This window comes from Vombatus ursinus, unplaced genomic scaffold (assembly GCF_900497805.2).
Source record: "Vombatus ursinus unplaced genomic scaffold, bare-nosed wombat genome assembly UNPS02000580.1, whole genome shotgun sequence".
Taxonomy (NCBI): Eukaryota; Metazoa; Chordata; class Mammalia; order Diprotodontia; family Vombatidae; genus Vombatus; species Vombatus ursinus.
The window spans coordinates 4,005,473-4,077,561 of NW_020940358.1; the positions used below are offsets into that span (position 1 = coordinate 4,005,473).

Below are 72,089 nucleotides of genomic sequence, written 5' to 3' on the forward strand. Positions count from 1 at the left end.
CAGACAACATAATTGCTTTAAAAAGAAAGGTCTCTAAAAAGAAAGCTATGAGTAGGAGATAGATAGATTCTTAACCAAAGGATAGAGGCAATTACAAAAAATAAAATAAATGGCTTTGATTATTTGAAACTGAAAAACTTCTGCACAGACAAAATTAAACGCACATGAGATAAGAAGGGAAGTAGTCTAAGGGGGGAAATCTTTATATCAAATTTCTCTGATAAGGGTTTGGTATCTAAGATATACAAACAATGAATAAATATATATATAAAGAAGGCAAATAACTATTCTTCAAGAGTGGTCAGAGGGTATGAACAAACAGTTCTCAAAAGAAGAACTATGGGGCAGCTAGGTGGCGCAGTGGATAGAGCAACGGCCTTGAATTCAGGAGGACCTGAGTTCAAATCCGGCGTCAGACACATAACACTTACTAGCTGTGTGACCCTGGGCAAGTCACTTAACCCCACTGCCTAGCCAAAAAAAAAAAAAAAAAAAGAAGAAGAAGAAGAAGAAGAAGAACTACAAACTATGACATGAAAGAATACTCCAAATCACTAATAAGAGAAATGCAAACCAAAACAACCCTGAGGTTTCACCTGATACTCTGTAAATTGACAAAAAAGGAGGGAAAAAAGAAGGCAAGTCAGTGTTGGAAGGGCTGTTGCAAGGTAGGAACACTAATACATTGCTGGTGGAGCTGTGAAACAGTACAACCATTTTGGAAAGCAATTTGAAATTATAAAAACAAAAATAAAGTGACCAAAATATCCATACCCTTTGAATCAGAGACTCCATTATTAGGCTTATGCCTCAAGGAAACCACCAAAACCATCAAAAACTTTATCAATAATAAAGTCTCCATATTCACCAAGATAGTTATAGCAGCACTTTTATGATAGCTAAGAATTGGAAACAAAGTAGATGCACCTTAAGTGGGGAATGGCTAAACAAACTGTGGTACATGAATATAATGGAATATTATTATGCTTTAAGAAATGACAAATGTGATGACTACAAAGAAGTACGGGAAAATCTACATGAACTGATGCAGAGTGAAGTAAGCAGAGTTAAGAAAACAACATACACAATGATTTCAACAATATAAATGGAAAGAACCACTTCCCCACATACACACTCAAAAGTGAATGCTGCAAAATTATAAAGAATAAAAATGGCTTGAAAGAAAAGGTATGAGAGGATGCTCCCACACCACTCCTCTGTAGAGTTGGGAGGTACACAGGTGTTGCACATTTTCAGACTTTTTCAATGTACTGATCAATTGTACTGATTTTTCTTCCTCTTTCACCTTCAAAAAAAAGTTATTTTTATATGGGATGGTTCTCTGGGTTGGGGAGGGAAGAGGAATGGATATTGGGAAAAACTATGATGATGTAAAAAACAAAAACTTAGTACCTGGGAAATGATTCACACATCATACTCTTTTCTGAGGTGAAGGACTTAATCATAAGAATAGCGACCCTAATAATAAAAGGGACCCAGTGATATAGAGACTGGAGTATGTTCTTAAGTCAAACAGAGATAATTCACCTATTAGAGGGACCAAAGCTGGATCTTCCACAGAAAAAAGATAGCTTAACACTGAATGAGGCAAGGGCTAGACCCTCCAAGTTGAAAGGAGATCAAAAACCTAGGGGTCAAAGCTGAAATTAAATATATCATTAGACAGGGACATACACATTAAGCTGAATTTGGAAAGCTTTCCTGGCAAAGTACCATGTCCTTCCAGGGAACACACACAGGAAGTTTGGGTCAACACCGAAGTCATCTGGGTAAGAAAGATGAGTAGTTTACTGGAATGCCTCAGATAATTAGCTTTTGGATTTGCACAGAGTTTGAATGTTACCCAGCCTGCAATGACACGGCAAGCCTTTTTTCATAAACCAGAGATGACTTGGTATTAGTGGGATGCCATGGCAGGCATATCATTCCTGTGTCAAGACTAACAGAAGAGCCTACTGACTTTGTAGTTTATGTGAACAGTGGACTAAAAATTACTGTGGATGGAAGCAGTAAAGTCTGAAGAAATGGCTGGAGCTAGGTTGGAATAAGAGGGCCACCTTGATAGCCCGGAGAAAAAAATGGCATCTAGTTGTTAAGGAACTGTACTGACCTCCATCAAATTTTAAAAAGTTGATGGAGCTGGTACACAGGTTGGAATCAATGGACAGAGTGGCCCAGGCATACCTGCCTAGGAAGACTGAACCACATTTAGGTCAAGAGCAGCCATAATATTATATATTGGCTAAAGAAGCACAAAAGAATCACACTGGTAACAGGTTTGAAGATGCAGTTTACAGATAATCTGTTGCAAGATGGAAACATAGACAAAATCATCCTATTTCTGAAGACAAAAAAGAACAGAGGTTACAACAGTACGAAAATGAAGTTACAGTAAACTCAATACAAAAAAGCAGAATTATCTTCTTAATTACCTGCTACAACCAAAGCCTAAATGGACACATGAATGATAAATATCAGAACATTCCCACTGGCTACCTCACAACACAAAATGAAAATGACTAAGGAAAATGAGCAAGATATGACCTGAAGCATAGGGATCTAAGTGTGAACACACATCTGGTTTATTTATAAGCCAGGAAAGAATGACTTCAAATTACGAAAGGCAGGAATACTAAGAGTTTGTTACCACAAGTTCTGCCACATTCATATGTTTTAGTCAGCTGCCCATAGCAGGAAAAACAAGAGTCTAGAAAATATATTCATCTTTCTGGAGCCAAAGAGTTCAGTGGATAGAGTGCTGGGCCTGGAGTTAGGAAAACCTGAGTTCAAATCTGACACTTATTAGCTGTGTGACCCTGTAAGTCACTTAACCTCTGTTTGCCTTAATCCACTGGTGGAAGAAATGGCAAACCACTCCAGTATCTTTGTCAAGAAAACCCCATGGACAGTATGGTCCATGGGATCATGAAGAGTCAGACATGACTGAATGACTAAACAACAATAACAGCAAATTAATCTTTCTACAGCAATACCGTACATATCTGAGAAATATGAATATTGGTTTCTCTATTACACGTGTAAATAATACCACAGAGCAATATGGAAATAGAACCTTCATTAATTACAACCATGCAGAAATCTCAATTAATTATTGCACTTTTATGAGAGAGGCAAAGAACAAGAAAACATACTAATGAAGGATTTTTTCTTTAAAAGTAACTTCCAGGGCATGTCAAAGAATCTGAATAGATTCAGTCCAACATCTTGAAAAGCAGAATAGTATAGTTAAAAGCACATCACGCTAAATTAGCAGAGACCTGGATATTTATACATACATACACACACACACACACACACACACACACACACACACAATTTGGAGAGAATATAAAGTGCCATAATATATTTATCTCCCCCTCACGTAACTCGAAGTCAGAAAAATCCAGTTAGCTAGAACATTATGATAAAAAAGAAATACAACTCATCAAGGCTTTTACTCTAGTTTTGTACAAATGAGAAGGAAATGTCAGAGAATATGCCTCTTAATATGAAAGCTCAGATAAAATGGAAATTTTTCATAAAAGCTCTTTTTCTGAAGACTTGTTTTGGTTAAAAGATCCTCCCTCTACTTCCTCCCTAACCCTGCTTTCACATTTGAAAATATATTTTTATGTTAATACTTTAAAATATTAAGGACAGATGAAGTTTAGGCTATATGATCATAGATTGAGAACTGGTAGATACTTAGGGATTAGTCTAACCCACTCATGTTACAAAAATGAGTGCCTCAAGGCAATCATTGACCAGGGATTCAAACTCCTTATCCTCTGACTCCAAATCTCAAACTCTTTCTCCTATAACATAATATCAAACAGGACAATTTTATGAGGAAACTGAAGATATATGTGTATGTATAAACAATGTTACTTTTCTAAGATTAAAAATAAATTTAAAATAGTAAAATATCTTCTATATAACAACAAAACACAAGAAGCAATGACAGAAAGGAAAATTCCATTCCAAATAACTACAAAATGAATAAAATATCTAGGGATCAATATCCCAAAGAACACAATAGACTTGTATAGCTTCAATTATAAAGTAGTTAAAGAAATAAAAGAACAACTTTCAGTGCTCATGGCTAGGCTATGCTAATATAATAAAAATTACAATACTATAAAATTAATTTATACTTTTAATGCTATAATAATCAAATTACCAAGAAGATACTTTACACAGCTTGATAAAATAATAACAAAATTTTTAAAAACAAAAGAACCAGAATATTAAGGGAAATGATGAAAAGAAGTAAAGATGAGGAGGGAATAAAACTTCCAGACCTCAAACTAAATTATAAAACAGCAATCATCAAAATCATCTGGTGTTGGTTAAAAAAATAGATATAGGTAAATAAAAGAGACTAGATAAGGGAGATTCAGAAACAGCAGAACTCAATAAAGAGGAAAACATAAGTTAGCTAAGGAAAAATTCCCTATTTGATTAAAAACTGTTGAGAAAACTGGAAACCAAGTTGGTAGAAATTAGGCTTAGACCAACACCTATCCACAATATATTCTAAATGGAAACTTAACCTTAATATTTACAATCATACTATAAAATAATTAGAAGAGCGATCGTCAGTTATGAGTAAGAGATCTTAACTAAACAAGAGATAGACGTTAACGACAAAATATTTACCTTTACTTGAAACTGAAAAGCTTCTGCACAGACAACATTAATAATGCATCTAAGACTGGAAGGGAAATTGCAAAATGGGGAGAAAATATTTTTATCATGTTTCTCTCATAAGGGCTTAGTATCCAAGAAATATAAACAATAAACATACATGAATGTAAGTATGTATGTGTGTGTATAAAACTAATAGCCATTCCCCAATAGATAAACGGTCAAAGGATATGAATAATTCTCAAAAGAACTGAAAAGGATTCACAATCACATGGAAAAAAATGTTCCCAATCACTAGAAGAAATGTAAGTTAAAACAACTGAGGTTTCAACCACATAACCTGCAAATTGGCAAAAATGGGGAAAAAAAAAAAGAACTGCAAATAAAAGTTGGAGGGGGTTATTGCAAGATAGGGACATTAATATATTGTTGATGGAGCTGTGCAACAGTATAACCATTTTGGAAAGCAATTTGGAATTATGCAAATAATGTGACTAAAATGTCCATACCCTTTGAACCAGAGGTTTTATTACAGGTCTTATACCCCAAGGAAGCCACTGATGAGAAAAAGTCTCGATGTACTCCAAAATATTTATAGCAGCACTTCTTGTGATAGCTAAGAATAGGAAACAAAGCAGATGCCCATCAACTGGGGAATGGCTAAACAAATTACAGTACAGAAATGTAATGGAATACTACTGAGCTGTATGGAATGATGTGTGTGATGAATACAGAGAAACACGGAAATATGTATGCAAGTGAAGTAAGCAGAACCAAGAAAACAATATACCACACACAGTAAATACAACAATGTAAATGGCAAGAATAACAACATCAAAAAATTGAAAGTAAATTTTATCAAAATTATGAAGATCAAGTGGGACTCAAATGTAGAGAAATGAGAATAACTCCCAAATCACCCCTCGGTGAAGGAGAGAGCTCCATAGGTATTACACATTGCAATTGTTTTCCAACTTTCTCAATGTATTGATCAATTATGCTGGTTTATTTTTCCTTTCTCAAAAAAAATCCCCACTATTTTTCATATGGGATGGCTCTCAGGGAGGGGAAGGGGAGGTATTCTATGGCGATGCAAGAGAAAATATCAATAAAAATTATTTAGAAAAAAGGAAACGGGAGTTAAGAGAAGAAGAAAATGGGAAACAGTGATCAAGCACTAAACAAGAAGATGATACATGTATCCCTTTTGAACTCTATGATCATTAGGAGTCACAGAGGGTGTCTAATTAGATAAGTCCTAGGAGTGGGTCTATTATGTCTTTGCTTTTTTCATGATAAATCTTTTTTATTTTTGAATAACATTTTATTTTTCCCAATTACATGCAGAAACAATTTTCAACATTCTTTAAAAAAAAAAAGAAACCAACCAGTTTTCTCCCTCCCTCTCCGCCCTCCCAATAACCACGGTAAGCAATTTGATAAATGTATATGCTATCATTTAAAACATTTCCATTTTAGTCATGCTGTGAAAGAAAACCTATATTAAAAAAAAAAACAAACAATAAAAAAAGTGAAAAGCAGTATGCTTCCATCTGCTTTCAGACTCTACCAATTCTTTTTCTGGAGGTAGACAGCATTTTTCATCATGAGTCCTTTGGAATTGTCTTGGATCACTGCGCTGCTGAGACTAGCTAAGTCATTCATAGTTGATCAAATTGTTGCTACTGTGTATAATGTTTTCCTAGTTCTGTTCACTTCATTCTGTACCAGTTCAAGTAAGTCTTTTCAAGTTTTTCTGAAATCACCCTGTTTGTCATTTCTTACAATAGTATTCCATCACAATCATATACCACAACTTGTTCTGCCATTCCCCAACTGATGGACGCCCTCTCAATTTCCAATTCTTTGCCACCACAAAAAGTTGCTACAAATATTTTTGTACAAATACTCGCCCCCCCCCCCCCATCTCCTTGGGATACATACCTAGTTACCTAGTAGTGATATTGCTTAATCAGAAGGTATATATATAGTTTTATAGTCCTTTGGCAGAGTTCCAAATTGCTCTCCAGAAAGGATGGATCAGTAAGTCCACCCACAATGCATTAGTGTCCCAATTTTCCCACATCCCTGCCAACATTGATCATTTTCCTTTTCTGTAATATTAGCTAATCTGATAGGTGTGAGGTGGTGCCTCAGTTGTTTTAATTTGCATTTCTCTAATTAATAGTGATTTAGAGCATTTTTTTCATATGACCATATATAGTTTTGACTTCTTTGTCTAAAAATTGCCTGTTTGTATCCTTTGACCATTTGTCAATTGGGAATGATTTGTATTCTTATAAATTTTACTCAGTTCTCTATATTTTAAGAAATGAGGCCTTTATCAAAGATATTTGCTTTACCAGCTTTTTGCTTCCCTTCTAATCTTAGTTGCATTTGTGCAAAACCTTTTTCATTTAATATAATCAAAATTATCCATTTTACATCTTGTAATGCTCTCTATATCCTGTTTGGCCATAAATTCTTCCCTTCTCCATAGATGTGACAGGTAAACTATTCCTTGCTTTCCTAATTGGTCTATGGTATCACCTTTTATGTCTAAATCATGTATCCATTTCCACCTTATCTTGGTATATGGTATAAGTTCCTGGTCTATACCTCATTTCTGCCATATAGCAGTTTTTGTCAAATTATAAGTTCTTGTCCCAAAAGCTTGGGTCTTTGGGTTTATCAAACAGTAGATTATTATGGTCATTTACTACTGTGTATTGTGTACCTAATCTACTCTACTGATCCATCACTCTATTTCGTAGCCAGTATCAGATTATTTTGATGATTACCATTTTATAATATAGTTTGAGATGTGGTATAACTAGGCCACCTTTCTTTACATTTTTTCCCTATTAATTCCCTCGATATTCTTGAACTTTTGTTATTCCAGATGAATGTTGCTACAATTTTTTCTAGCTCTATAAAATAATCTTTTGTTAGACTGCTATGGCACTGAATAAGTAAATTAATTTAGGTAGGATTGTTATTTTTATTATACTGACTCAGCCTATGCACAGGCAATTAATATTTTTCCAACTGCTTAGATCTGACTTTATTTGTGTGAAGTGTTTGCAACTGTATTAATAAAGTTCCTGGGTCTGTCTCAGCAGATAGATTCAAGTCTATTACGTCTTAATGATCTTAAAAGAAGAATGGAAAGAGAAGGGAAGAAAAATATTGGGGGGGGGGTGGAGAAAGGAAAGTTATGGAAAAGTATCTCACATAGTTAATGTGCAAGTAGACATCTATAGAAACAAAACAGGTGGAGAATGGCTGACAAGTGAATCTCATTCTTATCTGAACTGGTGCTGACAAGTGAATCTCACTCTCATTTGAATAGGTCAAAGGACAGAAGAATATGCACACAAACAACTTTGACTTAACAAAGAAACAGGAGGGAAAGGGGCAAAGGGGATAAAGGGAGGGAGCAGCTCGGTGGCACAGTGGATAGAATGCTGGGCCTGAAGTCAGGAAAACTCATCTTTTAGAGTTCAAATCTGGGCTCAGACACTTGTATCAGTTGTGTGACTCTGGGCAAGTCACTTACTCCTGTTTGCCATCTGTAAAATGACCGGGAGAAGGAAATGGCAAACCACTCCAGTATCTTTCTCAAGAAAATCCCAAATGGGATCAGGTAGAGTTGGACAGGACTAAGCTGACTAAACAACAAAAGGTCAAGGGAGGGATTAGTTCTAAGCAAAACAAACTCTAGGGATATGCAAAAATACGCAAACTTAAAAACAATGTATACAATGACAATATAATTAAGACAACTTTGAAAGAATTAGGAACTTTGTTCATTGCAATGATCAATCACAATTCCAAAGGGATGACTAATAATGACACATACTATGTTCTTGCAGATAGGTGAAAGACTCAGTGTGAAGAATGAGACATTTAATTTTTTTGGACATGGCCAAATGTAGACATTTCTTTAGCTTTGTTATACATGTTTGTAATAGGAATTTTGGTTTTTTTTCATTCTCAATTAGAAGAGGGAAGGTCTAGGTGGGAGATCAGGCAGATTTTTAACGATTTCAAAAACATAATTTTAAAAAGAAAAAAAATCAAATGAGATAACATTTGTAAAGCACTTGGCACAGTGCCTGGCACATTGCAGGTACTTAGTAAATGTCCCCCCTTCTCTATAACTCAGAATGGATAATTTGGATTTCATTAATTCAACTTTCATAGCTGGGTTTATGTTTACATTAGTTTAACAACTTTTCTTTTTTTATATTAATTTATTTTATTTATCAACAATCACTTCCATAAACTTTTGAGTTTTAAATTTTTCTCCCCTTTCCCCCCCACCTCCCTCTCCAAGACAGCACTCAAGCTGATATAAGCTATACATATACATTTCTATTAAACATATTTTCACATTAAGGATGTTGTAAGGAGGAATTAGGACCAACAGAAGCAACCACAAGAAAGAGAAAACAAAACAAACCAGAAGTAAAAAAAAAAAAAAGGCAAATAGTATGTATGCTTCAATCTGTATTCAAACTCCATAGTTCTTTCTTTGGATGGGGATAGCATTTTCCATCATGAGACCTGGCAATGTCTTAGGTTCTTGCATTGCTGAGAAGGGCTAAGTCTATCAAAGTTAGTCACCGTACAACATGTCTGTTACTATGTACAACATTCTCCTGGTTGTGCTCACTTCACTCAGCATCAGTCCATACAAGTCTTTCCAGGTTTTTCTGAAGTCTGCCTGCTCTTCATTTCTTATAGCACAATAGTATTCCATTACATTCATGCACCAAAACTTGTTCAGTCATTTCCCAATTGATGGGCATCCCCTCAATTTCCAGTTCTCTACCACCATAAAAAGAGCTGCTATAAATATTTTTGTACATGTAGGTCCTTTTCCCATTTGTATGATCTCTTTGGGATACAGCCCTAGAAGTTAACAACTCTTTTCTCAGACATAGCACAAAATTAGAGTTAAACAAGATTATGAAGGAGTTTACTAAGACACTTGAAGTCTTTTCAAACATTTTACAAACACTATTTCCATCCTACTATCTAAAAAGATATTAATAAATTTTCTAGACGTAATAATTGACTTGACATTTTATTCAAAAATCCTTTTGTGGAGTCACTATATTATTGCCAATTTCATTCCATTAACAAGCCTACAACTTCCTAGCCATGGTAAGTCACTTAAACTCTTTGGATCGCAGAAGATTGAACCAGAAGTTCTCTAAGGTCCCTTCCAGCCATGACATTCTGTGATTCTATGTCTGTGAAAACCCTATAGTGAAAACTGAAACTTTAAAACAGATAAATTATTAAGGTGTTCTTTGTTTTATAGATTCACCACAAGTTTCCTTTACAATGCAGCCCCCAGAGTCCGTTAAAATATAATTCAATTTATAAAAATTTAATTTTTACAAAAGTTTTCCAGGAACATGGGTATTACACTGCTACCACACTGGTACAAGCTCACATTTGGACTACTGCAATAGCTCACTAGCTGGTCTCCCAGCCTCAAGTTTCTCTCTACTCCAGTCTATCCTCCAATGAACTGTCAAACTGATTTTTCTAAAGTACTGGTCTGAGCATGTCACCCCCTATTCAATCAACTCTAGTTATTCCTTATTACCTCGAAGACTAAATAAAATCTTCTGCATGGCTTTTAAAGTGCTTTATAACCTGGCCCCTTCTTAGCCCTACTCCCCTCCACATGCATGGTGATCCAGTGACACTGGCATCCTTGATGTTCCTCACACAAGACACTCCATCTCCAGACCTGTCACATTTTCACTGACTTTTCCCCATGCCTGCTATTCTCTTTTCTTCATCTCTGCTTCCTGGCCTCCTTCAAATCTTAGCTAAAGTCCCATCATCTACAAGAAGCCTTTCCTGGCCTCTCTAATGTTACTGCTTTGAGATTATCTCTAGTTGATCCTGTCTATATATCTTGTTTATATGTAGTTGTTTGCATGCTGTCTCCCCCATTTAAGAGGAGAGTTACTCCTTTTGTGGAGCACATTGGCTACTAATAGTATCTCCATTTTACACTTGAGGGAAACTGAGGCTCAGAGGGTAACTTGAGAAGCTAATAAAAGCCTCAGGTGGATTTCAACCAGTCCTCTGTCTCCCGAGCCCATTACTCTTTCTCTTTTACTGAATTGCTTGTGAAGAAAACAAGTTTAGTACACATGATGTCTATTTTCCTTGTGCTAAGTAGCCAATTCTGTCAAGTGAAATTCAGTGGGAATGCCTAGTCAAGATCAGATAATATTAACACTTGCTACTGATTTCAAACCACAATCTTTCACTGAAACTTACTTCTGCAATTTATGGAAATTCACAAAGTTTGAAGTATTATAAAAATGTAATTCACAACACATAAATGTTGAGCTCCCAATAACAAAAACAAAACAAAACAAAAAAACCACTCCTCTCAATTAAATTAAAATAGTAAGACACACAGAAGACCAATATAAGGATGAAATGTTATTATTTCATGCTGGACAGCTCCCAGAAGAAAAAATCATAACCAATCAAACCTATTTCTACATTCTAATCTCACGAATGAAGCTGAGCTATGATATGTCTTATAAAAGCAAATTAATGTAATCATATCAGAGTTCTCTTGCAAATAATACTGATAAAGACACTAATAGATGGTGATAATTGTAATTTAACATCTACAGAGCACTTTGGAATTATAAAGAACTTTACACATAGCATTTGATTCTCACAACTCTGTAAGGTGGACTGTGTAAGTAAAATATTTTTATTTTAAAGATGAGGAAACAAAGGCTCAGAAAGGTTCAATGTCACACAGTTAACAAATAGCACCAATGAAATGTCATACAAGTGGCACAACTCTCCTGATTCAAGACCTCTTTCCAATACATCTATCATTAATACCCTTTAAAATAGAGATCATGAGACTAATCTGTGAAAATGAAATAAATGGTAAAGCCTTTTATTATAAATAACAGGTTTTAGGTATTATATGCACATATATTACATACAGAAATTAAATTTTTTAATGTTTCTACACTCAAGGAAAAATTAAGTTTTATCTACCTGGGATTACTATAAAAACAGCTCTCCAAAGTCAACATCTAAGTATGTAATTTACAATTCCATACCCCCATCTTAGATATTATGTATTTTCCAAAAGAATAAGCATTTCTATTTATTTTTGGCAATGTAAATGTCAAGCACTGAAACGTTTGTATAGTTCACAATACTGAGCCAAAGATTTTTCTTTGCTTATTAAAAGACTTGAGAAGAAGACAGCTTTGTGAGAGAGAAACAATATTTTATTGGCTCTGGGGTACTTTCTTGTTTTTAAATTCAGGCTATCATAACTGTTTTTGTATACACCCTTTCACAGAAATATAACTTTTTAGTGAAGGATTCTTTTAATGAGTAATACAGGGCTTTTATTGTTTATAATAAAAGCTTACATTTACATAGCACTTCAAGGTTAACAAAAGTGCTTTATTTACATTATCTCATTTGATCCTCATAATAACCATGTGAAGGAGGTGCTATTACTCTACAAATGAGGAAACTGAGGTTCAAAGAAGTAAATTGCCCAGAGGGTCACATAAGGTAAGAAATTTCTGAAGCAGGATTTGAATCCAGCTCTTCTTGGCTTCAAGGTCATTGCTATTCCTGTTTGGGAGAGGAAAATTTTCCTTCTTTATCTTCAACATTTAAAAAGCTGCTTCCTCAGAAAGTAGTTTAACTAAGTTTCACTATATTAATTAGAACACTTTCCTTGCCAAATTTAAATATTTCCATTATATAGGGTTAATGTCAATTATTTTGACCAGCAAGAGTACAGAATATTGAGGGAATAGCAGTTACATTAGTCTGAAAGATTTGGTTTTTCCTTAAATATTCAAATTTAAGTGTCATTTCACGTTCCTTGAAATATTTTTAATCAAAGACTCAAATCCCATTATTCCCAATATGATTTGCCTCTGCAGCCAGGATTCCCTTTTGATGGTGATATGACTATTTTTAAGCTGTGTTGATTAGATTTTATTTACAAAAGTTATAATTTGAGAAGTGCTGAAAGCACTAGATTTGGAGTTAGACTGCCTGGGCTCTAATGCTAGTTTCAACCTGTGTGATCTTGGGTTAAGTTACTCAACCTCTCAAGGTCTCAGTTTTCTTATTTGTAAAATGAGTCAGTAGGATTAATTACAGTAAGGCCTCTAATGTTCTTTCTTACTCTAAAAATCTTATGAGTTTATGAATCGACATTTTACATTAACTAAATACTGTGCCAAAAAAGAAAAAAAAACACAGAAAAAACTGAAATAGAGGAAATCACTTAGGTTTCAAAGACTTGTGCCATAATCTAACAACCTAGGCAGTTATGTGATACAAAGGATAGAATACTGAGCTTGGAGTCAGAAAGACCTCAGGTCAAGTCACCTGAACTTCAACTCAAAGGCCTACAATCCTCAAAGTCCAATACATATACAACCAACAAATAGGATTTTAAGAGAGCCAGAAGACCCTAATCATGGAGGCAGTGTGTGATATAATAGGAGAACTGTTTCTGAAGTCAGAGGCTCTGGGTTGAAATCACTGATTTTGACTGAATCACATAACCATTCTGGGTTTTGTGTTTCTTATCTTTAAAATGAGAATAACCTCTAGTGTCCTTTCTACTTCTAAACACTTCTAAACCTTGGTCACAACCAAGTACAGAATACCTAGCCTCCCAAGCCTGCCTAAGGCTTGATATTTTTGAAGGAGAGATTTTTTCCTGCCATTTGTTCTACCAGCCGATTCCTCAACACAAACTTTTCAGGAATTGCCTACATATATATAAAATCTAACACAGGTACATTAAATTAACAAAATCCTTCAAACTTCTTAAAAATTAAGCCATCTGAACAGCACTATGTAAAGGAATCATTAACAAAAGGACCTTATAGTTACACAATGAAGTGAATACATTAATAATACCCTTAACTGGTATTAGGTGCAGCGGATAGAATGCCAGGCCTGAAGGCAGGAAGACTTATCTTTCTGAATTCAAATCTGGCCTCAGATACTTACTAGATGTATGATCCTGGGCAAGTCACTTCACCCTGTTTGCCTCAGTTTCCTCATCTGTAAAATGAGTTGGAGAAGAAAATGGCAAACCACTTTGGTATCTTTGCCAAGAAAATCCCCAAAGAGGTCATGAATAGTCTGACACGGCAAACAACTCAACAACTAACTAGTATTGTCATAGGAGCAAATGTCAAATTAATCTAGTGCTATTTTTAACTTACAGATTACTTTCAAGACCACAGGATTAAGTGCTAAAAGATCCCTTAGAGATCACTCAGTCCAATTGCTGCTCCTTCATTTTGCAGACAGGAAACAGCTGCCCAAAGAAGTTAAGTGATTTATTTGCCCAAGGGCATGAAGTTACTAAGCAGCAAAGCAGGTATCAGAAAGGTTCTCAGACACTAAATCCAATATTCTTTCCATTATACTACTGCTACCTCTAATTTTCTTTCAAGTATTAAATACTTCAGAGGATAAGTGATTTCATTATTGTGAGGATCATGTTTTTGTTAAATATGCAGAGAAAGTGTCAAGTCACAATATGAAGTTCTATGAAGCAATTGCAGTTACCGAAATGTGATCATAATTGCCACCAGAAATATTACTATAATTAAAATGGAAGGAAAATAGACATCATGTGTACTAAACTTGTTTTCTTCACAAGCAGTTCAGTAGAATAGAAAGAGTATGAACTCGGGAGACAGGGGACTGGTTGAAATCCAACTGAGGCATTTATTAGCTGGTCAAGTTACTGAGCCTCAGTTTCCCTCAAATGTAAAATGGAGATACTATTTACTGCATTATCCATTTCAAAAGGTTGTTGTGGGTACTAGAAATATCAGTTTAGTCTATTCTCATCTCTTATGCCTAACTTGATGACATTTCAGTGCTTACTATCAAATATTATAAGTAAATATGCCCCTAATGAGGATAAAGCCAATAAGTGCGAAAGGAAAAAAGTATAGCTATGTCTGAACAAAATTTAATTATACACTGCTTCCTCAGAAGAAACATGGATAGTAGAGCACAAGGTTCTACAATAAAACTCAAGGGTATCAACTGCTTCAGAGAAAAATAAAGTTTAAAAACAAAAATGACTAAGAATCCCCTAGAGCAGAGGTTTCCAAACTTATTTGGCCTACTGCCTCCTTTAAAAAAAAAAAAAATTACTCAGCGCCCCCCTGGAAATCTACTTTTTTTAAATGGTTTTTTTGAAAGTTGCATCATTTCAAAAAATACCTAACATATAGTTTTAAATTGACATATCTTAAATTTAATAATTTATTATAAATTTGTGGTTTTTTCCTGCACTGAAATTTTGATGATGCAATATTGTGTCATGTAACCATGTAGTATTGTATTGTAAAACAAGTCATTACATGCACATATTCCTACATGTAATGCAGGACTTCCTCACAATAAGAGACATACTTGCCTGCCAACACTTGCTTGTTAAGACCCATTAGTGGACTTGACCACTGATTGGTTATAACTTGTTATAATTTATTAGAAGACATTTTGAACCCTGGAATACTACAAAGCCATTTCATTATAATTCACAGTAACGCAAACAGCTTGGACTAACCATCCATACTGAAAAGAATAAAGTGGATGAAAAATGCACATTGCCCAAACTGTAACATGCAGCAGTCCATTCAGTTAGTCCCAGTGTTCAAAGTAAAGTATTTGTCTCTTATAACTTAAGTTATAACTTGTGTGTTTATTTGGAAAATAATATAATCAGTATGACTTTAAATCTGTTACACAACAGATGAATCATACAATGGTTTTCGAAATTTTCTTACCTTCTCTTCTTTCCTCATGCTTCCACTGCCCCCTTATTTTTATTCAATGCCCCCCATTTGCACCCAAGGCTATTGCTTGCCCCCCCACCATTCCAGCGCCCCCAGGGGGCGGTATAGCTCACTTTGGGAACGTCTGACTAGAGTGACAGTTTGCAAACTTTTTGGTGTCAGGATCCCTTTATATTCTATAAGAATTACTGAAGACCCCCCCTTCCAGCTTTTGTTTATGTGGGTTACATCTATCAATATTTACCATATTGGAAAGTAAAATATCTTAGTTATTATTATGAAAATAGTTTTGACCTCGCAAACTCCCGAATGGGTTTCAAGGACCCCTGCTGACATCCCTGGACTACATTTTAAGATATACAGAATACACTGTAATGTAATGTTTTAAGATATATAGACTACGCTTCCTAGAGTAACCTGTTGGTAACAACTTTTTAGGTTGATATATAAAGAAATTACTCATTTTCTCCAAGAAAAACCATTACATAATTATGTCCTGATCAGAATTGCTGCTAACCAGGAAGTCCAAATTTCTGCATCACTTTCTCAAAATGAATTTCATCAGGAACGAACGACTGTGGAGTTCAGACTCATTTAGAAGATGGTTATAATACAGGTTTAAGGCCTATACACTTTCCACTCATTTTATTTTGAAAAAGCAATAATTTTATTGGTGTGATACTCAGTCTAGCTATCCTAACATGTCTAAATGTTCTTGAACTCTGTGCTTTTTTGTTAGTGTTTTGCCATAAATACTTCATAGAGGAAGTACTCAACAGCAGGTTTCTCCTTGTGTTAATATATCAAGAGTATCAATGTATCATTCAGACTGTTTAACCACTGTTTCATTCTCAAAATATGGCACACCTCTTTTCCCAGGCATACAAACCCTCAAAATCTTTTACACAATACACAATTACTCAATATCTTCAGTTCAAGCCATCACTGGTAATGGTCTACAACCTGCTTAAGCTTATAATGCTTTTTTCCCATTAATTTTTATTCTTCTGAGATCACTATTCCCCATTGTTTATAACTATATATCACCATTTGAAGACTGTTAAACAGATGGGTCAGGAGGAAGCAGTCAGATTACTGAAAGCACTACACATTTCCCAAACCCGACCTAGTTTCCTCCTCCTCCTGCTCAATTCTAAGCCCAGTTCATAATCCAGCTGCCACATTCCTCTGAGACAAATATTTTACTTTAAACACTGGGACTAACTGAATGGACTGCTGCATGTTACAATATGGGCAATATGCATTTTTCATCCACTGTGTTCTTTTCAGTGTGGATGGTTGGTCCAAGCTCTTTTCATTATTGTGAATTGTACTTAAATGGCTTTGTAGTATTCCAGGGTTCAAAATGTCATCTAATAAGGATTTTGAGAAACTAGCAATAGAATATCCCCCCATGGCCCTGGGTTTATAAAGGAATGGTGATTCCTTAAACTCTAACAAATTAACAAATGTTAATGTGCTCCAAACCTATCCTGAAGAGAACCATGCTAAAGAAGTCTTCTTTATAATGATCTAGAATGTTTAGGAATCCTTTCCAGAACATTTTTTAAAACAGGGACTAATAGGGAACCAGATAGATTTCCAAAATACTCCACTGAAACACCAAGATGTCACTACATAGTTGTTTATGATTCTATGTTCTTTGTATTAAAAAGTAAGAATTCTACAGTGTTTTGACCTTTTCTTATAAGTATGATAACAAAAATGTGATTCTTGACCCAGTATCCCTTTCAATACTGGGTATATCCGAAAAATCTATTGCTGTTTGTGGGTGGCTCTCTTCTTATCACATAGGTTGTATATGGCTTTTGAAAGCAAGAAAAGGACTGGCTCATTCTGACAGTATCTAGCACGTAACTGTGTACAAATAAGAGATTAGCAAATATTTTTGGTTGATTTTCTGAATAACAGGCTATCTCACCTGTTATTTAAGTTGATTTTTTTTGGTAGTTTTTGCTTCCCACAGGCCAATACCTACAGTGTATGGCTTCAAGTTTTTCTTCATCAAGTCTTAATAGTGTTCTTCCACAAACTCTACCTGCTATTGCCCTATTTAAAACTTACCATAAAGGAGCTGTCTGGAAGCTCTTCTGTCACCAAGTCCAACAGTACTGTACTGCAGCTGGCAATTAGGCCTTATAAGGCTGGTGGACTGGCTGTGCTTTAGAGCTCTTGTTGATGGTCCTGTCTCATCATTCATTGTTGGTTATGGCAGTGATGACAATGATGAGACTTCACCTAAATAGATATGTCCTTTCTGTCAGGTGAAGACTCATACCCACACAGAAGGTCAAACATAATCGGCTCTCCTATAGACTTTCAGCTTAGTTTGGAACTTAATCCCACATTGCTACACCATTCTTCCCCATCTCCCAGAGTACTGACAGAGATGAAAGACGATAGTGAATCCATTAATGAGAGATCCAGTAATCTATGTACACTAATTTAAATAGTTCCACAAATTGTGAAGTTAAGGTTTCTTCTTATTTTTATCTTCCAGGTGAAAGATGATATATGACTAATATTTAACTATATATGTGTGTATGTGTACGTACACACACACAGACACACACACACACGAAGCAGCAAAGTAATTAACACAAACTAACCTAATTTCAATTAGCTTTCTATATGGGGTAAAATGTTTCCACCTTCATGAGAAATAGAAATAGAACATGATAATGGATAGAAACAGTCAAGGTTTTGCTCTTAAATTAGTTTTTAATGGACAAATTCTGTGACTACTGAGATAGCTAAGAAATCTAACAGAACACCTACAACACTATGCTCCACTAGTCAAAATATCTAATCAGCAGCTCAAACTTAAGTGTGGACAAAACCACTTAACATGAAAATAAAAACAAAAATGAAACATTTACTTCTAATTTCCTTTTTAGGTCTGATATTTCTTGCCCTTCCTTAAGTAGCTAAAGAGAATTGTCCCTGGGCATCTCTTGACAAGGTTTGTCTCCCTCCATTTATTTAATCAAATTTTGGCTCCAATGAACACCTAAAAGTCCTCAAAATAACGAATAAGCTTGCTGAAAATAATGTGGTTCTAATACAGACCCTGCCACAGTTATATGATGTCTTGAAGATACTTTTAGACATAGTATGTCACAGAAGGGTTGGTGGAGGGAGCTCCCTACACAGTCAAAACTGCAGATTCTTCACAAGTTTGGATATAATATTTTGAATCACTTAAAACCCTTACATTTTAAAATTTACTTAGAAAGTTAATACATGTTCAATTGAAAGAATGAATTTCCAACACTAAAGACTGTAATTTTTTTTTTTAAAAAGACACTAAATAATGCTACAACATATGGACAGGGATAGGGAGAGAATAGAACTGTGATTTCACTGGCATAGTCAATTACAGTCTTTGAGAGTTGCCTAGGGCATTGAGAAGTGACTTCACACATCTAGAAGACTCAGAAGCCTTCATCCTAAGTCTCACAGTCTCTGAGGTCTGCTATATTCACAAAGCCATGTTGCCTACCACAAGGCTCCCTTAAATCAAAATCTACATAATATGCGTAAGCTGGTGTTTTATCAAACCCCAAACTGCTAAAACAGGAAGTCTAATTCTTTTTCTATTTGAGAATCTGGTTAGAGCATTCATTACTATCACTTTTTCTGGGATAACAACATGCTCAAATACTTCTTCCAACATATCTGACAACAAATTATAGACAAAATAGAAAAGGTACAAGATTTTTCAGTTCCACTTCACCAATTCTTTCAGTTGCTATTTTGAGGCATACTGTTGGAATGAAAACAAACCCCTCCATCTGAAAACTGGAAAAGATACTTCTTAATATATTACAGGTATTCTCCCTCCTGTCTAATTCCAGCCACCCAAACTCTTAAGAAAAAAACAAAACAAGAAAACATTAGAATTAGACAAGAAAAAGCAATCTAGAACCCCTGCAGCTTATCATTTTCCATCAAGAAATGCATTTTACCGACTAAACTAAAATAACCTTGGGGTTTTACCCCAATTTGAAAAAAAAAAGGTATACAATTAACATTATAGGGACCTAGTACTAAAAGGAAATAGTATAATGACATATTCCTTCTGGTTAAAAAAATCTTAGCATCCAAATTCCCTAGGGAAAATACCTCCCCATTCTCTATGCCCAAAATCATTTGTCAAGATACTTACCTCACTAAGGCAACATCAACACAGGACCAACGAGTGACCAAATCCAAGACATCACCTCCCTGTATCCTTAATCAAGTCTTCCCAAGGCCTATCTACAACTCTCAATCTTCTATTGCCCAGGCCTGTCACTATTTCACAGCAGATACGGCCCCAGAAGGTTTACACTTTTCCCCATAAGGTTCCACAGGTTCCCTTCATGCCCCCATTTCCATACCCCTCTTTCATTACTTCTTTTAACCCCTTTTCCCCAAGGGTGCCCACCACCCAGTCTCCCCTTGCGGACCCTCCCAGCTTAAGGTCCCTGCACCCCGTTTCTCCCACTCACCCAACAAATCCCCTCTCCATCGCTTACTCGTCTTGCTCCAGTATTGCATCCCGTCCCAGCTTCCCCTCCGGTTTCTCCGCTCCGTCCCCTCCCCCTACTCCTCGGCGCGATGTCCCCTCCCCCGTTTCTCCTGGCTCAGGTTCCTCATTTCTACGTCCCCCCAAGTGGGTGTCCCCGTACCCTAGACCGGGAGCTCTGCCCAGTGCCTGTGCCCGTGTCCTCCCCTCCCGGCCGGGGTTCCCAAGCCCGTCCGTGTCTCCGCCGGAATCCTCCCCCCACCACCGCCGCGGGGGTCTCCACGCCCCAGGCTCCCCCGGCCTCGGCTTCCCCGGCTCCCCGCCCTTCCCCCTCTCCCGTGGCGGCGGTGGCGGCGACGCTGCGGCACCATCTCCTCTCCCCACCCCCGACGCCCGTGGCTCCATCTTGGCCTGAGGGCTACGTGTGAAGGAGGAGAGGGAGAAGCCGGGCCTGGGCGCCGGCGCCAAGAACAGGAGGCCCAGCCCGGCCTCTCTCCTCAGACGCTTACCTGCCCCGGCTAAATCTGGCCGGCCGGCTCGGCTCGGCTAGTCGGTGTGTGCCTCCGGCTCCGCGCCCGGTGCTGGGCCTGGGCCGCACGGTCTCCACAGCCGGTGACCGCTCCTTCGTGAGATCCTGGGCGGCGGCGGCAGCGACGGCGGCAGAGAGCCCGGGAGCGGCGGCGACTGTAGAGGTAGGGGTGAAGGGGGCGGGGTGACGGGCCGGAGGAAGAGGAGTCGCGCGCGCTCACGCAACACACCGCCCTACGTGCGCATCCCCAAAGACACCCCCCTCACCCCCCCCGCTCGAGAGCGCGCGGGAGGAGGCTGGGAGGAGGGGGAAGAGGAGAAACGCAGCTGGGGGTGGGCGCGCGCACGTCGTGAGGAGTTTGACTGGGCGTGGGAAAGGGGGCGGGGTTCGCGTCTGAGCATCCCTAGGGAAAGCCGGCAGCAGCCGGACTCTTTTTCCTCAACCTCTCGGTTTCTCGGAGGAATAAAAGAGTCTTTACAGAGCCGCGGCCGTGAACCGGTTGCCACCAGCCTGCACCAGTGGCGGGTCTGCGGGGCCACCTCCGTCCTTCTAGCCAGGGCGGCAGCTTGTGGTCCCCGGCAGAAGCGGGGTGGAGGCGGTCGCTTGTGGGCGGGATCGCGGCAGCTTCTTCCACGTGGACGTGGGGCTCGCGCCTCTCGCCTTGGGCTTCCCCCTCGGGCTCGCGGGGGGGCGCTGACCTGCCCTGCTCCCTCCTGCTCCCCGGAGCCGCTGACGGGAAGTGGCCGGAGGTGCGTTTCCCCCGGCGCCCGACAGAGGTCCCGACTGGGTGTCCGGTGGACGCTCCAAGCTGGAGAAACCAGTTCAATAGATCTGGATAGTAATGATAACTTTCTAAGGTTTCCTAGGCTCTTTCCTCCCGACCGCCCGGGGCAGGAATGAGGGGGTGGGGCGTAGGGAGGGGAGTGTAGTCTCGTTTTACGAGTGAGGGAACTGAGGCCCAGAGTGGCGACTTGGCGAAGATAACAGCTACTAAATGTCAGAGCTGGGAGGGAGCTAGTAACCTACCTGCCCCGCTCCCCCAAACTATAGGACAGGTTTTTTGTTTTTCCCTCATTACACCATGTAGCCTCTGGAAATAAAGCTTATGAAGTGACCAAATGGCAACTCTTATGATTTTGAATGTTTACAGATGGCTTTTACTTTCTCTGTGTACTTGAGCCATTTAATTTAATAGACACTTATTAAGCACCTTTCAGGGTCTGTCTGTGGAAGGAAAAGATAAAAAACAATCCCTTCCCACGAGAATAAGTATAATACAAAGTAAACTATATAAGGAAAGAGCCAAATGTGCTCCAAGAAAATTTGGAGAGAATACTTTAACATCAGGGCTTTGTGGAGATGTGAGCTGGACCTTGAAGGTTATTTCATCAGGTGGAAATAAGGGAAGTGCATGCCAAAGAGAAGTGGAAAGTCGTTTAGCCTTTCCGTCTCAGTCTCCTCAGTCTGTAGAATGGATGGGTTAGCCTGGATAAACTAAATTCTAATAATAGATACGGTTAATCATACTCTTCTTCTGATCCCACCCTAGTTGAAGCTGTAGTATGGTGTTTAGGGGTTGGAAGGACAGACCTCGGAATTTGTAATTAAAGAGATAATTATTTGGTACCCTCAGCAAGAAGTCAGAAGCTGACCAGTCAACCTTCAACTATGAATTACTGTAATTTTTTAAAAAGTTAAATGTAAATACCTCAGCGAATTGCCCTGTAACTTACTCACTTTGGGACTACTTTTCTCCCTTTGCTTGTACAAGAACATTCTTATGATGTGTTTATATATCCTAATAAGGAATAAGCTCCATACATTATTTGACATCTACTTATGACTTCTGGATCTGGTTCACCCCAGCAGGCTCAATTTCACCATCAGAGCCACTACATTTAAATTTATTATTATTACTCAAGTCAGAAAAAGCAGCAGTCTGCAAATTACTTGGGACAAATAAAGGTCATGCCTTTGCTTCCACTAACACTAAGCTGACTCAGGCCTGACCTTGACCGAATGAAACCAGATTGAACTGGATTCTCTACTTTTAGTCTTCTGGTCACTGGCCAAAGATGCCAAATATGTTTCATTGCCCTCTTTTGTTGTGTTATTTCTGTGATTTTTAAGAATGGATATTATGCTGAGGACATGTGCAAAAATTGTAACTTAAAGAGCACTTCAGTGACTGTAAAAATATTGGTGACTGTTGGTGTAGGGAAATCAAGTCTTTCAAGGATCATTAAAGCCCACAATTAAACAGGGTCTGTTGCACTAAAGCACAAAGGAAAGTTTGGTTGAAAACAAGAAATGCCAATAAACTGACAAACTTGGTGCAAAACAGCCTAATTAATCCTCTAAAGAAGGACCTGGCAGCTGGAGGGGTTGTTACTGATTCCTCTATGGTGTAACATCAGCTTCTTGAAGTTGGAAGAACATCAAGACCAGTTTAAAAAAGAAAAAAGCTAACCATTGATATGAAGGTAAAAGAAAAAATGCTTGTCATAGGAACGGCAGTATAAAGACTGGAGTTCTAAAGATTAGAAAATAGGTAATTTTTACTGATGAGACTCAACTTTTTTCATTCAAAGTTATTCCAAAACAGCTTTCAGAAATCCAGGTGAGCCTATAAAATCTGGGCATCTTCATCAGACTATAAAACATTCATCAAAAAAAAATTTGGAATTTTTTATTTACTGTGGACCTGGAAGTCTTTTCCCCAATGAGAGATTGATGAACTCTTGTAAATATATTGGTATGTTGAAAAGCAGAATTATCCTGGAATTACAGAAATTCCTAAATGGACATAAATACTGCAAATATTTACAAATACTGCAAAAAGACCATGCATCATGCCACACTTCATGAAAGACTAAGAATTTTATCCAAGAGATAGAATTAACATGCATTAGTAGTGTGAGAACTCCATTGATTTAAACCCCACAGAAAACCTATGGGCTATAATCAAGGCTAGACTTGGAAAAAAGTAATGTTTGTCAAAGGTAAGCTTAATATCCAATATGATAAAAGTATGGTTTGATAATGAATTAGAATGTCAGTCTTGTTAACTCAATGCTCATTTGCACAAAACAAGTGATTTCAGTAAAAGGACATATTGCATATTAAAAAAGTAAAGATGTTAAATTTATTTTTTTCTCAATAAATTTAATTGTTTTGTTTTGTCTCCAGTAATTTGAACATTACTGGAACCTTATGGAAAGGCTCTAAGTATTAGACAGCCAGAGAAGTGATTCTAAGAAGTTAAGAGTTTTCACTCATACTACCTCATTTGTAAACTCCATTAACCAGGCTGTTTGGAAATACACCTTCCAGCAAATGTAGGCAACAATCTTACACAACTGAGCCAGCTGGTGTTTACATCATTTCACTCAGGCAGTTGGTGTAGCTTTAAGATAACATTCACAGATAGATACAGATCCTAATGTTCCCTTTTGAAGACTTTTACTGCAATTATCTTTTATGCAAAGAAATGATCCTCTAAAGACTTACATTAACTGATGCTGAGTGAAGTGAGCAGAACCAGGAAAACATGGCACATAGTAACAGCAATATTGTTTGATAATCAACTATGATAGACAGCTCTTATCAGCAATATGATGATCCAAGACAATTCCAAAAGTCTCATGATGTCAGATGTCATCCATATCCAGAGAAATAACTATTAAGTCTGAATGTAGATCGAACCATGTTATTTTCACTTTTTTTGTGTTTTTTTCCCTTCTGTTTCTTTTACATCACTAATGTAGAAATATGTTTTTAACATGATTGCACATGTATAACCTATATCAGATTGCTTGCTGTCTTGGGGAGGGGAGGAGAAAAGTTTGGAACTCAAAATCTTATAAAAAATTAATATTGAAAACTATCTTTACATGTAATTGGAAAAAAAATAAAATACCATTTACCAAAAAAAATGCTCCTCTACTTGGATATTGTCCCAGCTTTTTGATCTCTTGACTTTTGAGCTTGATATATCAAATTCCTCCCTTAGAATGTTAGTTCTTTGATAACAGGGACTGCCTCTGCTTTTCTATTAGTAGCCCAATCACTTAACTCAGTGATTTGCATGTATTAAGTGTTATCAGGAAGACTCAAGTTCAAATCCAGTCTCAGACACTAGCAGTATGAACCTGTGTGAACACTTCTATCTGCCTCAGTTTCCTTAACTGTAAAATGGGGACAATAAAAATGACTACTTCTCAGGGTTGTCGTGAGGATCAAATAAAATATTTATAAAATCCTTAGCACAGTGCCTGGCATATAGCAGGTGCTTAATACTTGTTATTTTCCTTTCATCTTAGTCAACCACATACTATACATAATTTTCTTCAGTTCTGTAGCCTATCAGGCATCTGTGAGTTCTGCCACCATGCTATTCCCTTCTCACCTTAAAAAGGAAATTAGGATTACTAAACTAGTATATAAGGAGTGTGTTTGGGGCACAGTTTATGTAGATTCTAGTAAAATTTTTGATAAAGTATACTACTCTTGTGGAGAAGCTAGATTACACATTAATACACTCAAATAATTCTAAAGTTGTTAATGGTTCAATGTCACTGTAAGGAGGTCTCAAAAAAAGTTGACGTTACATCATTTTACAGAATCATAGAATCCTAAGCACCTCAATGATTTGTAACCAGTAGCCCTGTGCCATTTAACATTTATCTCAATGATTTGGTTAAAGGCATAGCTGATATGCTCATCAAGTTTGTGGATCATACAAAGGTGTAAGAAACAGAACAGTGGATGCCAATCTCCAAAAGAATCTTTTTTGTTTTGATTTTTGTTTTTTTTTGGTGAGGCAATCAGGGTTAAGTGATTTGCCCAGGGTCACACAGCTAGTATGTGTCAAGTGTTTGAGGCCAGATTTGAACTCATGTCCTCCTGACTCCAAGGCTGGAGCTCTATCCACTGCACCACCTAACTGCACCTCTCCAAAAGAATTTTGAAGGCTAGAGTATTGGATTAAATGTAATAAGATGAAATTCAATAGGGCGGAGCCAAAATGGCAGAGTAAAAGAAGTTACTTACTTGGGCTCTCCCCCAAATCCTCCAAATGCCTGTAAAAAATGACTCTAAACAAATTTTAGAGCAGCAGAACCCACAAAAAGACAGAGTGAAACAAATTTCCAGCCCAAGACAACCTGGATGGTTGATAGGAAAGGTCTATTGAGCCAGGCTTGGAGAGGAGCGCAATTCAGCGTGGGCTGCACAGGCAAAGATGGGGTCAGAGCAAACCTGGATAAGGAACCAGGAGACTGAATCATGGGCAGCTGTGGTGGTTTCCAGACTTCTCAACCCACAAATGTCAAAGACAACTTAGAAGGTCACTGGGAAAGGTCTGTCAGACCTAGGTAAGAGAGGATTGTGGTCCAGTTCAGGCCCTATCGCCACAGCCCCAGGATGGTGGCCACAGTGGCAGTGGTTGCTTCCAGAGCCCTCAGCCTGCAGATGGTGGGGGTTTCAAGCAGCTGATCAGAGGGGGATTGCAGGGATCTCTTTGCTGGTGCTGAGGCAGGATTCTCTTGCTTTGCCCGGGCTTGGATCTGGGTCACAGTTCTGGGTGGCAGTGCTGGGGTGAGGAGTGCTGGTGTGGCTTGTGGTGGTGATGGAGAGGGAATCCTCCTCACAGTCCCAAGGCAGAAAAGAGTGCTTGTGGTCACTCAAAGACCAGAGCACAGGCCAGGAAAGGAGGAAACACCTCTCCTTTCATCATACCAACTTGGAAGAACTGAAAATTTATAGGTGCCTAGAAGTATCTCTGAAAACACCTGCACAAAACCCCTGAAGCTTAGGACAGTACACTCTCCTCACTGGAAGCAGAACCCTACCTTAACAAAGAGTTTAAAAGTCAAGTAATTGGCTGGGAACATGAGCAAACAGCAGAAAAAACTCGGACTATGCAATCTTACTTTGGTGACAAAGAAGATCAAAACATAAAACCAGAAGAAGACAACAAAGTCAAAGCTCCTACATCCAAAGCCTCCAAGAAAAATATGAATTGGTCCCAGGCCATGGAAGAGCTCAAAAAGGATTTTGAAAAGCCAGGAAGAGAAGTCGAGGAAAAACTGGGAAGAGAAATGAGAGTGATACAAGAAAATCATGAAAAACAAGTCAACAGTTTGCTAAAGGAGACCCCAAAAAAACTGAAGAAAATAACACCTTAAAAAATAGACTAACCCAAATGGCAAAAGAGATCCAAAAACCCAATGAGAAGAAGAATGCCTTAAGAAGCAGAATTGGCCAACTGGAAAAGGAAATCCAAAAGTTCACTGAAGAAAATAATTCCTTCAAAATTAGGATGGAGCAAGTGGAAGCTAATGACTCTATGGGAAATCAAGACATTATAAAACAAAACCAAAAGAATGAAAAAATAGAAGACAATGTGAAATATCTCATTGGAAAAACAAGTGACCTGGAAAATAAATCCAGGAGAAAGAATTTAAAAATTATTGGACTACCTGAAAGCCATGATGAAAAAAAGAGCCTAGATATTATCTTTCAAGAAATTATCAAGGAAAACTGCCCTGACATTCTAGAACCAGAGGGTAAAATAGAAATTGAAAGAATCCACTGATTACCTCCTGAAAAAGATCCCCAAAGGAAAACTCCTAGGAATAGTATAGCCAAATTCCAGAGTTCCTAGGTCAAGGAGAAAATACTGCAAGCAGCCAGAAAGAAACAATTCAAGTACTGTGGAAACCCAATCAGGATAATACAAGATTTAGCAGCTTCTACATTAAGGGATTGGAGGGCTTGGAATATGATATTCTGGAGATCAAAGGAATTAAGATTAAAACCAAGAATCACCTACCCAGCAAAACTGAATTATAATCCTTCAGGGGAAAAATGGACAAGGAAATAGAGGACTTTCAAGCATTCTTGATGAAAAGACCAGAACTGAATAGAAAATTTGACTTTCAAATACAAGACTCAAGAGAAGTATGAAAAGGTAAATGGGAAAGAGAAATCATAAGGGACTTACTAAAGTTGAACTGTTTATATTCCTACATGGAAAGATGATATTATAACTCATGAGACCTTTCTCAGTATTAAGGTAGTTGGAGGGAATATATAGAGAGAGATAGATAGATAGATAAATAGAGGGCACAGGGTGAATTGAATATGAAGGGATGATATCTAAAAAATAAAATTAAGGGGTGAGAGAGGATTGTACTGGGAGAAGAAAGGAAAAGAGGCAAAAAAAAGCTTTTACAGTGGAGGGGAAGAGGGGGGAGGTGAGAGGGAATAAGTGAATCTTACTCTCATTGGATTTGGCTTAAGGAGAGAATAACACACACTCAATTGGGTATAGAAATCTATCTTACCCTACAGGAAACTAGGGGGAAAGGGAATAAGAGAGGAGGAGATGATGGAAGGGAGGGCAGATTGGGGGAGGGGGTAATCAGAAGCAAACACTTTTGAGGGGGGACAGGGAAAGAAGAGAAAAAATGGGGTGTGGATAGGATGGAGGGAAATATAGTCAGTCTTTCACAGCATGACTATTATGGAAGTATTTTGCATGACTACACATGTAAAACCTATATCAAACTGCATGCCTTCTCAATGAGGGTGGGTGAGGAGGAAGGGAGAGAATTTGGAACTCACAGTTTTAAAAATGAATGTTAAAAATTGTTTTTACATGCAACTGGAAAATAAGATATACAGGCAAAGGGGTATAGAAATCTATCCTGCCCTACAGTTAAATAGAAAGGGAAAGTGATAAAAGAAGGGGGGGTGGTTGATAGAAGGAAGGGCAGATTGAGGGAAGAGGTATTCAGAATGCATACCATCTTGAGGTAGGGGGAGGAGAGAGATGGGGAGAAAATTTGGAACTCAAAATCTTGTGGAAGTGAATGTTGAAAACTAAAAATAATTAAATTAATTAAAATAAAATGAAAACACACTTCAGACACACAAAAAAAGATGAAATTCAATAGTGAAAAATATAGTTTTGCACTTAGGTACAAAAAATCAAATTCACAAGTATAAAACAGGAGAAACATAGATAAATTCTGGAAAAGAGCTAGGAGTTTTAGTGGACTGCAATTTAAATATGAGTCAGCAGTATGATGTGGCAGCTAAAAAAGATAATGGGAATGGGTTGCATTAAGGACCTAGCTTTCAGGAATAGGGAAGCAATAATACTCCTGTAATCTACCTTTGTCAAACCTCTCTGGAACACTGTGTTCAGTTCTGAGCTCCACAGTTTCAGAACTTCTATTAACTGGAAAATGTCCAGAGGAGGGCAACCAGAATGATGAAAGACCTTGAATCTATGATATATGAAGCAGTTAAAGGAGTAGGCATGTTTAGTTTACTGAAAAAAAGACTGAGTGGAGAGGGGGCATATGATAGCTTTTTTTTTTTCAAGTATTTGAAAGGTTGTCATGCAGAGGAGAGATTAGACTTGTTTGGCCCCAGAGGGCAGAACTAAGAGCAATAGGTAGAATTTGCAAAGAGGCAAATTTAGGCTTAAGGTCAGAAAAAGCTTCCTAACTATGAGAGCTGCTACAAAGTGGAAGAGGCTACCTTGAGAGGTGGTAGGGCCCCTTTCCCAAGAGGTCTTCAGGCTTAGGCTGGAGAATCACTTGTCAGCTATCCGTCCCCTGAGGTCCTTTACAACTCAATTCTATGATTCTGGGAGCTGCTCTTCAGGAAAAGTCAGATTTCTGGGCCCTCCCTTTAACATGTCCATCTTCAGTCCCAGTAAAAGAAGGAAAGCAGCCTAGGAGAAGCAATCTAGTGGAAGCTATGTGGGATTATAGACCTATAAAATCAAGGGTTTTAGAGCTGGAAGGAACCTTAAAGGTCATCTTATCAACCAAAAGTTGGATGACCGCTTACTGGCTATGCTACGGGATTCCTTTTCAGGTACTGGTTGGACTAGATGGTTGCTGAAGTCTCTTCCAACTACACAATTCTTTGATTCTTATTCTTTAATACTATGAATTATTTTGGGCCATTCATCCTGCATTTGAATGAACTTCTGCATTAGAAGAAAGTTACAAAGGCATATCAATTTGAGTCCAAGTTGTTGCAAATTGAGAAAGTACATGGAGAACTTTTCAAACTTTAAAGCACTATATACATGTCATCTACTATTGTTAATAACAATAAAATATTCCTTACATATTAAAAGAATCATATTAAAGAACTGTTTCTAAATCTTCCACTGAATAAACAGTTATGTTTGTAGCTGTATAGTCTTCAAGATTTTATCCTTCATAACAGTAACACAAAAATGTTGGGCACTTGATCATTAGTATTTCTGCTAAAGGTTCAGAAATTCAAATTTTCCCGTTAAAAAAAAAAACCTATCATACAAGTTCAGTTTTTTTTATCCTGAAAGGAATAATTTATTGACAAATACCCAATATCCAGTTTAAGGAGAAGAAAGATCAATTCCCACCCCTTCATCTTCCTTCTCCTTACTGTTCCCCAACAATTTCAGCCACAAATAATAAAACTTGGTAAAATGACACTACACAGTGTATTTCCTACTGCATTTGCCTCCTAACATTGCATGGAATGCAGCCCCTAGGATTGATAGATACTGGTGTATCAGAACTTGCTTCTCTGGAGTAGGGAGAACATTAAGGCTGAACAAAATAGGGTCACCTTGGGCTGGAGGGAGTATTCCTTCAGCCAGCGAGATTTTATTGATATGTATACAAGCAAACAGATTTTAATCCCACTGCTGAGAGCCAATAAGGCACAAAACTTTACCCTCAAAATCATGCCTCACATCAGGCAAAGCAATTGCCATGAGAAATAATGCCAAATGGCATCATTTTAAAAACGGAAAAAAGTCTCAGAGCTCCTAAGAAATATTGATATTAGGAAGTTAACAAAAGAATCTGTCCCAAGACAGATTCTTGCTAATCCAAATCAACTCTTTCCATCCATCTCTAGCCTGTCTTAGGGGAGGGTCCAATCCTACTTCTCATTAAGTCTATTTTCTGAGTTTATACCTACTGTAAACAATGGCAGGTTCAGATTTACTGACCAATAATGTACAATCATTTGGGCTTATTCAGAAGCAGAATAGCTGGTAGGACGGGGGATGAGCTGTTGTCACTTTAAAGTTGCTTAAGACAGAGGTTTATCTCTCATCTGGTTATAATATTCCTTGCTGTCTAGAAGCCTTTGAGCTGATTAGTGAAAAGCAGGAAACTGCTAGGAGCTGCTGCAGCAATTCAGAGAACAGAGAAGCAAGTTTCATACACTCAAATGAAGTTAACGAATGAGCTAAATAAACACACAAACTGGCAAAGACATGCTGCCATGAGGGTTAAATGCAAAACCACACAGTCCTCAAAACCCAGCTTTAGAACCCTCAATTTCTTTATATAAAAAGATTATAAACAAGTAAAGCATAAGGTGATGTAAGGCTTGCATTTCAGCTTCAGAGTTCCAAGATAACATTTCCCTAATATGAGGCTAAAGCTGCTTTGCTTCGTTTTGATTTTTGAAAAGTCCACTGCATTTAAAAAATAAAGATTTTCGTTTTGTTAAAGCTTGAGCATTAGTGTAACAACCAGGCAACTGCTAATTAGAGTCTCCTTTCTGGAAGGCGCAGAAAAATGGACAGTTTCACATCCTGACAATCATTTTCTGGGGGAAAAAAATAATCAAGCTAGTTAGAATCTTTTAGGTTATTTATAAGAGCTTTCAGAAATTGAGGGAGGGGAGAAAAGAAACAACATTTTTAAAAAGTTTGTTTCATAATTACACTTCTTTCCACTTCCAAAAAGCAATCTATTTGGGCATTCAGCTAAGCTATAGTGTTTTCCAAATGGGAGTTCATGCTTTGGCTTCTATACCCAATGAGAAAGTCCTGTCCATTTAAATGCACCTCCCAGGAAGAATAGCACAGTGATACATTTCATCTATAAACTTTAGTGTAAAATATCTGTGTACAAAACTTTTTTGTTCTCTATTTTACTCAAATCCAGCAGCAAGTGTCTATATATGTATGGATATGAATTCTCAAAACTGGACTCTGTCCATTTCCTGGTTTGAAGTATAATTGTTTTTTTCTGCAGAGTTGCTCATGACAAGTTGAGCGGATTCTTGAATTCGTTCTGTGGCAGAGTAAAGCTCCAAAGGGGTCTAGAAAGGAGCATGATCCTGCAGAGGTTTATCGCTGTTTCCTGTTGGTGAAGGAAGGTTGTCACTGCCATTCTCCCTGCCACCAACGACTTTGGACTGCAAAGGGGAAGAGACATAGGAAAAAAAAATGTGTAAGAGCAGTAGGTCTAAAGTGGATATATTTCCTAAGAACTCTGGTCAGTGCAATGACAGGCCTGACTTAAAAAAGACTAATAATTAACTGCCATCCTTCCACCTCTTGAGAGAGAAAAGGCAGGCTGCAGTAGAAGGGCCAAAATGAACCGTACATTTTCAGACATGGCCAATGTGTTGATTGGTTTTACTCTATTATACTCATTTGTTAAAAGGAAGATGTTGGAAGAAAAGTGGAAGGGAGAAAGATGTTAGTGGGAATTAACAGAAGGAAAAAAAGAAAGAAAAAAGAATCAATAAAACAAGTTCAGAAGGGACATAAACAGGATAATTTTCCTATTCATTAAGTTTAACATACTATTTAACAACAAACTACATATAAGAAGTTTGAAGTTTAAAATATAATCTTGTTATTTGTACATTGAAATGTTTGTATTGATAATTAAATTCATAACAAAAATATTTAATTTTAAAAAGACATATTTCAAAAATGTACTCAGAATAGGTCCCGAGTCTCCTCTTCATATTAAACTTTTCTCTTAAGTGGCTGTACTTAATCACAAAAAAATTGAAAAATAGTAGATTAATTATAAGTTCCACTACCTTTATGGTCCCAACTCGATCTTCAAAAGACTTGAAGGTTGCAGAGTTCCTTTAAAGAGACAGAGAAGATATCAATGCTAAGGAGCAAGTGATTGTACTCCTTCACCTGGGAAAACTGCCTCTGGAGAGAGGCCTCAATTAAAAACATCTCCCTGGGCTCCTGACATTAGCAAAAGTTAAGAAACAGATATATAACATGATTAATTTGGCCAGCACCCTCCATGGCTGCTGTTATCTCCCACCTCCGTGACCTTGCCCAACTGATACCACACGTCTGGAATGCATTCCATCCTTATCTCTACTCAAATAATCCTTAGATTCCTTCAAAGCTCGGCATAAGTGCCAGTTACTCTATGAGAGTTGTTCTGGTGTCCCTAATTATTAGCACTCTCCATCTTAAAATTACTTTGTATTGTTTTGTTTACTTGTATTCCTATTGTATCCTCCACCGCCTTTCCTCCCAATAGAATGTAGGCTACTTTCGGGCAGAAGCAATTCATTTTTGTCTCTGTATCTCCAGCACCTTGGATAGTACTTCACATTTGGCAGTCATTTAATCATGATTTGGTATGAAATGAATCATCAGTGACTTCTTCAAATGTGCTTTCCACCCAGCAACAACATGGTAAGATGAAGAAGTGATCTCATAAATTTCACCTAACACTCTGGCTCTCTCCTTTGCATCTTAGTTATTTATGTACAGATTTACTCCCTCCCTCTTTTAGATTCTAAATTCCTTGAGGATAGGAACTAAGTTTTGCTTCAACTTTGTATCCCCAGTATTGAGCAGTGCCTTGCACAAAGCAGATATTTAGCACATTTGTGGACTGTGTCAAGTAAAGGTATAATGCAATTATAAATTATAATTGATACATAAAACAAAAAGTTTCTTTGATGAAGTTCACACCTATAATGTACAATCTAATCTTTAAATGAAGATTATTCTACATAGATGACAACTGTGGTTTGAATTTAGTGGCAGATAAGGAGGTATTGGGCTACAAACAAGTATGTTTTCTCTTTATACTGAGTATATATTTGTGTCTCAACTTACTGTATATAATCAAGATAATAGGAATTCAAAGCTATAGGTTCTTCATCTTTCATAAAAATTATTTAAATAATAGAAAAAAGAAGAGCTGCTGATAATGAGTAAAGAAAGAGATAAAACAGAAGAGGCAAAGAGAACAGGCCAGCCAAACTGCTCCAATGTGACCTCATTTACACTATCCAGTTTTCTTCAAATGAGTAAGTCACCTACTCTACCCTGGAACATTTAGATACAAATGTGTCTATGTCTTCCTATGTCCTCTCAGGGTAACTGCTGGCTTACAGGAAATTCAGGATGTGAACTCTAAACCAGATTTTACTAGTGGTCACAAGGGGTTTAAAATATAAAGAGAAATTTACTGAAAGTTAGCTCCAGGGCCAGTAGAGAGTACTCAACACACTTTAATGCAAAGACAAGCAGATTATATCTACGAGAATTTTAAAATATTCGCCAGGTCTCCCCCATCCAGGCTCAAATAAAACAATTCCACATGAATAGTTCTGGTGCCACCTGAAGTCAAAATATTTGGGTTACCAGTTCTGACCTCCCTAGTATAAAGCCACAGTATCTAGACAAAGAAAGGTCTATAAGAAGTAGCTCTTTGGTGTGGAAGACTACTACCTGATTAGCCTAACAAGCTAGGCAGCCAGTTAGGGCTCCTTAGGGTCCCTTTAGAAGTACAATATTGCAGCACTGTTTGGCAAAAGAATAATTTTCTCTAGAGACTTCATTAAGAACCTCATACCCAACCACCAGACTCTTCCTTACCAACCCAAGGAAGGTCTTTTTACATCCTGAACTTTTAGGGAGCTAAGGAAAACTGATTCTTGGATGAGGGTTCTGCAGGTGAGGATGACTGAAAATTACAAGGAATGGTGAAAAGGCAAGCAATTTTTAAACACAAGCATCAGAGTAAAAGTCTCTATTCCTGTATCCCCAATCCCTCTGTATACATTCTACATAAACACCCAGATTCTTGGTGAGTAATTGAGATCATTTATACATTACCTCATAGCTGGCATACTTATTGAATGACGAATGGAGTAGCTGCTACTTGGAAGCATTATAAAAGCAAAGAAGGAAGTAAGAGTTAATAAAGAAATTCAGATAGAAATTGGAGGTTCCTAACATTCACAGGATATTACACATGAGTTCACAAAAATCCTGCCATAGAGAATGCATAAGGAGATGCATCTTGGTTATTGTTACACAACACAACTTGATGGAGTTGTCAACTATAGAAATGTATTAAGAGCTCCTTCCACAATGGTAATGAAAATGTTTCAGTTGATATCACACTATCTCTCTTTGTGTTTGATTCAGGGCTATCTATTCCTTCATCAGTTCCCCTTGGGACTTCAGAGGGCTGATGAGAAGACTGTGATATTATTCAAGAAGTCCAATTAGAGAAGACTATGCTGTAGGAAAAAACTAACAATTTCCCAAATCTTCTGGTATAAATAAACTAAAGATTTCCTTAATTGATTTTCTATATAGTTCAAATAAAGCTGTGGCAAAAAAGAATCGAACAAAGCTAAATAGGTCAAAATGTTCAAATCCACAGTGTGTTTTGTATCATATAAGGAAGAAATTAGTTAGGCACAAATAGCAAAACTGTTTTTGTTTGTTTGTTTTTTAATTTCAGTTTTCTTCCCAACACAGAGTGCCAGCAGTAGAAGTAATATCTGACTGGTTCTTTTCTATGATCCAGTGTAGAAAGAGCTCCTAAGCATTGTGCACCAAATCAGACAGAACCTAATTTGAAAACAGGCACAACAGTCTTTGGAAAAATTAGGAATCAGCAGTGATTTAAAGGAGAAGTACATACTACTAACCAGATGATGAGATAGTTACAGGAGTCAGCATAACCCTTCCACATAAAAAAGTGTCTTCTCAGGATAGGCTATACTGTTAACTCAAACATACTCCCCATAAACAATGAATGAGATGAATGAAATTTATCTACAATGCAGCTACAGTCTTTAAGGTTTGCTTTTGTCAGTATAAAAAGATACAAACTTCCTTGATAAATGCTCTTTTAATTTAGATGAAGACAGCCAAACAACAAATCTTACTCTGGGGAATACAAGTAAGGAGAGGGAGAATGCAGATCTGCTCCACATCTCCACTTGTTGAAAGCTTTCACAGATGGGCTCTGGTGCTACCTTGTCTATGAAGTTCACCCTGATTCACTCAACTCAAAATGTTCTTTACCTCCTCATATTCTCTTATGTCATTTTGTACTTCTCCTTTGTGCCTATCATAATCTACCTTAGAACACACTTAGTGTACCTATCACATCCCTTTTGTTGGACTGTAAGCTCCCGAATGGGAGGGAATGTATTGTCTTTCATTTTTATATCTTCCCCACTGCAAATAGTAGGCACTTAAATGTTTGTTGAATTAAGGTGTTTTTCAAAAGAGGGAGAAAGTGTTGAACAGGTATGAGGTATGCAGCACCAACAGCTGCCAATGCATTAGTATTGAACCCAACATCTCAGGTTATAATTGAGGAGAAAATGGCACAAATTCTAAGAACTATGAAAATCCTCCTAAAAACACTGCTGAGGTAGAATAACAGAGAGTGGCACAGTCTAGGACTGTATAGGACATCACACACACACACACACACACAACACACACACACACACACACACCCCTTCCTGTCTGATGCTGCCCTGATTTTCTGAGAGTGCTGGCCAGCTAGAATTGATTCTGAGTCTCACTCTTATCCTGCTTTGTGGAGAAAGTCTTTCATCTTATATTTATGGTGGGTTAGTCTTACCTAAAGGAATGTGAGAAGGGATGAGCCCTAAAAAAACACAAAATAATTGGCAGCAGGAAGAAAGGGAAAAAAAATACAAAGTTAGGCAAGGAAATCTAGCCACCCAGACTTGCTCAATAGCCCCTCTGTTCCAGAAAGCCACTCCCCACTATCCCTCCCTTTAGCAAGCCACTTAAAAAAAGTTTTTTGCCTCTAATACACAACACCTCCCTATGCCCTTACAAGCTTGCAAAGAGGCTAACAAGCCCAAGAGCCCATGTGTGCAAACTCATTGTGAGGTTCAACAAATAAATACTACCTCTCTAAAACCTGAGTGTTTTAATCACTGATGTTCTCTTGTGAGGGTGCATAATTATACTACAGAATACCATACTAGACTCCTGACCCCAAATTACTCAAGTACTAGCTTAAGAATTAACTCCTTATAGTCTATATTCCAGTAAGAAAAATGGCAGACCCAAACTGAATGCATAGCTATTCATGCAGCACACATGGTATTTTCATCTTTTTGTATAATTTGTATTTAATACCATAAAACGGTCACTTTCAAGAAATCCATATGCATTCATAATCCTTATCTGGAACAACCACCAAAAAAAAAACAGCATAAAAAGTAACAAAGATACAAACTATGAAGCAATTTGACCTCCATACATGCAATGTTTGACTCTGTGATATTCAAAATTTCCATATGATAAGTAACGGGTATCACAGGCACTCTCAAATATGTACCTGCCCAGTTGATAGTTTTCTACCATTTAATAGCTTATGAGCAAGGATGTATTGCATCAGTAATCTGAAGTGCTTTTTTCAGCAACTGAATGAATACCAAGGTACACTGAACAAGTCAGTTGAATGAGAAACAGAGATATTTGAATTGATTGGTTTGGTTAAAATATTTATTTTCAAATTTGTAGTAAGATTTTAAAATAAATATATTGTAGACACCATCAGATAAGTTCTAAGATCCTTTTTTCAAACACTTAAGTGACAAAGTTCACTTTCATTCATCCTCATAATATTATTAAATATTCTAAAATTAATGTCCTTCTACTCTCAACAATCTGGAGTCACATGAGGAAGTTACCAGAGGTTTCTCAACGTAATGAAGAAATGATTTAACAACATTAGAAATATGAGACTAAGTCAGATCAATGGTTCTAAAAGCTCAGGATTCTAACTTGGACAGGGACACCAAGGGACATACCTTGGAAGAGCTACATACTTACTTTCTGTAACAGTGCCCACAAAAGATTTAGAATGTATTTTGAAAGTTCATACCATAACAATCCAGTATGAAACTACCACCTCCATGGATTTATCTAAACCCTGCTGGAATCTATTTATACTGTCAAGGAATGGTATGGACTCTAGGTTTAAAATTCATGAATGGAGTCAAGGATCTTGCTTCAGCCAGTTTATCTAAGAAAAAGAACAGGAGTACTTTAAAAGTGTACTAAGAACTTTCAGGGAAGGAACTCTTAGGAATACACAATTAATTAAATGGAGGCCACTGGAAAGTTCACTTAGGAACTATGACCAAGTATAGTCTATGTTAAGGAGACCTTGACAAAAGTACCAACTCTAGATCAGCAAGAAAATGTAAATTCCTTTAGGTACCTTAAATCTCATCGGCCAAATGGAAAACAGAATTTGGCTCCTTTATATTAAAAGGGTGAAAGCAATGAATTCAAGGAGACTTAACTTCAACTTCCAACTCCCTACCTCCTCCTTGCCCAGGATCACAGACACACACAGAACAGCAAGACAGAGTAGAAAAAGTGGCAGATTAGTGTAAAGATATACTGAGCACTTGACTCATTCAAAGGAAATTTCTCCACTGCAGGCAAGTAACTACACTCCCCATAATCTATGATCACAGGCACTGAAGACAGTGAGTCACAATTCTCATAAATGCAAGTCTTCCTGTTATTCTCAAAATTTAACTTTCAGTTTCAGTAATCATGAATTGTACAGAGTTCCAGAACCTGAATAAATCTTCTTAGCTCCAGCATCAGGAAAACAAAGGAGATGCAACTCCCCTTGCAAATATATAGAACTAGAAATAGGACCATGTTAAGTCTTCCAAAAAGGAAAAATGTTTATTATATATGCCTTAACCAAAAAAGAGTAAGTCAGTCCTCTGAATCTTACTTAGTTTGCTGGAAGTCAGCATTAAAATTGCAGTCAATCTTGACCCAATTTCCATTCAGGATGATTTGATGGAATTGGAGTGTCATTTAGTTTTAATGAGCTGGGTAAAGTTCCACATGTGAATAAACCAAAAATTAAAAAAGAAAACTGTCATACTTTTTCAATTGCAAAATATAAATCAATATTGGCCTGAAGATCTCAAGCTAAAATCGTTGCATAACAAGTGAACTATTCTTTCTCAAAAGGTGTCTAAAGAAATTAAGCCGCTGCAGGTTGGTGTGGGAATGAGAGGGAACCATGAACACAGAACATTACATACAATATCAGATTCAGTTGCTATGTCAGTTTTGTTGAACTGCTGTCTGCAGGTCTTTTTAATTCTTTGTAATTCACTCAGTAGAGTGAAGGATATATTTGGAAATAAAAGTGATTTTATAAGTCATGCCTGTCAAACATTTGTTGTCTTCCAGGACTTCTTAGCTATTTCTCAAGCCCTAAAAAAAGTATTTCAAGGCAAAGCATGACCGTCAACAAGTGGCACCACTCTGAGAAAGTACATTCCCAAAATGGCTCAAAGCATGTTATTAAAAAAAAAATCTCTGAATGACTTTTAAGTCAAATTTTCTTATAACTAATATTCATTTCTTCTCAACTCACTCCAAGGCAATATAGACAAATTATAAGGAAAATGAGAATGTGATACTAACCAGCAGCATGTGATCAGAGATTACTACCAGTGCTTACCACCTGAGCTCCCCACAGGCCCAAGGAGGGAAGGAGTCCCCAAAAGTGCAGCTTCGATGAAGGAACTGTCCAGTGTAATTTCAAATGAAACTTGTTACAAGAACTTACACAAAACACCTCCAGAGTTTGCTTTTTAGGTGGTGGACATGTCAGTTTACTTAAGACTAATATTTGTTAGCTTTTTTCCAGAGGAGGCAAAGCCCTTTTTGCTGAGGCTCTTCCAAATGATTTCCCATGCCCACACAAAGCATGAATGAGATGATATTTGCAATCTTTAGTTAGAAATACTAGCAAACATACTATGTTGTCTCCCTTACCTTGGAGGGAAGCAAAAATACAGCAACACTTGCTTTAAAGGAACACCTTTCACTAGGTGGGAAAGTCAGCTACAAACTTTGGCTGAAGGATACATACACTGAAATGCTCCTGTTTTAACTTGTCTGGAACTACTATACATCAGACAAATATGAGAGAAACATCACTAGGACAATCTTACTTTGTATTTGTTTCCCACTAAGAACTTTCTCTGCTCACAGCTGTCTAGTCTATGAGCTGGATAACTTTGAAGCAAAATAAATCCCAGGTAAAGGAAAAATCGCTCATGATACACAAAAGAAAAATCAGATTAAAAATTGGATTACACAAGAGGTTCAAATACAGAGACATTACAGCTTTCTTGTGGTAAGTTTAGGTTTTAAAAATACTCATGAATCTAAATATTTAGATAATTCATCATGAAACAGATCTACCATAAAGTCAAAATTCTTTTACAAAAATTCCATCAGATGTTGATTAAAATACTGATTCTGATCTCCACAAAACTTAAGGTTTAGCAACTGTCTTTCATTAACTTATATAAGATTTAGAAAATCAAAATATAGAAGCTAACCATAAGGATGAACTTGTTTGTGGGAATATTCTGTATAATGTGTACTGTTGTCAAAGTCAGATACTGACATCACATATGAATTTATAGTATCCTGCATGCATACTGCCATTGGTACTCTGTAAGAAGGACCATGAGCTAAATTTCAATTATTTGGTAATGAAGGGTGAAATATAGGGAAATAAAATCCAAAAAGAACTGAAAAAGAGGTTTTGGAGTTGTTAGTATCAATTTCTACCATTAACTTTCTATGTAGCCCTGGGCAAATCTTTAAAATCAGTTTTCCTTATCTCTAAAATGAGCTAATTGGGCTAGATGATCTCCTAAATTACTTTGCAACTAACTTTTTTTTTTTTTTTGGTGACGCATTCAGGGTTAAGTGACTTGCCCAGGGTCACACAGCTAATAAGTATCATGTGTCTGAGGCTGGATTTGAACTCAGGTTCTCCTGACTCCAGGGCTGGTGGTCTATCCACTGCGCCATCTAGCTGCCCTGCAACTAACTCTTAATAGTTATGAGTCTATTCTAAGATTATATATTACCTTACTACCACCAAACCTAGTGTGGCAATCAAAGAGCAGAATATACTAATTTCCTAACTTCCCTTTTGTCTTGGGGCACTCAAATGGACGTGCTGTTAAGCAACATGACAAAAATCAGACAGAAGGAAAAAGGGGTAAGGAACTGAGATCATGGGACCCTGTGCTGAGTTTGGGAATACCGTGCTGCATAGACTTTTCCATTCTAAGACCTAATTACAAGCCACCATACTTTAGTAAGTCACAAACTTATAATCAAGTCTTATCTTCACTCTCTAACAATAAACCCTTCCCTAACAGAAACTCAGGCCAAAGATATTTCAAAGGAAATGGGTCCTACCTCATATCTCCAAGTTTTCTGCTGATAGCAGAGCTCACATTGGACAGGGCAGCTGAAGTCTTCTGTCCTGCCTGGGAGAGAGTTTCCTGAGTCTTCTTGTAACTAGACAGAAGAAAAATAAGTTAAACCAATCAAACAAGAATGAGAAGGTTTCCACCCACCAGGCAAGGAAAAAGCATCCCTACATTCTGGAAAAGGTTCCCCAAAGGAAAGATTCAAATAAGTTAGTGAATAGTGGTGCTGCCACAAAAAAGCTTCTCCTCCACTTCTGCATGGGACCCCTAAGAAAGGGAAGCAGCCTCACCTGTTCAGTGCTTATAAGCAGTATTAAGCCACATTTTTTTCAAAAGCATATAACCAAGCTAAATTTAGATTTATCTTATGGCTCACATTCCTTCTCTCTTACTACTCATACTCATTTTCCCCTTTCCTTAAGGATGCTGAATCAAGCTTTCATCACTGAGAAACAAAAAAGATCTGGATAACAGAACTAGAACGACAGAGAATATTATGCATATGACAACAGGACAGGAGGACAAGTACCATTTTGGAGGCAAGAGTCAGGAAAGTCCTCCCAGTTACTTTTAGTCACACTTAAGAAATATTAAGCTAATATTCACCATTACCTTAATTCATACTTTTCTCATCATGAGTACATCCATATTATGCCAGTATGCAAAGGGCAGTTAATAGCAAAGATCCAGAACAAATCCGTTTTTCTGCCATCTGTGGTCTAAATGCACACATTTTCAATGTTTAGAAGTTTTTTCTCCCCCCATATCACCTCAAACATAAGAATTCCTTGTACTATATCCATAACTGCCTTTTGGGACAGGGTACAAAGTTCAATTTTAATACTATCATTTCAAATAGCTTATAAAATTTCATCTTGAATCTAACACTAAGGTAGAATCCTATGCTTTAGTCCTTTGCCTTCCACCAACAGCCACTAAGCACATACCCCTTTCTCAAGGGTACTTTTGAAGTTATTTTCATTATTTGAGATAAGGAATTTGGCATTAGCACAAAATTTAGTGGCCAAGTTATAGCCAATAAATATTCCAGGGAAAAGAGTGCCCAAGTCAGAGTTAGAACCTTGAATTGCCTCCCCTTACTCAGCAATCATCACAAACAAAAAGTTAAGACTTACTCACCTCAACCACAAAATCCAAAGAGCCTTGAGAAGCAACCAGAAGTCATATAGCCTATAACGTAGCATCAAGAATCATGATAGCAATAAAGGGCTTATAGCCTACATTTTACAGTCATGTTATCTACAGTCAAATGAGGAGGAATCTTTGGTGAAGCTGACTATTTTAAGACTAAAATCACTTTGACACAAACAAGATTCAACCTCTTCTGAGAGATCCAGTCTGTAGGAGACTAGTACTTTATCAACAATATTATGTTAGTTCACACAACTGTCTAACAGTACTCTCTAATAAGATCACAATCAGACTGTTAAGTCATTTGGCTAATGTTCCAAAATAAAGACTTTGCCTATTTCCTACTGCAGTATTGTTTCAGAAATTAATCTTCCTTAAACACTTTTTCATCATTATTACTCCCTTGTTCAAAATCCTTCAATGGCTCCTCACTGTCTACAAGTTCAAACTCTTCAAGGTGGCATCCAAGGACTGCTACAATCTAATGCCATCCAAACTAGCCAACCTAATTTCTGAGTATTTCCAACATGAAATCCTTATTCTAATCAGGCCAAGATTCTCACTGTCTCCTGACCACTCACTCCATTCTTATTCTCACCCTAGCAACTATACTCGTACTATTATTGTCCACTCCTCTTTACCTAATTAAATTGTAATCATCCTTCTAGGTCATATTCAAGTCCTCCTCCTCCCTGATTATGCTAATACCTCTTTGAAAGTCTCCATGATTATGCTAAGTCACACTGATCTTTTACTGTCTGTATCACACAAGCTAATACTTTATTAATTAGTGTCTTGTAGTGTTGTCCAGTTGATTCCTGTGTGTTAAGTCATCTTACCCCAATTACAATGCTCTTTGAGAATGTTTCCCCCCAAACTGTCAGAACAATTCTCTGGACAAAGGTGGTATTCTATGAACACTTACTAGATTGGAGGTGGGTGGGTAGCAGGGGACAATGCACTTCTAGGACTGATCTGAATACTCTGGGGTTTGAAGTAAATGAGAAATTTATTTTGTTTTTGTTTTTTTACTTAGCTTGCCCTGATATCTCGCTAGATTTATATGTTCAGATCTCATGGGCAGGCCTTCTCAGAACACCGCATACAAATCTTCTGTACTTGTCATATACTAAACTACATTTATTGTGTTACACATACTCTCCCCTGCTAGATTACAAATTCCTTAAAGCCAGAGAAACCTGGATTTTAATTCCTTCTCCTCTACTTATTTGCTGCATGACTACGGGAAAGTCACTTAGCCTCAGTTTCCTCATCTGTCAAATGAAGATAATAATAGCACCTACTCCAGAGATGTAGTGAAGATCAAATGGGATAATCTATAACAAGCATCTGTAAACCTTAAAATGCTACATAAATGTCAGCTATTATTATGTCTCCTAGCACAGAGCCCTGTGTATAGCATAACAAGAATTTAATAAATGTTTAATCAAAGAAATGGTTATGAAGATATCCATGTTATTGCTAACTAATTCTTGCAATATAATGCAAGACACACTTCAATAAAGAGAAAAAAATTAACCACCTAAAACTTTGGCAAGAAAATCCCACTCCTAGATTTTAACAACTGGTAAGAATGCTACATATATAAACAGGCTTTGGAAAAAAGACTCTTCAAAATGTCCTCTTCCTCATACTGAATCTAATGTGTTACTGTAACATTTCCAAGAGTCAAGAATGCCTTTCTACTTCAAAAACAAAATGTTGTAACAACCATAACAGCAACATGTTAGATCTGACCAAGTTCTGGAATCTGCTCTAATACCCTCAGGGTCCAAGGAGACTGTACTTTTTTTTTAGTAACAGAAGTCACTACATCTTAGAACTTAAAGGGACCTTAGAGCTCATCCAGTCCAAGCCTTTCATTGTACCAATGAGAAAATTAAGGCTCTGAAAGTTTAAGTTCCCTAAGGTCAAACAATAAGTGATATATAAGGAAATGCCTGTACAGAAACATTTCTCCTTCCAAGACAGTAAAATCTTCAACATGAAGCAACTGAATTAAATCAACTCTTTTACTCAAATACTCAAAAAAGCTGAGTAATTCAGATAAAATGCTCCATCAGAGAAAGAAAATGCTGTACAATTTTTTTTTTAAAGAAACTACCATATGTCTGAAAGGGATCTCATGTAGCATCACTCTCTTAAAAATTACACTGTAGTCTTCATTTGTTTTAGTCAAGTGATTTGGGTCTGTCTTCCATTCTCTACCTCAACAGTAAGCCAGTTCTGCTGCCACCCACACAACCTCAAGCACATGCAAATTCCAAAGGTTCCTTACTACAGAAATGCAAGTTCCATAACAAAATCTGTCATTACAACTATGGAAAGGTTCTGGCACTAACTGATTAGGGCAAGGCTCCACCCAGAAGAACCTGCCACTTACTATCCAGAACCCAATCTGTTGACAAAAAAGTAAGGATGTTCCCTGCCTATTTCCTTAGCTTTCCCAAACCTGGCAATTCTTTTTTCCTAGATTAATCAACAATATTTAGTCACATCTTACACTTTTATTTTATTAAAGTTCTAAACCTGAGTGAAATCGGTACAAATTCTTTGAAGGGAAAACAGGTAACTTTATTTACAGACTTAGGGTCAACTTTTAATCTAACACTAATTAATAATTGCTTTTAATCTAACTTTTAATCTTTTAATTTTTAATTTTAATCTAACACTAATTTTAATCTAACTTTTAATCTAACACTAATTAATAATTGCTAAGAATTGGTTTTTTACATCAAAAGGAGCTTAGCAACACTGACTCTATGATGAACAAACCACTTGCAAAATTTAGTTTCAGAAATTCAAAACAAGACTTACTCTTCAAACTTGATTTTTATTTTAAAAAAAGTATATAAAACTACATGTTAACATTCTAAACTTAATAAATGTGAGCTTTAAAAGGAAGGCCTTACATATTCCCACCTATATTTGTGCTAAACAAAATGTGACAAGGGAGAAAAATAAAAAAAGGCAAAAGGAAAGCCTTCTTCACCCAAACAATGGCAGAAGAATATCTTGAAAACAACAGTCCTAGATAGGACTATAGCTACTACTTATAAGATGAGCTGGTGGATCACCTTAGGTTTCGAAAAAAATTAGAGGGGCAGTTAGGTGGCGCAGTGGATAGAGCACTGACCCTGAAGACAGGAGGACCTGAGTTCAAATCCGGCCTCAGAACAAACACTTGACACGTACTAGCTGTGTGACCTTGGGCAAGTCACTTAACCCCAACTGCCTTACCTATCAACCCATATGAAAGATGTGATGCATTTTTTAAATATACACAAGGCAAAGAAAATAGAGACAGGATGAAAATTTTTTTTTTTCAAAATAAAATTGTAATAATATTTTCATGTTAATTGACTTGCTTCATCCTTCTAGTTTAAGTTAAAACCACAAATGGTGGTCCCCAAGCAAGAGACAAACAGGGAGGGGAAATGCTTTGTTTCTACACTCTCTCAAAATAAGGCGCAGGAGCTAGTTTCTCTATCGTAAGGCTTTTCCTGCCCATGGAAACTGAAACTGAACAACTGCTGAACAACTCATTAGGAAAAGAATGTGTACCAAGGGTATACACTCTAAGACACTGGTGCCCCTGAGTGGCATCTGTGAAGCTGGCAGCATTCTACCCTCCCCAACATATGCACTTTTTCCTCCCTCTGCTGTTCTCTGATCTTATTCTTTTTCCATTTTCCCTTTTCTTTAGATTGGCCATTGGTTCCCAGTACCACTCCTAAGCATTGTTCACCTAGAAGGGTGGGGAGGGGAAGAAGGAAGAAGAGAACAAAGGCGGGAGGGGATTCGGAAGGTACTCACATCAGCGCCAATCTAGACTGCAAGTCAACTTGTGACTCAAGGTTTTCATCATCCCCACCCCTTAACCAAATGAAGTAGAAAACTACTGAGGGTGAGGTAACCCATAGCTATGTTATGTTCCATAATTAATGGAACATATTTTCCCCAACTGGGCAAATAATTTGAATCAAAGGAAGTAATTAAATAAGAACAGAAACTGTTAATGATATCAAAGTTTTTTTTTAATCCAATACAAAAACACAGAATATTTTGCACTAAAGTTTCAGACACTCACGCTTCTGAATGGGTTAATTTCTCACTCCAGTCCTCCATTGTGCTGCTTGCTGAAAGATATCTACAAATACATGGATGTTAGAAAAGATGGTACCAATACTCCTGGAAGTCACTCTCCCTATAACTAAATAAATAATGGGTATAGACATTCAAGCTTAACTAGAGCAATTTAATCTTTCTCCAACTATAAGTTGCCTGACGAAGGTATCAACTAAGTACTTCCAAGTACTATGCTTTACTGGGGTAGCAAACATCAATGTTTCAAGCAGATCCAATCCCAGGGAGCATATTTTCCTTCTATATTCTAGCAGCAAATTCTGGGTTTTGAAATCACCTTTATAATTCTCTCTGTCATCAAAAATTAGTAGTTAATTCATACATAGCAGGAGCATTTATCCTTTAAGATACCAAGTTTATGCCCCCCCAACATAACTAAAATATTAAAATAATAGTCTTTTCCCACTGGAATATAAGGCTTAGTTAAATATTACAAGATACAGCTGCTCCCAAAAAAAAATCCCAAGCCTACCATGATATGATACCTCTAGTAAAACATATAATCTTATCAATTATCAGTTTTGGACAACACACACTTGGATTTCTTCATTTTGGTATAGGAAATTCAAAAGTCAAGTTTCCTAGGTTTCTCCAGTTAACTGACATCAACCAAGCTAAATTTTTTAATGGTGGTATTAATATTTTGTGTTTAAAATTTTTCATTACATTAGGATTTCATCTCCATCTTACTCTTGACTTCCACAGCTGTGTTACTAAAGGATTTGGGGGATGCCAACTCCAACTTCTCTGCCCCTATTTCCCTACCCAGTGTACTGGACCAGTCCAACTTACCACTAGTTGTCTCACAGTAAAAAATAAGATTTCTAAGTATTTTGAGGACTAGAGAAAAAGGACAATTTTATGGTAATTATTAATAGTAACCTTAGAAATACCTTCAACTGGTACAAAGTCTGCTCTGCCCTCTAAGTCTCCACTCTCAATTAAGCTATGGCCCTTACCAGAACAGCTGAATCTGAAGGGAGCCAGCCTCACCAACATGTCAGCTTAGGGCAAGGGAACAGATGTAGCCACCATAAAAGCCCAGAAGTTTTAAGGAGACAGGTTAAGGTAAACATATAGGTGGCTCTCCAACACGGCATGAGTCTTCCCTTCCTCTTCAGTAATGACCTTCCCAGCTTGAATCTCCATTCATGTATACCTCATCACCCATAATAGCTACCATTTTTATTATTTCTATTGATCCTCGTGACAACCCTGTGAGGTAAGTGCTATTAATAACTTATTTTGCAGATGAGGAAATTGAGGCTTAGTGAGGTTAAGTGACTTGCCCAGGATCACACAGGTGTCTAGACACAGTGTCTAGGGCCGAATTCAAACTCAGGTCTTCCTGACTCCAAGTCCAATAGTCTATCCATTGTACTACCTATTCATTTTATGCTTCCCTAGATTCCAATTTTGATTTCTCCAGAGGCCAATTTTCCCTCTCCACCCAGCCATGGTTACATTAGATAAATTATGACCCCATTCCTACCCCAGGGAATATAACTACCTAAACTAATCAAATTTAAGTTTAATCCTTTTCAGATTATCTGCCGTGATAAATTTGCCTTATATCCAAAGCATCTTGGATCCCAGAGCCTTTAACATGACATTAAAACTTCTATTGCAAGTCCTAAAGGAAAGCACCAATATTACTGGAGTGTTGCGGGTGTGAGATCCAAACCACCAGGACAACAAGACACAGCTCCTATGGGAAAATCAAAGTACAAAGCTGTAGCCAAGCTGAGCTCAAGATAATGGACTTCCATCACCTTCCAGTTAAGCTGTACTCTGCTGTGCTAGGGAACACAAACACAGGAATTTTTTGCTCATGTTTTCTGATGGCTAGAGTCACACTTCCTTCAAAACAAGACCTGGAAAAGTCCTGCTGAGCAAACACTTAAAAAGTACTTCCTGCCCTTCCTCTCTATAAAAAAAATTCTAGCTAGATTAGAGCCTCCATATCTTTATTGACTTGATAGAAAACTTCAAATAAAAGGATCTCTGTGTATAGAACTAACTGTCCTGTACTAGTAACTTATTCAGTTTCTGTCCCTAAAATCTAAGTTTCCATATGATATAACACTCTTTCCAATGACCTTAAGGGACATCTCACTAAGCCTCAAAGTCATATGTGAGAACAGACTGATCAAAGCCAAAATACCTGATTTAACTTAAAACTATCATACTATGATCACTCCATAAGGGACATTAGTGACTAGGCTTTATCTAAACTTTAGCTCTTCCCTACTGCTCCACATAACAGTCCATACAAAGTAGGTGTTTAATATATGTTTGCTAAACAACCAGGCAAGGGGAAAATGTTTTGAGAAGTTAAGAGTACTTTAATTATCTTGATAATGTCATCCAATTATGGTGAAGAGCTGGTCTGGTAAATGTGTACAACTTCTCATAGCTACTGCACCCTGATTTGCAAAAGTCAAGATTGATAACTGAGAGGGAAAAAATACCCAATTAGTCATCAAATACCAAACAAAAGTTTACCCCAAGCACAAAGCCCTCCCTGCCACCTGAAAGAAAAGCACAGGATAGGAACAATAAGGGGGCAGAGTGGTGCTGACAGGCCAGATGAACTCACAAGTCAGACTGTGTCACTTTCTCATTCCACTCTCCAAGTTTCTCAGATGTTTTCACATAGCTAGAAACAGAAATTCTGGTGGTGAATTTCTAAATCAAGATTCCAAATTGGGTTTGAAATTGCATATAAATAGCAGGGGAGAAAGCAAAGAATCAGAGATCATTAGAAAATAGCCACCCACAGCTTGGCACCCTCATCATGCACGATGCAATAGTTCTATCCTTTATCTTTAGTGATGTTTGGCTGTTTAGTATATGCTGTGTGACCCTGAACTAAAAGGCCATGTGAAACCAGATTAAGGCTCTAGAAGAAATGACTCCAGAAGAAATGATAAAAGTTCCTTTTTAGTTCTAACATGTTGAATATACATAGTTATCATTAAATAATGAGGTTCACGTATAGATGTTTGGGGAGAATCAGGAAAGAGAAGAACTGATGGTTAGTAGCAAGCCTTAAAACCACATGTACCTGACAACTTACATGCCTGTTCTTAAAACACTGCAATTCTCAGGAATTAGAACTGCTTTGTGTTAGAATGGTTCATGTGAAGTGCCAGTTTCTACACAGGGCTATAGTTTCTTAAGTAAGGGGAAACCTGGTTCACACAGTACATTCCCTCCTCACCCCCGACCACCTCCCCCACTCCAGGCTATTGGTTTTAACAGGAACCGAGAAATTAGAACAATGAGTTCTATAATGAAAAGTCGGAACTGCTTTCCTATTCCCCACCTTCTTTGAAAATCTGTAGTTCTTCAAATGAACTGCCTTAGTTTGACAGGCCAAAATAGATATGTATTTTAGAGGACTAGAATAGTTATTGCGTTGGAGATTCCAAAATTATGTGACTAAGTTCTTATGTTAAGAAAATGTATGCATTTCAATATGTACCATACTATATGTGCCATCAAAAAACTCAATCCCTGTGGGAAAATGAATTAGTACCCTGGACTACGAATTCCTGAAAGTCATTCTCTTTTAATTTCTACATGAAAATCTAGTTAGTTCTTCTATCTTTAAAAACAAAATTATGAAAAGTTATTAGCTCCATATTTGGATAATTAAAATATTTCCTAAATTCCAGCACTCATCCTTGACATACTTTTACTAAACAGACACATTTTATCCCTTATCACCAAAAACTTAATGCACTCTGACAGAAAGGCAGAAAGAATGGCCAATTCCTGAGTACATTTCAAAAAGGTAGCTGTACCTACAAGTGAAAAGAGAGTCAAAGGGAAACCTACGCATTGGAGACCTGAACATCATGCCAACTCTTTGAAAGATTCTGCTTCAGTCCATCCAAGGGAGTCAGGCCCAGCTTCCTCTTCAGCTCACCACAGTGTCTTTCTTTGGCTGCCAGGACCTGTCGTAATGTAACAATTTCTTCTTCCACCTTCAAAATAATAAAAATGTTTATTACCGTATGATCAACAATCACAACTCATATTTCTATTGCATTTCAAGCTTTGCAAAATATTTTTACTCATGACAACTTTGTTAGGTGGGTAGATGAGGAAACTGAAGTTCAGAAAGACTAAGTGACTTGCTCAAGGTTACTACTAATCACTGATTTGAATCCAGTTCTCTTGACCTCAAATCTACTGCTCTTTCTGCTACACCATATTGCCTCTGCATCTCCAGTAAAGACTAATTCAACCTATTCAACAGGCTATAGAACTGGCCCCTAAAAGCAAAATATTCATCCTAGGCTTGGAACTCAACATTTAAAATGCATTATAGTTATATATTTTAATACCCTCACTGGCTACAAAGCCTTACTTACTTCCTTGATTTAGTTAGATTTTGCAATGGCTCAGGTCTAATGTACACTACTGTTTTTAAAAATTCCTTTTTCTGAAAATTATCCTTTGGCTTCTACCTCCCTATAATAGAGACTTGAGTCTAGCCCATTTCTAGTTGTACTTAATTCCTCATTATTGTTTTAATAATGTAATTCTTTGAGAGATAACAAGAGGGACAGGCACTGGACCAATGATTTCACTGCTATAGGGGACCTCCAGATGAGAAAATTCCCTCTACCAACACATGTTGATCCCTTCTCTGAAATTCATAGTTTTTAAGCAGTTCTTAATCTTTTTTGTTATGGACCCATTTAGCAGTCTGGTGAAACTTGTAGCCCCCTTCTCAGAACAATATTTTTAGGTACATAAAATATATAAATTCACAAAGGAAACCAATTTTATATATTGTAATAGTTATCACAATATTTTAAAAAAACCTAGTTCACAGACCCTAAGTTAAAAACTTGTTTTAGAGAGTTGCCTAGAATACTTAGAGGTTAAGTCATTTGCCAGGGTCACATAACCTGTATGTGTCAAAGGTGGGACTTGAACCCAAGTCTTCCTGACTTCAAGGCCAGCTCTTTATCCACAATGCCACTCTGTCTCTGGGAAGCTGGTTTAGGGGATATACTGGGAAATGTACATGACTTAAAAACAAAAATAATTAATAAAAATTTATTATGAAATAACAATGTGCTGAAATTCATATAATCATACAAGGCTACCAAGTATAATAATATCAAGCTACCACCTGTCATTTGAACATTTGGCAACAAAACTGGGTCACTAAATCTTGCAACTGTTCTAACTTTCAGTCTGTGAGTCAAAGTCAATAGGAAGTAGCATCAGGAAGGTCAAAGAGAAATAATTCTGTTTACTGACTAATTTCTCATTTACAAATCTAGATGCAATTTTAATAATAGCAACAAAGAAGTCATCCCACATTATTAGAAGACCTAGAAACAGAAGCTTTGTAGAATATTCAGAAATCCGTACTAGAGAAATGACTATGAAACCCTAAGAATCATAATACTGAGAAGACATGTGGACTGACAAGTCCATTTATGGTATACTAACAGGGTTTATGGTACATTCGCTAATTATCTAGACCATTCAAATTGGGGTTTGAAAGTGACAGAACAATTCCTTCACCTAATAATCCCACTGTGAGCTGGACCTCAGTGTTTGGTTTATAAACTCCTTAAGGTATTCTGAACAAAATGAAAAATATCAATTCCTTTGGACCACAGCCTGTTCTCCCTTAAGCTTTTTCCAACTTACAAACAATTGTTGCATTTTCCTCAGCAATATGAAAGTTGATATACTGGTGTTTGAAGCTTATGTATATTAACAGTCTATTCAACCCCTTAAGTTGGATTCTAAATACCAAAATATGTTTGATCTTAAAGATATCCCTTAAGACGGAGCAAAAGTACTGCCACCTCTGCCCCTTGTTTTAGTATGGGGTGAAACATACCATAACCTGAGCAACTTTATACTAACACTTTTAATTACAATAAGCCTGCCAAAATGTTTAGTGAGTTTCTTTCTCTGTATCCCACCATCTTAAGTTTATCAGTTTTAACCTTATATCACAAGAAGTTTAATGGCAACAACAAAATATCATTTTAGTAGTTAATATGCATAAAAGTTATACCAACAGGTCCTCAATCTTGTTGAAACAGGTTAATTGATAATAAGTTCTTTAATAATCTCTAAGAGGAGCCTAGCATAGCAGCTAGAGAGTCAATCTCAGAGTCAGAAAGACCTGGGTTCAAGTTCTATCTTTCAAACATACTGGCTCTGTGGTTCTGGCAAGTCACTTAACCTCTCTCTCAGTGTCCCTAGGCAACTCTCTAAGACTCTCAGTTGCAGTTCTGAATTGGTAGAAGATTCCTCACCAGAAGTTCTCCAAAAGAATGAAACCACAGGTCTAATTTGGGGGGGGGGGGGGGGGAAAAACCTTTAAAGTGCCTGCTATCATCCTAGCCTTGCCTTCCCTTAATCATGTTCAAGATTTAAACAATTGTCTCTTGCCATGCCAATTCATCATCAAAGTCAAAACCATAACAAAAAGTCATCAGGGAAAAGGATATAAACCCAATATTATTATCAGGTCTACCAAATCACTGGCTTCTGAGGCTCCTGAAAGAAAGGAAAACCTGAGCCCCCAATTCAGCTACCAGCTGTGACTAATGGACAAGTCACATCTCTCTGAGCTTCAGTTTCCTTATCTATAAAATAGGAAGAGTAGTATCTGTACTATGTACTTCAAAACTTGTTGTGAGTAAAGTACTTTGTAAACGGCAAAACATTATACAAACATGGGCTATTAACAGGTGCAATAATAACAGTCAACCATATTTAGAATGGGCAATCTCAGCAGATTTCAATTACAGTATGATTTCTCATCATGTTAACATTTTATAAGTATACTACAGCACCCCTTCCTCTTACAAACTTTAATGAAAGAAGGCTGTGATTAATTTTGAGCAAAGAAAACACTTTGTTACCTTAGTGAGTTCAGATCTGAGCTCTTCTTCCTCTGCCTCTGTCAGGCCCTCAGGAATGGAGGTCCTGGCAGTCCCTGTATCCACGGGCACATCTGTCATGGTATCTGATAGCAGACCTTTGTTAGGAGAATTCAAGTTGATATCTGTCAGTAAGAAGAAATAGGATGAGAGAAAACAAATTAACAACTATGGTAAGACCTTTAGATAACAAAGATCTCCCTGAGGGAAAGGAAAGGTGGGAAGAGTGGGGATGGGGAAGGCTAGGAAAAGACCAAATGGGAAATAACACCAATTGTGCTGTTAAGTTTCAAAAAGGCAAGCATGAGGCAGAAACACTCAGCTTTGGTATTCCGTGTGAAAGTTCTATCAAGTTTAAACTCTGAGATGGCAAAATCCTCACTACAAACAAGGCAACAAGTTTTAGTAGGGTTTTTTGTTTGTTTGTTCAAAATGAAGGAATTTCATATGACAATAAGCACTCCCAGCTTCCCATTCCAAGGAACTCATCTACGAACACACATACTTGAATTATATACAAGAAGCACCTGACAATGATACCGCCATTGCAGGGTGTCAGCAAAACTAAATCCGATTAGCTCAAGCATCACGTTATGTCCTATATTCAGGGACTTCACTGGGCATTATGTGAGCAGAAAGTGGAAGAGGTGAAAGAAACTGTTCTCTCCAAAGTTACCGATGATTTTTTAATTGCCAAATCAAAGGGTTTTTCTCAATCCTCCTCCTTCTTGACCTCTCTGCAACATTTAATACTGCTGATCTCCTCCTTCTGGATCCACTCTCCTCCCTGCATTTTCAGGCCATTGCTCTCTCCTGTTTCACTTCCCATTTGTCTGAATGCTCATTCTATCTCCTTTGCTCATTCTTCATCCAAGTCATATCCATTCATTAACTATGGATATCCCCCAAGGCTCTGTCCTGGGTCCTCTTCTCTTTTCCTTTTACACCAAGCGTTCTTAACCTGGGGTCCATGACTTTTAAAAAACAGTTTAATAGCTGTACTCTAATATCATTGGTTTCTTTTGCTACCTTACATATTTTACTTTATGCATTTAAAAACCATTCTTCTAAGCAGGGGTCCCTAGGCTTCACCAAACTGTCAAACTAGTTCATGACACATAAAAAAGGTTAAGAACCCCTGTATGTACAAAGGGCTATAAAACTGTATATACCCTTTGACTTAGCAATACCACTACTAGGTCTGTATCCCAAAGAGATAAAAGGAAAAAAAAAAAAAAGGAAAAGGACTTATATGTACAAAAAAACCAAAAACAACTAGAGCAGCTCTTTCTGTGGCGCCAAAGAATTGGAAATTGGGAGGATGTCAATCAGTTATGAAATGGCTAAATAAGTTGTGTTATATGTGATGGAATTATATTTTGCTATAAAAAATGATGAGCAAGACACTCAGAAAAACCTGGAAAATCTTATATGAACTGATGCAAAATGGAATGAGCAGAACAAGAAGATTGTATACAGTAACAGCAATATTGTATGATGATTAACTGTGAATGACTTAGTTATTCTCAACAATACAATGATCCAAGACAATTTGAAAAGACTTAGGATGAAAAATTATACCCACCTCCAGAGAAAGAACTGATAGTGTCTAAACAGATAAAAGCATACTTTTTTTAAACTTTCAAAAAAAAAAAAGAACCCTTGTTCTACATTATTTCACTCAGTGAGCTCATCAGCAAACAATAACCATCTCTATACAGATCTATACATCCAGCTCAAGTCTCTCTCCTTTGTTACATTCCAAAGCACCAACTGCCTTCTGAACATTTCCAACTGGATATCCTATAGGCATCTCAAAATCACTATGTCCAAAACAGAAATCATTACCTTTTCCCCAAAACCATCCCCTCTTCCAAACTACCATATTACTGTCAAGGGCTCTCCCAATCTTCCCAGGCCCCCAAACTCAGAACCTCAGGGTTATCCTCAATTCCTCACTCTCACTCAACCCATATATCTAATTGTTGTCAAATCTTAACATTTCTCCCTTTATCACATCTTTCATATGTGACAGCATGTCACTTTTTCTCCACTCACACAACCACTACTTTAGTACTGATCACAACTCACTGATCTAGCCTTTTAACTGGTCTCCTTGCCTCAAGTGTGTCCCACTCCAATCAGTCCTCCACTCAGCTGTCAAAGCGATTTTCCTCAAGCAAAGGTCTGGCCATGCCAACACCTTACTCAGTAAATTCCGATGGCTCCTTATCACCTCCAGCATCAAATGTAAAATGTTCTGTTTCTAATTCAAAGCCTTCTTACACTTTTCTCCCTTCCAGGTACTCTCTGGTCTACCTGCAGTTCCTCACATACAATACTCCCAACTCTGTACCTTTTCGCTGACTCTTAGTTTCTCTGGCTTCAAGACTCAGCTCAAGCCTCACTTTCTTCAGGAGGCCTCGTCCTCCAGTTGCTAATGCCTTCCCCTCTCGGATTACTTTCCATTTACTCTGTATATATCTTGTGTTAATTACTTACTCACATGGACCGAGACAGTGTTTTTGCCTTTCTTTGAATCCCTAGTGCTTAGCACAGTGCCTGGCACAAAGCAGGGGCTAAATAAATGCTAGCTGTGGACTGACTACATCTAGGGCTACACTACTTTTCATATCAAGTTTAAACTTCTTGCATTGAATGAGATCTGACCTCTCTTCTTAGCATATATTCCTCTATACTTTATACTCTAGAAATCTAGATGATACCACAGAAATGTAGCTTATTTCACTTCTTAGAACATTATTGTTCAGTATTACTACACTAAAAATTACAAATTAATAACAAAACCTTTTCCTAGCACAATGTACATCATTTAAAATTTAAAATAAAAAAGGCATTCCTTTTAAAAGCAAAACTTATAGCAGACTGTAAGATTCTTAAAGTCAAGGAACATGTTTTATTCACCTAGTAGTACTTAGCTTTGGGCCTTGAGCCCCAGGCATAGGTGCTCAGTAGATAACTGTTGAATGAAAAATGTCCTCTTTTTAAAAATAGTACTGATTCTGAACTTAAATTCTGTTTAGTTCATATTCTTTTGCTTAATCATTTTTATCTGCTGTGGTATCCCTTAAGGTAAATGAACACCTGAATTTTGCTGCAATTGTTACTCATCAATTTTATTTTAGAAAACCATACCCTGGGGAGGAGTGCAGTAATTAAAAAAAATAGAAACCAAGAAATACTTTCCCCACAACAATCATCATCAAATTATAAAAACTTCCACTGAAAGAAACAGATGTCAAACTAAAAACAAGCAACCTAAACCCAGTGATACTGTAAACAATCCAAATTACATATCTGTCAAAACGCAAAACATTCTTTCTATTCTGAAATCCCTGAAATTATTTTACTCCAAACCTTAATGATTCAGATTTCTTATCACATTTCTCTTATCATGCCACTGAAACACCACTGAAGAAGCTTTTCCTCAAACAGACTGATTAGGTGTGTCAGTATTACAACTTGACCCACCAGCTTTGCCAACTGCCACCTCCTCCTAGCCTCCCTCAGGTAACACCAGACACCCACATTAAGAAGAGATATAAGGTAGGCCAAGAAAATGCCCACTGAGGACCTGAGTAGGGAAAGAATAACACAATAAAAGTGAAAAGAGTTACGGTGATTATTCAACAGTATCCTGGATGCTGACCCTACAATCTGATTCTGTATGGTGAGTACCAACTAGAGAGACACATTTAAACAAGATCCCCAAATATCAGTGAAAGAAGAAAGGGGAGTGTTGAGAAAGGAAGGAAATTCCTGTGTGGGAGATGTCAGGGAAAGAAACATGAAAATGGCCTGAAAAAGCGGTGGGAGGGAGAGAGCCATGAGGAATCTGGGGAGGTTAAGGGAGTCTGGAAGTGAAGCAATTGAAGTTGGAGAAGTTTACATGGAAGAAGGTATGGAAGAGTAAGAAGGCTAAAATTTGGAAGACAAAGGGTAAGGAGAGCTGAAAGAGGATTGAGGCTGGAAAGAAGGGCAGGAAAGAAAAAATACTAAGAAAAAGGCAAGAGAGAGGTCTAAGAAAAATACAAGATGTAGGAGAAACCTCTGAGAGGGAGACTGAAGAAGATGAAGACATTGTGGGGTAGGAAACTTAAGAGAGTTGGGGGCAGCACAAAGAGGTGATAAAAAATGAGGATATGCATCATTAAATGTAGTTCCTTAGTTAATAAATATTTACTGAATGAAGATGATGGAAAGGACTCAAGGGCCACTCCCAGAGGCTGGGCAAGGAAGAAATGAAGGCACTGGAAAGGGGCTGCTAGCAAGTTGCTGAGAGAAACTGAACAGGAATTCCCATGGAGGATACGGGGTAGGAAAAGAAGGAAAACAACCAAAGAGGGTTCCAGAAAATGGATGGAAAATGTTCCCGGTGATTTTAAGAATCATAGGTTCAGAACAGGAAGGAAACTGTCCAATCCAATCTGCTTATTTTACAAATGAAAGAAGCGCTGGGAAACTTGACCGCTAAGAGGCAGAATGAAATAACAAAAGAAAAAGAAAAAGAAAAAAGCAAGGTCCTCTAATTCCAAATCCAGCGTTCTCTTCTATTTTGGGTTACCTGATTTTTTTGGGGGGGGGCCAAGGGCGGGCAGTTGATCCAGAGAAGTAAGAGCTAGAAAGGATGGGATGACAGGACACGGGAAATGGCCAAGGGCCAAGAGCTGACAGACGGATCCCCATCCGATGTTGGGGAGGTGGGATTCTGAGGGGAACCCAATAGGAGAGACTGGGGAGGCTGGGGGTGGGCTTACCAAGGAAATGGGGGTCGACCAAGAAAACGATGGGGGGGGCATCGAAGGGCACATACGGGGCGATGGGGACACCATGGAGGAGCACATATGGGGGCGGAGGGGAGGGAGGGACAGCATACGTGCCAGGAAGTCACGGGGCTATCTAGGCAGAAGGGACTAAGGTGAGGGGCGGGTACCGGGGAGTGTAGAGAGGAGTCAAGGGCCCAGGGGGCCGGGGGCGGAGCCTGGAGGGGCGGGCTGGACCAGAGGCGGGGCCGGACGGCCTGTCTGTCCGTCAGTCAGTCGGTCGGTCGGTCAGTCAGTGGCTCCGTCCCTGCTCTCCTCCCGCCCCGGCTACCTTGGCTGGCGGGATCCATGTCCGGGCCGTATGCTGGGCAAGTGCCGAGGCCAAGCCTAGTGTCCGTCGCTTCCACTCGGCGTCCAGAAGACTCGGAGCCGCTGCAGCCGCCACCACTGCACGTAATCCCAGCCGCGCTCACTCACTTCCCCTTGGGGCCCCCCCCACCCCGCTTAGCCCTGGCCCCGCCCTCCCCCGGAACCATCCAATGAGAGTTTCCTCCGGCCACGTCCGCACTCCAACTCCGTCCTTCTGATAGGCGAGTGTCTGGTCACGTGACGGGGCAAGGCAGGTGGGGTTTGGGAGAGTCCGGCCCAGTTCGGGTTCACCATTGAGATAAGCGTGCTTCGGCCTAGAAAGGCAGGAAGGACTGGAGACGAGGGGAGTGTGGGGAGGAGGAGGACGCCATAGTGTTGGATTGCGTCTGTCTTATATCCAGTTTTCTGTGGTCAGCTGCCTAAGCCTAAAAGTAAACCTCACTCTGCCATTTTGCCTTGTGTCTGATTCGTTCAACTCTTGGTCTTCCTCCTCCAGGCCCCATCAACCCGAGCAGTCCCCCCCAAGTCCCACGGCGGGGCTAGCCCGAAAGTTTTCCAGACTTCACCAGACCTGTCTTCCCGGCCCCCCGCCGCCGTCAGTCTAGGTTATCATCCTCCAAGTTCTCTGCTTGGTTCCATACCTGCAGACCGACCATGTCTTTCCTTGGGGGTCTTGTTACCCTCAGTCTTGACAATGGTCTTGGTGATCATTTAGGTCTATGGGAATTTGGGGGATCCCACTGCTAAGAAATGGAAGATATTTTTAATTCAGTCCAGTAAACAACATTAGCTTCTTGAGGGCAGGCCCTGTTTTTCTTTAGTGTCCCTATCACAGTAACTTGAACATAGGTGCTAAAAAAAAAAAAAAAAAAAAGCTTTTTGAATTTAATTTGAATTAATGTGCCTCTATCACATACTTGCTTTCTGACCTTGAGTATGCCATTTAACCCCTCAGTGCTCCAGGCATCTCTCTTAGACTCCATTTTGGTGAGCAAATGTAGATCTGCATCAGTAAAAGGAGTTTCTTCTAATGACTTTTCCTATACTAATGAAATCCCTATACTAATGAAATCACAGCTTGGGTAAAAAAAAGAAAAAAAAAGCATTGTACTTGGGGTTGGGTGCTTGGCTTTGTGACCCAGGAAAAGTTGTGTAACCTCTTAGTTTCCTCCTCCAAAATAATGGCAGTACTATTTGTCTTACCCTACTTTACAGGGTTGTTTTGAAGAAAACAAACATTTATGTGAAAGTGAAAAACTTCTGCAGAGGCAAAATTAATGTACCTGGGATAAGAAGGAAAGCCGTCAAATGGGGAAAACAATCTTTATATCAAATTTTCTCGATAAAGATTTGGTATGTAGAAAGAATTAACACCAATTGGATGATGATGAAGTTGTGAATCATAGATGATCATTTCAGAAAGTAATTTGGAATTATGCAACTAAAATTCTGTACCTTTTGAGATTCCATTGCTAGGCTTATACCCCAAGGAAGCCATTGACAAGGAGAAAGTCCCCCATATACACCAAAATTTTTAACAGTACTTTTTGTGATAGCAAAGAATTAGAAACTAAGTAGATGCTCATTAGTTGAGTAATGGCTCCACAAATCACGTATTTTGTTAAGAAATGACAAATATGATGACGGCAAAGAAGAATGGAAAGATCTACATGGACTGATGCAGAATGAAGTCAGCAGAGTTAAGAAAACAACTACACAATGACTACAAAAATGTAAACAGAACAATCACTAAAAGAAGTTAATGTTGCAAAATTACAAAGAATTACATGGTCAAAAGACATTCCTATCCCACTAGATGGTGGAAGGTCCATGATTGTGGTACATAGCACATATTTTCAGACTTTTTCAATATGTTGATCAATTTTGCTTATTTTTTCTTTTATTTTCCCTTTAAAAATATATTTTATTATATAGGATAGCTTTCTGAGAGAGAAGAGGGGAAGGGATGAGGGGGAAAATCTTGGTAGGTAAAAAAGAAAACCAAAAGACACCAGTAAAGACTTATTTAAAAAGAAAAAGTATAGTGATGCCATTAAGAAAAATGGAGTTCAGACAAGATTGGGCATGTTTAGAGTACAGTTGTTACAAGGGTTTGATTTTTTCCTCTTTATTTTTTCAATGGGGTAGATGAGAGAAAGAAAGAAAATGCTCATTAATTGAAAAGAAGATTTAAAATAACTATAATTCACTTTTTAAAAGATAAATAGAATTGTAAAGAGGAACAGATTTTATGAAGAAGATGATTTATTTGGATATATTGGATAAATTGCATATATTAAATTTAAGATGCTGGCAGGACATCTAGGTGGAGCTGTTCATCAGGCAAATGGAAATGGAGGTGTAAAACTCAGAAGAGAGAGATCAGTATTGGAGTCATAGATTTAGGAGAGATCTGCATAGAACTATTAATTGAAGCCATTGTATTAAATGAAATCACCAAGGGAGTTAATATTGAAAGATAAAAGAAAGAAAAGGGCAGGAGAAAAATAAAATACTAACTAAATAATTTTTTTAAAAGAAAAGACAAAGGCAAAGGAAGAGCTTTTAAGGATACTATATGTAGGGGCTAAAAGGAAAAAAAGAAAAAGAAAAAAAAACCAAGCCAGGGAAGTCCCACTTCACTTCTGCCTCTTGGAATCCCTAGTTCCATTTAAGGTTTTGTTCAAGTGCTGCCTCCCAAAGGTCGTTTCTGATGACCCCAATTGTTAGTGTCCCCTCCCAGAAATTACTCTTTTTTTTTTTTGGTCTAGACCTGTAATTTTGTGAGTATTGGAATCGTCCCTGTGAGAAGGTTTGCCCTGTCGATCAAGATCTGGAACTGCTTTGCAATTTGTAGTCTTAGAGTTTCCTTGGGGCACTAAGAGGTTAAGTGACTTGCCTAGTGCATATAAAAGGTGGTACTTAAACCCATACTTTCCTGGCTTCAAGGCTAGGTTTCTATCCAAGTTACCAGAAGGTTTTCTAAATGTTTTGTATAAATTTTATATTTACTTAATCAATGAACGACTATTTATTAAGTGCCTACTATATTCTTGGCCTTGTGCTATGGGTATAATTACAATGAATGGAACAATCTCCCCTTGAAAAGATCTTATGTCTTAATAATGGAGACAACAGTGTATACATATGTACTCATACATACATATATGTGTCTATACAAATAAAATGCAAAAAGAATAAATACAGAGTAGTTTGAGAGGGAGGGCATTAGCATTTGAGGGGATCAGAAATTGCTTCATGTAGAAGGTGATGTATAAGCTGAATCTTGAAGGAAGAAAAAGATCTTTGAGGTAAACATGAAGAGGAAGTACACTCTAGACAAGGGGGACAGCCAGTACGAAGACACAGAGATGAGAAGTGGAGTGTCATGTGTGAAGAACCAAGAGAAAACCGGAATATATGTGAATAGACAGATTACATCAAACCAGAGAGGGAGTACAATGAGGCTGTAAATATTGGTTGGGACAATGTTCAAAAGAAGAAATGTAAATAATCATCAATCATATAAAAATGTTCCAGATTGCTAATAGAAAACAAATCCAAACAACTCTGTAGATATCATGTTATATCCATCAAATTGGACAAGATGATAAGACATAGAAGTAGCAATAAGGAAAATCTAAATGAGTTTCCTCAATCAATTTGACATAATAGAAACATACCCTTATTTGGAGGCATCTAAGGTACACCTTTCTATGAAATCTGAGTGTGTCCGCTGGTGTGATACTGGTTGGGTTCCACCTCCTAGATTCCTTGTCTCCCTTCAAATTCCAGCTAATATTCCATCATTTACAGGAAGCCTTTCCTAATCCTTAATTCTAGTGCCTTCCCTCTGTTGATTGTTTTCAATTTATCCTGCATATAGCTTGTTTGTACATAGTTGTTCAAATCTTGTCTCTCCCATTAGACTGTAAGCTCCTCGAGAGCAAGGACTATCTTTTGCTTTTCTTTGTATACTCTATGCTTAGCAAATAGTAGGTGCTTAATAAATGTTTACTGACTGACTATTTATTAACTGACTGGGACTTCATCCTGATGATTGACTGACTTAAAATCTGATTTCTTTTGGTCTATAAGAAAATTGCTTAGTTTCTCATATCTTCATATCTTCACTTATTTTCCCCTTGTGCCTTCTTTCAAAGTACAGCAATACTGAAAAGAGATTTCTCTCTCCTCTCACACCCAGAAGTAGGTAATGTCAATGCACAGAGCCTGAAAGAGAGATCCTGAGAATGAGATGTCCCATCTTAACAGAAGGCAACAACACTGAAAGTTTCCCAGTGAAGCACAAGGCAGAAGCAGACATGTGTGTGACCACTCAGTTGAAAAAGGAGAGTCCCATATCTGGGAGCTGCCTTGGGGAGAATCTCAATTTTGAGAGTTCTTGAGCTGAGTTTTGATGCCAGACATTCTAGAGAGAGCCAATTTTTTGAAATATTGTTCTCCATGGAAAAAAGAAGAGGATGAATTTAGTTTCTGAGCAGAGTTACTTGGATAGATCCAGTCCAATAAAAAAGTTTACTTATTCTGAAATGTTTAGTATGTTTACTAAGTATATAAACCAAAGTATGTTTATCCTCCAGGAAAATATTAATCATATGAATCTGGGGGAAAAATTATGTATGTTCTTATGTGACAGAGGGATTTCATTAGAATATAAAAGTATCATTCCAATGGCAACATCAAGTTCAATATTGTGTGTGTGTGTGTGTGTGTGTGTGTGTGTGTGTGTGTATGTATTCAATGTATTTCTGAGTCAGTTCATGAGTTGCTCTGGGTCCTTTGTATCTGTAGAAGAGCTGATCTTTGACTACTACCTTGAGGCCAGAAGGCCCAGAATATAGTCATAGGTGTTGTTATTTAGTTGTTTCAATCTTGTCTGACTCTTTGTGACCCCATTTGGGGGTTTCTTGGCAAAGATTCTGGAGTGGTTTGTCATTTCCTTCTCCAGCTCATTTTATAGTTGAGGAAACTGAGGCAAACAGGGTTAAGTAACTTGCCTTAGGTCACACAACTGGTAAGTATCTGAGGCTAGATTTGAACTTAGCTTTTCCTGAATCCAGACCTGGCACTCTTGTCTACTGCACCACTTAGCTGCCCTAGTCACAGATAGTAAAGGGCAAATATGAGGTGTTAAACTCACTGTTAAGATGAGACCATGTCTGGTGATGGCCTTACAAAATTCAAAAAAGTCCCTTGACTAAATTAGAAGGGAAACCTATCTGTTATCTGTGCAAAAGATTGGCCACACCCCTACATGACTCTTAAAAGAAAGTTGAAGAGTTTGATACCATCAGTTTGGGTGAGTGCAGGCTAGGTGCAGCTTTGTGGTGTGGTGTAGTGTGGTGTGGTGTGGTGTTTTATACCAAAGGATCATGGGGAGGAAGGAGGACATTTCTCTTTCCCTGTTGACCTGGGTATTTGGCAGCTGAATTTACCTGGGAGGAGACGGAATTCTCCAGTTTAAGAGAGTCTGAAGCTCAACCAGGGAAGCAGAGGTAAATGTTTTCTAATTCAACATGGATAAAGAGACCCAGAGACTCAAGGAAAGAGGCAGTTTTAAGGAGTAAGATCCCCTGGTAACAGAGAGTAGACCATAGCTTCAAGGGATATTTATCCCTAGTAGATTGGAACTGACCTTTGAAGAAATGAAGTTGCAGGAAACACAGAGGAACAATTTCCCCTCCCCCCAACAGAGGTGACTGGCCCTAAAGAAATAGTAGTCAGACTCAATAAGAAGAGAAAGGACATCAGGACCCTGTAGTACTGAAGGGGTGAGTTGCCTTGGTCCAATGTATTCCCAACATGTATGTCTCACTACCTATGGGTGCTACAAATGTGTTCTCATTACAAATGTATACTCATCTTTCACATAGGTGTGTGTATTTATGGGAGAGTGTGCCCCAGGTTTAGAGAGAATATTTTATATCTCTTGTTCATTGCTTTGAGCTAACTGTGTCTGCTAGATTACTATTAATGGGAAACACATTAATGGGATCTCATGAGGCATAGTTTTAGCAGTTCACTGAATACATACACTTCTAGAACCTATAACAGTAGTAACTGCCCTTGTGAAGTAATGTTGCAATCTTCTGCAGAATAATAATGTCTCACTCAGTACCCAGTATGCTGAGTATTTATATGGATCTGTGAACCCATTTTTACCCACATTTAGGGAAACCAATGCATAAGCAATTTCTTTGGACTAAACTTGTGAGTTCAGTGGCATACAGTATTCTCTATAAGGAAACTCCTTGCACCAAATGATTATCTGAAACTAATCTGCACCTCAGAGTCTTAGCAAGCTGCTGGAGGTATTGAAACGCCAAGTGTCTTGCCTGAGGCAATCAGTCAGCCACCAGAATGTGTCAGAGGAAGGACCTGAACCCACACCTTCCTGACTTGGAAAAGAGGTCTCTATTTACTATGCCATGCTACCTTTCGTAAGCTATATCTTGATTACATCAGAAGATCGATCTAGAGAAAATCAGGTTGGGGCAATGATCCAAACAGAGAGAATAACCTCAAAGAGGTCAGCCCCTAAGATTGAACCTGGTCAGTGTGAGTTTGGGGGTCTTGTGCCATGGATTACATAGTGTTGGAGGGGATGTGGGAAGACAGACATACTAACAAATTGCTGATGGATCTGTATGTATCTCCTCATTTCTCACCTGGCTGTACCACTTTGGGATTTCTCTGATTGACCTCACCATGCCCCAGGAAGCTCACTATTGGGATAACCTCAGCAGCCTGTAACATCCCATCAGCCTGTGGTGCAGTGGGTAGATCACTGACCCTGGAGTTAGGAGGACCTGAGTTCAAATCTGGCCTTAGACACTTGACACTTACTGGCTGTGTGACCCTGGGCAAGTCACTTAAACCCCAATTGCAAAAAAAAAAAAAAAGGAATGTCATCAGCCTTGGGACTTCACTTTATCATTACCCTCTGTCTCTCTGATTGGAGGGTAGGACCATGAACTCCAAAACCCCATTTAAGGAGAGAGCTCAGTTCAGACGTCTCTTTATATATCACCTGGCTATACTACTTTGATTAACTCTGACTGACTTCTCCATGATGCCCACATTGGGTATCTTCTTTTCTCTCCCTTTTCAGCTTCCTTTTGTATTTTGTCTTCCCCCATTAGATTATAAGCTCCCTGAGGGCAGAGACTTTCTTTTTTTGTATTTGTATACTTATCATTTAGCTCAGTGCCTACACACAGCACTTAGTAAATATTTGTTATTATTTATCATTTTTGTATTAGTTCAGTCATTCTGGAAAGCAATATTGAGTTATGTGAGGAAAGTTACTAAACTATTCATACCTTTAATCCAGTATCCTACTACTGAGCATGTTCTTCAAGGAGTTCAAAGACAGAAAGACCCCCATATATGCCAAAATATTCCTAGGAGCCTTTTTGTGGTAGCAAAAAACTGAAAATAGATTGAGTGCCCACAAATTGGAGAATGCTTGAACAAATTGAATATATGGTGTATAAATATAAGGAATGAGGAATGTTAGGAATTCCAAGACTCAGGAAGAGTTGTATGACCTGATACAGAATGAAGTAAATGGAACCGAGAGAACACTATTAACATAAGCCCAGATGGTGTTGATTGATTGCCATTCACTCCTGAGACCTACACAACCATGTCTTGCTGAAGCAGAAATACTGAGTAAATGTCATCCTTGCTATGATTACCAGAGAGTCAGAGGCCTTCTATCCCTCAGTTTTGCCTGCTACCACAAGACCATGTTGATTTGTTTGTCAAGGGATGTGTAAATATGTTTTAATTTACCAATGAGAACTCAAGTGTGAGTCCTCACACATTGGTTCAACCCTGTCTCCTTTTAAATAAACTGTACTTCAAGGAGTGCTAGCTAGTCTTGTGACCATGTCCTGGATGTCAGCTGTAGTAGAAGGAGATAAGATAACAATGTTTACTCAGCATAGAATTGATGGGCAAATAACAATACTTAAGAATGAGAACACAATGCATACTAAAACATATAAAGCATCTGTTTACATGGCTATGGACCCTGCTCTCCTAACCTCAGAAGTCTCCAAACAGGCACAGGATCAATCTGGATTCAGAAGTTTTAGGAAATATATAATTTACAGTTGCTTAGCTCCTCACTGCTTTTCCTTTCAAACATGCAAAGGAGTGCCTGTTCAAATCCTGTCTTACTAGATGAAGAGGCAGAAACTCTGAAGGACCTCTGATCCTGGGACTCATGGCATAAAGGATGGATTATAGATCCAAGTAGTCTCTGGAACCTGGAATAAAGAGCAAATTAGAATTCGTCAGGGTAATATTTTCTGCAGTCTTGGTCTAGGATGTCACTGGCAGGGACCCTCTGATTTTCTGGACTTAGCTAGCCCACTGAGAAGGAGGGTGAATAGTTCAGTGACTTGTCCCAGCAAAGATGTTAGGTGTGTGTGTGGGGGGGTGGCAGGGGACCTCTTCCCCAGCTTCATTTCTCTCCTGCCTTCTTTGGAGCCACCAAGCCAAATTCCACAGAAGGGTGGGTAGAATGAAAGTAGTGCTGCACCTACAGCCATACAGACCAAAAGAACACCAGAGTAAAGCCAAACATAGAGTAATAGTTATGACCAATCTTGGCCCTAGAGAAGAGAAATATATTGCCCTGTTTTCCATAGAAATGGAGGAGCTACAAGTACAGAAAGTAGTATGAACTGTCAGATATGTTTTCACTTGAATGTTATTTTTTACAATGGAAGGCTCATAGGAGTTTTTCCCCAGAGTAGAACCTTTTAAGAACTTCTGATTTTATTCTTGTAAGGAAGAAGGCACAGGCAGTAGGATCTAGTGGTGGGATGGACTTATGGCCAAGAACAATCAGTGATGGTAACTAGTGATGAGAGGGGAGAGAGAAGCAGCCTTCCATTGGATGAGCTGCTTGACTCCTGCGTATCCTTGGGCAAAGGCAGAGGGTTGGTGGGGCCCAAGACCTACCCAGGCCTAGGGATGGGGCTGGCTCAGACCTGCCTCTGCAAGGTGAGTCAGTTCTGTCAGTGTAGACAATGAATGTCTCTTTAGGGAATCCCTTGCAGTACTCTGGTGCCCAGGGAAATGGAGCAGGCCTGAGAATAAGCAAGGAAAGGAGTCCCTTCAGGCTGGGGGTGGGGGAAAGTGGAGGAGGGGAGACAGTGGTGGAGCTACACCTTCCTGGGATCACCTCTGTCCTCCATCCCAGGAAACTTCTTTCCCTTAAAATTTTTACCCCTTCTCTTTAGCTTCTTGAACTTTCCCAAAGCCCACGGTTTGGGCAGGAAAATAGCCTATCTAGAATCAAATCCAGAGAAAAATGGAAACAAATGAATCAATCAATCAATGAAAAGCATTTATTAAATGCTTATTATATACTAAATGTAAGATTAAACAGTCCCTGTTCTCAATGCCTACTTGAGTTACTTGAGGTGAGGGAAGAACACATAAAGAATTCAGCTGCAGGACAGATGGAAAAACCCAGAAGTCTTAAGGGAAATGGCTGGCAGCTGGTAAGGCCCAGGGACCCCTAGGAAAGGATCTTAAGAAAGGACAGTAAACTACTATAGCCACTCTCTAAATTCAGGTAAAAAAAAATCTAAAAGACTTTTAGGCACATCAATCCATTACTAGTCTTTCCAAAGGAGTTTATTATCAGATAATAAGGGGGGGCTCAAAGTCTAAAAGAACTTTCTTATTATATCTATATAACAAATATGGTATGTGATTAGTAAGGAATGTGGCTAGTCTGAGGAAAAATAGGACTTTGCCCCCTCGGCTTAGCTTTTTCTCTGGGTCTTTTCCCCACTTACTAATCTGCATGAGTGTGAAAGGGGTTTGGGAATTGATAAATTGGGAGACTCTGGATCCTAAAGACTTTGACAATTTGGGGAAGAGAGTTATAGCTAGCATTTATAGAGTGCTAATTCTGCTACACATTTTACAAATATCTTATTTATCTTCACAACAACCCTAGGGAAGTAGATGCAATCATTATTCCCATTCAAACTCTGCTTCAGAGAGCACAACTCTGATGGGCTAGCCTTGGTGTTTGAATGCAAAATGTACGCTTGCCAAAAAGAATATTTTATGGAGAACTCACACAAGGCAAGCATTCACATGGTGGTCAGAAGAAGCAATACGAAGACACTCTCAAGGTCTCAAGAACTTAGGGTAAAAGCAGTGACTTGTTTGAGCTCTCCCCCAAACCCTTCCAAATACCTGTAAAAAGTGTCTCTAAACAAATTCTAGACCAGCAGAACCCACAGAAAGACAGAGTGAAACAAATTTCCAGCCCAAGACAACCTGGATGGTTGATAGAAAAGGTATGTTATGCCAGGCTGGGAGAGGAACACAGTTCAGCATGGGCCGCAGGCAAAGATAGGGCCCCAGTGAACCTGGAGCAGGCCTCAGAGGACTGAATCAAGGGGAGTTGTGGTGGTTTCCAGACTTCTCAACCCACAAATGCCAAAGACAATATAGAAGATCAGTAGCAAAGGTCTGTCAGATTGTGGTGAGAGAGGCACTTGGTCTGGCCCCAGTTCCAGCACAGCCCTGGGGGCAGTGATTGCTTCCAGAGCTCTTGGCCTCCAGATGGTGGGGGTTTCAAGCAGCTGATCAGAGGGGGATTGTAGGGATCTCTTTGCTGGTGCTGAGTCAGGATTCTCTTCTTTGCCCATGCATGGATCTGATTTGCAGTCCTTGGTGGCAGTCCTGGGGTGAGGAGGCTTGTGTGATGGAGAGGGAATCCTCATAGTTCTAAGGCAGAGAAGAGTGCTTGTGGTCACTCATAGACCAGAGCACAGACCAGGAAAGGAGGAAACACCTCGCCTTTGATCATACCACCTGGAAAGAACTGAAAATTTATAGGTTCCTAGAAGTATCTCTGAAAACAGCTGCACAAAACCCCTGAAGTTTGGGACAGTACATTCTCCACACTGGAAGCAGACCTTAACAAACAGCTTAATAGTAAAGTAATTGGCTGGGAACATGAGCAAATGTTGCAAAAAAGTCAGACCATAGAATCCTAATTTGGTGACAAAACATACAACCAGAAGAAGACAACCAAGTCAAAGCTCCTACATCCAAAGCCTCCAAGAAAAATATGAATTGGTCCCAGGCCATGGAAGAGCTCAAAAAGGATTTTGAAAAGCCAGTAAGAGAAGTAGAGGAAAAACTGGGAAGAGAAATGAGAGTGATACAAGAAAATCATGAAAAACAAGTCAACAGCTTGCTAAAGGAGACTCAAAAAATATTGAAGAAAATAACACCTTAAAAAATAGACTAACTCAAATGGCAAAAGAGGTCCAAAAACCCAATGAGAAGAAGAATGCCTTAAGAAGCAGAATTGGCCAACTGGAAAAGGAAGTCCAAAAGTTCACTGAAGAAAATAATTCCTTCAAAATTAGGATGGAGCAAGTGGAAGCTAATGACTCTATGGGAAATCAAGACATTATAAAACAAAACCAAAAGAATGAAAAAATAGAAGACAATGTAAAATATCTCATTGGAAAAACAAATGACATGGAAAATAGATCCAGAAGAGATAACTTAAGAATTATTGAACTACCTGAAAGCCATGATCAAAAAAAGAACCTAGACATCATTTTTCAAGAAATTATCAGGGAAAACTGCCCTGATATTCTAGAACAAGAGGGTAAAATAGAAATTAAAAGAATCCACCATTCTCCTCCTGAAAGAGATCTCCAAAGGAAAACTCCTAGGAAGAGTATTGCCAAATTCCAGAGTTCCAAAGTCAGGGAGAAAATATTGCAAGCAGCCAGAAAGAAACAATTCAAGTATTGTGGAAACCCAATCAGGATAACACAAGATTTAGTAGCTTCTATATTAAGGGATCAGAGGGCTTGGAATATGATATTCAAGAGGTCAAAGAAACTAGAATTACAACCAAGAATCACCTACCCAGCAAAACTGAATGTAATCCTTTTGGGGGAAAAATAGACATGCAGTGAAATAGAGGACTTTCAAGCATTCTTGATGAGAAGACTAGAACTGAATAGAAAATTTGACTTTCAAATACAAGATTCAAGAGAAGCATGAAAAAATGAGGAGGGACAGGGTCAAAGGAGAGAATAGAATAAATGGGAGGTTGGATAGGATAAGGGGAAACATAGTTTTTCACAACATGGCTATTATGGAAGTGTTTTGCATGGCTACACATGTATAACCTACATGAATTGCTTGCCTTCTCAATGAGAGGGGGTAGGGAGGGAGGAAGGTACAGAATTTGGAATTCAAAGTTTTGAAAACGAATGTTAAAAATTATTTTTAGGGGCAGCTAGGTGGTACAGTGGATAAAGCACTGGCCCTGGAATCAGGAGGACCTGAGTTCAAATTCGGCCTCAGACACATAACACTTACTAGCTGTGTGACCCTGGACAAGTCACTTAACCCCATTGCCTAACAAAAACAAATAAACAAAACAAATTGTTTTTACATGCAACTGGGAAATAAGATATACAGGCAATGGGGTATAGAAATCTGTCTGTCCTAGAGGAAAATAGAAGGGGAAGGGGATGAGAAGTGGGGAGAGTGATAGAAGGGAGGACAGATCAGGGGAAGATTCAGAATGCATGCCATTTTGGGGTGGGGAGAAAATTTGGAACTCAAGATCTTGTGGAAGTGAATGTTGAAAACTAAAAATAAGTTATAAAAAAAAAAAGAACTTTGGAATTGATTGTGTGACATAGGAGACACTGACATAGGACCAGTCAGCATGGTGTGCCCACAAAGCAAAATTGAAACAGTTCAAAGGAAATGAAGGATGGGAAAATTTAGAGAAATCACCCCCAAATATTCACATGGACTATTTGTGCCTGACCTGTGGTGGAGCATTCCAAGATCGTATTGATCTGATCAGCCATATTCAGGCACACTGAAACTTGACTCTAGCATAGTGATGTCATTTTGGTTCTCTTTGAGAATGAAGGACAACAACCAACCAATTATCCCCATTTTACAGTTGAGAAAACTGAGGTTAAGTGATTTGCCCAAGGACACAGTGTCTGAGGCAAGATTTGAACTTAGGTCTTCCTGACTTCAAGCCAAGTGGCACCACCTAGATGCCCCTCCATGTATAATGATGATAATGATGAGGTTTAGTCTAACCATCAAAGGTTAAAACATAGGGAATACTCACCCTAAACTATAGAGAAATTATTCCATTCAATTCAATAAAGACTTACTATATGCCAGGTACTATATTAGGCTCTGGGGATAAAATGAGAAAAACATCCGCTGTCCTTAAGGAACTTATATTCTATTGGGAAGAAATGGAATGTACGTAGAAAAGTAAATGCAAAATGTATACAAAGTAATTTCGGAGAATGTGGGAAGGCAGACCCAAGATGGCAGAGTACATTGTGGTCTAGAAAATGCACCAGACTGAATATTGATTGAGAAGCCAATCAAGCAATCAATAAACATTTATTAACCACTTAATTATGTGCCAGGTACTGTGCTAAGTACTGGGGATACAAAAGGAGAGGAAAGATAATCCCTACCCTCAAGGAGCTTACAATCTAATGGGGAGACAACACGTAAATATATATGTGAGGTATATGCAGGATAAACAGAAAATTATTAATCACAATGAATCATTTTTCTAGCCAATGTCAGCATAGGGAGACTGACAGAAAGGTCTGT

At 38.2% G+C, this 72,089-nt stretch overlaps 2 protein-coding genes across 7 annotated transcripts in view; both read right to left on the reverse strand.

Annotated features, from left to right (window-relative positions):
- DNAJC5 (DnaJ heat shock protein family (Hsp40) member C5) overlaps nucleotides 1-20,662 on the reverse strand; it is a 49,762-nt gene extending 29,100 nt beyond the window's left edge. For 2 of the 3 annotated variants that reach the window (XR_003568291.1, XM_027852443.1), the window contains exon 1: nucleotides 20,583-20,662. The gene's annotated coding sequence lies outside the window, so the exon portion shown is untranslated. Of the gene's footprint in view, nucleotides 1-17,627; nucleotides 17,716-20,582 lie in introns of those variants that run through there. The other variant, XM_027852449.1, reaches the window with a different exon arrangement.
- A 9,290-nt stretch (nucleotides 20,663-29,952) lies between these two features.
- On the reverse strand, nucleotides 29,953-58,511 carry TPD52L2 (TPD52 like 2). 4 transcript variants are annotated; one of them, XM_027849700.1, is made up of 8 exons: nucleotides 58,354-58,511; nucleotides 53,221-53,363; nucleotides 50,150-50,298; nucleotides 48,906-48,965; nucleotides 46,251-46,310; nucleotides 40,974-41,075; nucleotides 32,474-32,522; nucleotides 29,953-31,834 (listed from the first exon to the last, which is right to left on the reverse strand). In XM_027849700.1, exons 1-8 carry the CDS (start codon nucleotides 58,370-58,372, stop codon nucleotides 31,739-31,741), a joined length of 678 nt encoding a protein of 225 aa, XP_027705501.1. In that variant the 5' UTR covers nucleotides 58,373-58,511; the 3' UTR covers nucleotides 29,953-31,738. The 4 variants fall into 4 exon arrangements, with proteins under 4 accessions (XP_027705501.1, XP_027705512.1, XP_027705507.1 ...); XM_027849711.1 differs by lacking the exon at nucleotides 48,906-48,965; XM_027849706.1 differs by lacking the exon at nucleotides 46,251-46,310 and having other exon boundaries at nucleotides 58,354-58,510.
- Nucleotides 58,512-72,089: the final 13,578 nt, after the last annotated feature.

Excerpts from the sequence above, each read along its gene's own strand:
- TPD52L2 (XM_027849700.1), bottom strand. Across the intron at positions 46,311-48,905 it reads AAAGTGACACAGTCTGACTT|ATATCTTTCAGCAAGCAGCA; the intron begins GTGAGTTCATCT and ends ATGTATTTGTAG. Across the intron at positions 41,076-46,250 it reads AAATTAACCCATTCAGAAGC|TTACAAGAAGACTCAGGAAA; the intron begins GTGAGTGTCTGA and ends TCTTCTGTCTAG.